This window comes from Nesoenas mayeri (assembly GCF_963082525.1).
Source record: "Nesoenas mayeri genome assembly, chromosome: 4".
Classification (NCBI taxonomy): Eukaryota; Metazoa; Chordata; class Aves; order Columbiformes; family Columbidae; genus Nesoenas; species Nesoenas mayeri.
The window spans coordinates 397,071-458,018 of NC_137540.1; the positions used below are offsets into that span (position 1 = coordinate 397,071).

Here is a 60,948-nt window from a genome sequence, read left to right on the forward strand (position 1 = left end):
TATAAACACTCAGGTATCCTGACAAGCAACAAAATAAAACCTTCATGCCTCCTTGGGCTGTGGTGCTGTTGTGCTTTCTGTGCTAACCAGCAGGGTATATGGCTGTCTGGTCTTAGTTTTAATGATATGTGAAAATGCAAACACCTAAGAAACTGGTGAATTGTCTTACAAACCAGATGATTTAACTTGTGAAATGTGTTGAGCTGCTTTTTTTCCTAAAAACTGAAATTGAACAATTCTTTCTCTCTGCATTTTTTATCAATACTTTCAACAAAACCATCTTAACAATGCTGGAAACACTAAAATGTAGCACTAATTGTTTTCAGAGGGTTTGGGTGGTTCGTGGCATCTTGTTTGTTTGTAGTTTTTTTTTAAATAGGGTCATTTATAGTTATTTTAATTACTTGCTGAGCATCCTTCTATTTGAGATTTCACCTGTTTTGTGTCTCCGCTTTTAGAGACTGACAAGTAAAAGAGCTTTTCTGTTTTCTCAAGCCCTGTCAGATTCATGACTTAGAATTGTTGAGTAATTAAATAGAACTAAGTTAATTACATTATCCTCCTTCCACCCTTTTGTTTCTGCAGTATAGATTACCTAGCTAAAACCTCCAAAGACTTTGTTCAGCCCAGCACAGGGATTGGGTGAAACCTTTAGTTCTTTTTCCTCCAGAAGTTTGCATTTCACAAAAGGCAGCTTGGAAGTGTGTAAGGGCTGAACCTCGAGATGAGAGTGGCCACCATACTGTATTTCTCATTCCTAATCCCCCCAGTAATCCTAATCCATTTCAGACCTGTAGCCTTTCTTAAGCATCACATGGCAGAGGATTCTCAAGGCTGCTCAAAACAAGGGTGCAGTAGCGGAGTGGATGCTCTACCCCTGCTGCAGAGCAGCACGCGTTCTGTCCCGCGGGTGCTGGCAGACGCGGCAGGTTCTGCTGCGTGCCCAGGGACCAGCTTCCTTCATTACTGACATTCTGAGCAGGGTTTCTGAGTCTGTAACCAAGCAATGCAGAGATGATTACTCACTTTGGGCACTGAATGCAAACAAAACTTTTGAAAGTGGAGAGCCTCTATTGTGCTTATCTTAATAAATCCACACATTAGAAACTGGCCGCAAGGTAAGTTGCATTTTTCTTTTTTTTTTTTCTCAGCAATGTTTAGTGTTGGGAAGTAGTTACTCAGCACCCCTGCTTGGAGGCAAGATATTCCTTTTATATGTCAAGCTGTAGACAAGAGTGGCTGTGAGTTTTTTCTCTGAAATTCTTCTTTTTGGTGCTGCAGTAACTGTGCAGGTGCAGAGGTCAGGGCATATGGAAAATGAAACGAGCTTTACCACCTCCTTTCCAGCTACGGGTCTTGCCAAGTCTGATGTACACGTGGCACGTCGGTATTTACTCTAAGACGACAAGGTAGTATCGTCACTTTACCTAGAATTAGCTGGCATTTTTATTATTAGGAGTGGGATATCATCAGATGAATCAGCAGCTTGTGTTGGAGGAGCTGCAAAGCTGAGTATGCTACCCGATGGCTTGGGAGGCGTGTGTGGAGAGTGGCTGTTACGTGCTTCTCCTGCCCTCGGGACACTGAAGGCTGGTGAACAGGGAACGTGCATCTTTTCTGCGCTTCTGTGGTCTCCTGCTGAGGCACCAAACTTTGCTGTTCTGTTAATTTTCTATATCCAGATCTGGCTCTTGAGCCCAAGCTTTTTTGATGGTTTAGTTCTGCTCTGGTTTCAGTACAAATAGTAGGTTTTACCACCTGCCTTTCCTTAGCACGCTTGCTGCAGCTGCTCTATGCAGTAGTGCATTCCAGGGCCTCGCAGGAGTGTATTGCAGTGGAGAAAACCTGTTTGAGGGGCCTTCCAGCTGCACCAGAGAAAATGTGAGCATCTCCGCAGGAGGGGAACACTGGCCCAGAGCAAGGGGAGAAAGGAGCGGTCGGCAGCCGGCTGTTTCCTGATGCAATGTTTCATCTCACCTGGTTGTTCAGTGCAGCCTGTATTTAAGGTGATGCCAACTGTTCAAGTTCATCAGGTCTTCCAGGCTGTGTCTTTATGGGCCCCGTTCCTTTTTTCTCTTGGGTACAGGATTTTGGGTAGGGGAGGGGTGCATGTCACTGTTGGGTGGATGAGGAAGGATCAGCGGGGCAGAGCAGCTATTTCATCCTCGCTTCTCCCACCCCTGAAACCGGTTTGACTGCACTGCATACTCTGGTTTATCAGGGTGCACTCCTTTGCTCAGGCTGTGGCCCTCAGAAAAATATAAGGGTAGGAAAGTGAAAAAGTTCACAGCCCAGGGGGTTGTTTGGGAGAGAACTGTTGGCGACCGGTTAGGACAGAGGACACAGGGAGGTGCTGCTGCCCCTGCTTGCTCTCTCCAGCTGCTTCTCGGGCTCACCAGTACAAATGTTTGTTTGCTCTGCGGGGAGGGAGGGAGGTGAGGAAAAGTCTTCTCCTGTATCTCAAAGGTGATCTCAAATCCAAGGTCATGTTTTATCAGAACAGAGAGACAGTACCCCTGAACGCAGCAGTAAAGTACCTAACTCAGTACCTGAGCACTTGCTTCAAATTTGTTCTCCATTTTTCAAGTGATCTGGAAGCGTTTTAGTTCCTGACTTTTAAGACTTTTTTGCTCTTGCTTGCATTTTCAAAGGTATCTTTAAAGGCACACACCTCTTCCAAAAAGCTGAAGCATCTGGCTTCCTTTGAGGCCAGTACTTTCAGGTTCCTAAGCAGCACAGAAGACACATCTAGGCATGCAGGCTGTGTTGAACTCCGGAGTGGAGGAACAGGTGTCTACACCAACCATGTTTCATGTCTTTCTTTTCTTGGAACTGGCTTAGATCTGGTCCTGCGGTCTGAGCTGCCACCAGCAGCTGGAGCGTGGCTGGTGTCCCTGCTGCCCCGGGCTGCCCTGCCAGGCCCGCCGGAGTGCGCCAAGCGCAGCTGCTCGGGGATGGGTTTTCTAGAGCAAGCTCTGATACAGAGCGTGTTGTTCATATCGCTGCTTCTCTGGAGAGCTCATACCTCCTGAAATCTTCAGCTTCATGTCTTTGAAAAGACATGTTTGTTTGGATAGCCAGATGGGAATTACAAGTCTACGCTCAGGAATTCTGAGTTTGGAAATGTGCTTTTTTCCTGAAACGAGACTTGCCTTGTACAGGAGGTTACAAATGAGAGCCTTACATGTTAGGGATTCTGATTTTTGTGTGTAATTGTCTGTTTGAATAGTTAATAATCTGAAAAGTTGTCAGAGTACCTGCACTGCGAAGCACAAAGACCATAAAGTACCAGCTGTAATTGGGCATAATTCAGCTGTGATATCAGGCCATTTTTGGCAGCGATATGAAACAACGTTCTTAGAATAAAATTAGAGCCACAGGTATTTTGTTGAGAGCATTGCTACGTGTGCTCCTGGTGAGTCACCCAGGTATTGTGAAGATGGTGCAGTTTGGCATTCTGGGCAAGGTAGAGAATTCCAGCATTTCATCCGCTTTAGGTACGTTCCGTGCTGAAATGTCGCTTGGCACGGCTGGTGTTCCTGAGCAAACACTGCACTGCTCACCTTCTGCAACACCAGCCGTGTTCCTTCCATCAGCATTTCTGCACATCTGTGGCTATTCCGAGGCAAAAGGGTCGCAGGAAGCGAGACAAGACAGACTGTTCCCTCTGCTGGGAGGCACCTCTGCACTCACGCTGTCCTCACCCTTCACAACCCTTAAGCTGTGGTCTCCTGCAACCACCAGGCTGAACATTGTTGCAGGTGGTTTCTTCCTTCCCTCCGTTTCTCAGCTTTCTCCTTCCCCAGTTCTGGGTCAGGATAACAATCTGTTTAATTGCTATGCGGTACAGCCTGGGACCGCTTTGGCAGTAGCACACCGAGTTGTGCTCTTCCTGCTCTTTTTTTTTGAGAGTAAACCTGTCTGACTGTGAATGGCATTCTGGTTGTCCTCAAAGTCAGAGGTTTCAGAGTATGACCTAATCCTGAAACAGGATCCATGTGCTCTGACCAGAGCTTTCTGCAACAGCGAGGTGACCAAAGTCTGACTGTCTGTCCTTTCACATTGGCCAGCACCTGAGTAACAGATGGCATAGTATAATGTAATGTAATATAATATAATATGCCCCCACACTCCAGCAGTTCCATGAGGTGAAGAAAAGCAGTGTTTAACAAAGCTGATTATTTTCTTATGATAGCTAACTGTTAATTCAGATTTATCTCCCCTGTAGCTGTGGCACTACAAATAGATTTAAACACCATCTGTGTGTTCCTTGCTCATGAGCGTTATCCTTCACAGATGGCTATGTCCATGAATATTTGCATAGACTGATTGTTAATGAATCAATTTAATGACTTTGGCGCCTCCAGATCAATACCCCGAGCCTTGGCCTTTTCTCTTTTCCTGCAGTGTGCGAATGCCCCCCACCAGCAGCCATGTGTAGCACTCCAGCCCTTTCATCAGGCACTCCAGCTGGCCGTGAGGAAGCGGGGAGGCTGCACGAGGATTCCCAATGTCAGCAGCTCTCGGAGCTCAATCAGTCCCGTTTCATTGTGGTGTCCAAAATGACGGTTCAGGACAAAGACTGCAATATTGCTAAGAGTTTAACAGCCTAAATTAGGCATGTGATGCGTTGTGAGAGCACACGAATGCCTGATTTATACATCTACTGTACAATTACCATACCTAGATACACCATGTCTTCTATTTTTATACAATTAGGAAGGTGCTGAAATGATTCCTATTCATATAGCTGACTTGAAACTTGAATAGCAAGACAGAAGTCCTCATCTCAGATTGTCTAGAAGATAACAAAGTAGCTGGAAGAACCTGGTAGTAGAAGATGTAGCTGGGCACAAGGCAAGACATCTGCTTGCTGATCTTAATAAGTGTTAATATATTTAATTATAGATTCTCGGCACTGTGGGACATGTTGCAGCTGTTTTGATTCTGACCGAATGGTCTTCCATGCATCTCTCGTGGTTTTGGTGATACTGGCAACGTTCTAGGAGCACTGGTTGCAGAACATGGGGTCTGGTAGCTCTGTAAATGTCAACTACAAGTACTCGCTACAGAAGTCTGAAAATGGTGAGTCATTCTTTGCAAAGTAATCTTTTCCTATGTGCTCCTGTCCATCTCTTGGGAGGTTTCAGTGGATGCATTTGTTTCCCGAGTTAACTGCTTTTCTCGATAGTATTGAGGCGAGGTCACGTCTTTCCATATCCTGTGATGAGGAGTCCCAGCTGTCAGGCAGCAGACCAACAGGCTTGAGAAGATAACAGTTATTTAGACCAGGATTAGATGAATATCAATCAAACCCTGACCGGAAATGAAGCGGCAGAAAGGAATTCTGTTAGAACTAATGTCCGATGGGTTCATCGGTTGCTGGCTGAGATGTGTGCTGCCATGTGCTGCAGTGAGAGAGATGGTGTCACCCCGCTGCTTCCCCTGGACTCCCTTCTGCGTTAGCGGCGCAGGACTGGTTAAGCAGAAGTGTTAGCAAAGCCAGAATAAATCTGGTTCTACAGAAGGTTAAGATGGTGTGGCTAAGAAAAGCTGAAAAGCAAAAAGTGTGCTTTTTTTAAATCATGTCAGCACAACACTCCTGATCTCTGCTAATGATCCAGGTGTGTTTGTGGCTCTCGAGGCTGTGAAGTGATTTATTTTCATGAAACCCTCGGTGCGATAGTGTCAGGTTTCTGAGTGTGCGCTCAGGTCTGCTATGGAACTAAGGGAGTTTATGAGTCAGACTTTACTCATCAGAAGCATAAAAAAATAAACAGATTATTTTGTTGTTTCATTCAGTTACCAGCACTGGCAGAACAGCAGCATGCTGCGAACTATTCGCAAAGTGCTTTGAAAGCGAAAATAGCAATTAGATTTAGAAATGAAGAGTGCGGGCATACTGTTGTGATTCAGCCTTTTTCATTTGTTGAAAAACCCCACCTTTCATTTATGTATGTTAGAGTTGTCTGGTGCCTACAGCACCACAGAACCATGGACTTGCCCAGCAACTCCAGGACTATTTCCTGATAGTGGCTCATCTACAACAAAGTGTAACATGAACTGAGTTACTTATTTGAAACTCTGCATTCGATTCCCATGGCAGTAAAATACCTCTGAATTTCTTACATCCGGTTTTCCAAATCCTTCGATTGTGGCGATGTGCAGCTGAGGGAGGGAAAGAATGTCTTAGAATGGCCTGTTTCTTCGAGCGGGCTTTCCTTTCTGTGTCAGCCGCGGCTCACACGGGCCTGCAGCTGCCTGCTGGTACTTCTGCAGGGCCCCTCCCCGGGGAACCGTGCCCTGCGGGCACTTCACTGCCAGACACCTGAGGCGTCACTCTGAGTGCCCCACTCTCAGGCAAGTGGTTATAGATGGTTTCAGAGGAGGAAGACAATACTCATTTGCTGCGGATTTGTGCACAGTGCTGCCGTTTTGGCACGCTCTCAGTAGCTCATGTCATGCTGTATCAGTCAGTTTACCACTTGGATCCTCATCAAATGTGGATAAATCTCTTTCTCTTCCTTTTTTGTTATTTTTTTCTAAACTAGTACAAACACTGCCAGATCTGGTAAACTAGCATTTTCAGTTGCAGAGTCATTAAGTGGCCAAAGATCTGTGTCCCTCTTTTCACTGTGTGGGTTCATTTTGTCTTTATTTTATTCCATTCCAAGATAATGGTATGTTAACGTCTATGCTAGAATGGATCCCCTCTGAAGTTCTTCCAGAACTGCAAAAGCTGAGGTATTTATTTGACTTAAAGGGAGGTAGACAAACCCCATATTTTTAAGGTTCTAGAAGGGGACTTGGTGTCTTGTTTTCTGACGACTCCTTGTGTGGCCTCAGTCAGATCTCTGGTTTCCTGAAGCCCCGGTACCTGGACTGTAAGACGGACATGAAAGTGATGAAGGCAGCTAGAAAGGCAAGAGACAGTCTGTTAACACTGAAGAATGTGTTTAGACCTTTAGGCCCTAATAAGCTGTTGCTAAGGCTGGTGCTGAGGAGCCAGCAGCGATGGCAGGTTATCTCAGCTGCTGCAGTTCAGCAGGCTGCCTCTGGTTTTCTCCTCCAGCTTTCAAGGCAGCCGTCTTGATCCAACGGTGGTACCGGCGCTACGTTGCTCGGCTGGAAATGCGCCGCCGTTGCACCTGGAGAATCTTTCAATCCATCGAGTACGCTTGCGAGCAGGACCAGATCAAGGTGAGGTGCAACGGAAAACAGTACGTGGGAAAATCCATCCTGCGTGTGCACCTTTCTTCCTGTTGATTTCCTGCCTGCTTGTGTGTGATGAAACCATAAGTGACGGACCTTGAAAGCAAGCTATAAGGAGCGTTTCACATCCTAAGCCTTTTCCCGAGTCTGAACACAAAAGCAAGCCTACTTGGTTTATTTTAATTTTGATTATTATGCTTTTATATGGTTGCCTTGCTGTTAGGGGAGAGAGGAAGGGCTTACAGGTGTACTTTGGTCTGTATGGCTGAATGTACAGCTACTTTTTTGACTTCATCACCAGAAACGCAAAACTAGAATCGGTATAGTATGATCTGCTGTACATACCAGACAAGGTGAGAAGCGCACAGATAGTACTTCCAGAAAGCAGATGACGCTAAGGTGCGGCTCTGTAGCATTTCATTCCAGGGCGCATGATGATGAGCTCTCTCTCTTCTTGCAGCTTCACAACTTCTTCAGTTACCTCATGGACCACTTCACACCGAGCAGCAGCAAAGAGAGTAAGTTTCCATGTGCCGTTTGCGGACGTGGCACCAGCAGCTCAGCAGCTTGCACCCTGTACTGGTTTGTGGCCCTTCAGGATGGCAAAGGGGGCCAAGAAAGTCTGAAGAGTGAAGGTGTCAGGCATTTGGATGGGGAGCGAACTGGCTGGAGTCTGCCAGAGCTGCGCGAGGGATGTCGGCAATTCCGACGCCTTGTGAGCCTGAAGTGGCCTCAAAAGCTCAGTATGTTGTCTCTGAGCACTGTGAGAAATCTGCCTTTGTTCACTGATCCTGGGTAACTAGGGCACTGCTCCAGGTTATTGATTTGATTCATACTTAGCCTCTCTCTTTGAATTGTGGGGGGAAACAAGTGTTTTGAGAACCAAGACAGTATCTTTCTGAGTCTGCAGAGAGCATGATACGCTATTTCTTAGTGCTGGGAGCTTGCTCGTGAGCTTAGGTCTGAAATCTGATGGTAGCATGTCAAAATAAACTATTGACTTTGCTGACCACAACCTGCTGAAGTGCTGGCTCCCTCCTTTCTAGCTGTCACCCTTTCTCTCACAACCACCCCGCATATTTCACAGCAAAGCTCTGTTGAGGAGGATTTTTTTTCCATATCTGTATAAAACAGGACAATAGCGTCCTGCTCCTTGAGCTGGGATCTGAGATATTACATGTCTTTTAAAAAAAGCGTATTTATACAAACTTTGTGCAACTGAGAATGTAGGTGCAGGGCTAGAAAAAACAGTGGGATATACGAGACAGTCTTTATTATACAGTTTGCTTTCACTTGTCATTGAAAATAAGATTTCAGTTAGCCATGGCAACTGATGTCTGTCTGTCTCCACCAGTTTTGCAGCAAGTGGTGCAGCTGGCAGTGCTGCTTGGCTCCCAGCACTGACACCCATCCCTGCAGCCCTTTCCCTCTGCAAATTCTGTAGCGGTGTCCAACGAGGAGTTCGCCTCCACTGCTGCCCTTGCTCATGAGCTCCAGCCTAAGCCACGAGCTTTTCTTTAGCAAATTACTAGAATGGTGTATTGAGACAACTTAACTTTTTCTTGTCTCTTTCTCCCTTTTTTTTTTCATAATCAAACCACACAATCTGTCACCCAGGGGATTTTATCAGTCGCATGTTCGTAAGTGGGGAAAGCTTCAAAGAGGCAGAGCTGGAAAAATACTGTGACTATGAATCGCTGGAGGTGCCAGACTCCTACACGGGACCCCGTCTCTCTTTCCCACTCCTTCCCGACCATGCGACTGCCTTGCTGGAAGCTTTCAAACAGAAACAAGTAAGGATCCCCAAAGGAACCACGTTTCCCCTTCTCTGCACAGAGGTGTAGGATAGACAATTCGGTTTTAGACTTCCTAACAAACTAAGCCGACTGGGGTATAAGGAGCTTACGGGCTGTTAAGCAAAGCTGGGGTGGAAATGATCTTGTAGATATTTCCCCCTGCCATAATTACTTTTTTCCTTTCTGAAAATGCATTTCTGACAAAACTGCAAACTTTTCCCAGCTGTGTGTCCATAGTAATGCAAATTTCAGTTTCAAAGGAAAAAAGCCCCATGGAAAAAAGTCCATGTTGAAACAATGTCATTTTTTGTTGCACTTCCTCAATTTGCAAAATATGTATAGGATGGCCTAGATGGAAACAGCCAATTAAAATTTCCTTTTATGCCATGCAACTTTGACTCATTTAAAATGTGAAATGAGGGGTTTTGCTGAGGAGGTGCAGCACCAGCTCAGCAGCACTAACAAGCTCTCACACAACTGCAGTGTTCTGCTGCCACCCTCAGTCACGCTGCAGAACAGCCCAAAACATCCTTCTCCAAACAGAACCACTTCTCAAACAAACGTGTCATGTGTCTTGACTAATATGAAATGCTTGCAGCCTGGCTTTGAGCAAACATATCTCTGCAGGATACACAGCAGCTCAGGGCCTGGCTTAATGTGGAGAAGATTAAGACCTGTAGGAACAGCTTCTTACCTGTGTAGGGCTGGAATTTCTGCTCTTCTGGAGGTGCTGTTGCCTGGTGGATCCAGCCTTGGTCTCAGGGCTTCTGTGTTCTCTTGCCAGCCCTGCAGTGCCGAGGCTGGGCTGCTTTGGCAAGTCTTTTCCATCCTGCCGTTGCCCAGTATTTGCCTCATCTCGTTGGTAAGCCCGCAGGTCAGCACTGCCCGTTGTCCCGCTGAGAGCTGTGTGGGAGTTCCGGCCCTCCAGGCTATCGTAGTGGGGCCTTTGCAGATAGAGCGGCGTTGCTGCTCAGAGGTCACCGATTTCCTGCTTTAATCCCTTCACTTTCTCCTAGTAGCAGCTCCACGCTCGCTATGTCTTAAACCTTCTGCACGAGACCAGGAAGCACCTGAAGCAGTTGCCAAACATCAGCCATGTCTCCACCTGCTACAGCGAGGAGGTCACGGTGTGCGGTACGCTGGGGCGGGAGGGTGCTGCGCAGGCTCTGCGGGAGCGGGAAAGCTGTCAGACAGTCGCACGAGCACGGTGCCTTTGTCTGTACTGCATGTGGAACACAAATGCAGTCCGTAAGCAAAATGCATGTTGCTTTGAGAGGCAACTGGGGCTGTCTAAAATACGTGGGTTCTCCCTGTGATGCTGTATTGGAACTGCTGCCAAGACTGGGCTGGAGCGAGTGTGCTCCGTGGCCCTGCTGCTGCTTGGTGTGGAACGGGACAGGGGTTTGTCTGTGGGGTCTGCATTTGGCTTCCAGATTCGGGGACATGTCATTAAAAATCCCTGCCCCTAGATGGCAGCATTTAGCTTGGCATAGCCTGCTTGAAGCACGGTGATTGTAAAAATGCAAGGAGAGGAGGAGATATGGATGGAAAATATAAGGATATATGTTTGTCCAGGGGAAGATAAGAGCGATAATGACAGCCCAAAATAATTGTTACACATTAGAGCAAAGCTTTAAAGAATTTTTCAACTGGATTCCAATTTGTCCCCAAACTAGGAGTCATTTTCCTAAAGCACAGAAACGGCACCCAGTCAAGGGCTGGCCTCAAATATCAGTCGTTTTGTGTCCTGAGGCCTGGGATTAGTTAAACAGCCAAGCCCTGGAGCTGTTGGCTGAGTCTTTTTAGCAGCAGCAGATGACTTCAGATCCTTTGAGTCCTAGCAAGTAATTTGAGAGATAAAGCTTTTCGCCATTGTTTTCCTGCTCTAGGACTAATCTTTAAACTTTGAGATATTCCTGAAAAATATGTACTTGTACCTTGAACTTCCCAAAACTTTTCGGTGGTCACTCAGTTATCATAGGTAGTTATTTATTGGTGTCTTTTAAAGGCAAACGTACTGTGACTTGTCTTTTTGTGCCCATTAGGAGACCTGCATGGCCAGCTGGATGACTTGTTCCTCATATTTTACAAGGTAGGCAGCGTATTTGGAGAGGGAGGCTGGCCAGGCATTGTGAGAGGTATCATATGGGTCATGTTGACAAGCATGTGCAGAACCGGGCCCTTCATGTGTGATTCTCCAGGTCAATTTGATCCGTTTTAAATGGTTTCATAAAGCAGCAGCCTATTCCCTTGCTGACTTTGAAATCCAGGAGACGTGAAGTGTTGTGATACACATTTGGGAAGTGCCAGTGGACAGTTCTGTGAGTTCTGATACCAATGGCATCCCCTCCTGACTTCCAGCTTTCACTTTTTAATCGATGTCCCACTGGGAGCCCACAGGATAAAAGTAAGAGTCAGGATCTATTGCGTAAGGTAACCTGGGGCAGGAACGGGAGAACGTGCAGCTGGGTGGACGTATACTGGGATCACAGGGAGGCCTCTCTAACATGCACCTGTTCCTTGCTTTTACAGAATGGCCTTCCTTCCCCTTCCAAGTCCTATGTGTTTAACGGGGACTTTGTAGACAGAGGCAAACAGTCCCTCGAGATTCTCATCATCCTCTTTACCTTCCTCTTGATCTATCCCAAGGAGGTTCACCTCAACCGCGGGAACCACGAGGACCACATGGTGAACTTACGGTACGAGTTCTGTGCGGGGCTGATCGGGATGTCAAGGGTGTCGCTGCGAAACCTCACTGAACTTTCTTTCCCCTCTTGCTTTAGCTACGGTTTTGCCAAGGAAGTAATGCAGAAATACAAGGTGGGCAAACATTTGTGTCTCTTTTACCACGAGATGCAGACTTTGAAGGCTTGATGCTTCATCTTTTCCTCTCTGACCTGTCTTCCTAGGTGCATGGGAAGAAAATCTTGAAGATGGTTCAGAATGTCTTCTGCTGGCTGCCCCTGGCCACCCTGATCGATCAGAAAGTCCTCGTTATACACGGGGGCATCTCTGACACCACTGACCTGGACATGCTTGAGAAAATTCAAAGGAACAAAGTAGGTTTTATTTCTTAGATACTGCAAGAGATAACAGTGCTTGCTGATTTGTGGCGAGGAGGCAGTCAGGATGGATGTAGACCAGCTGTAAACCAAGAATAGCATATCCGAGAGGATGGCACTAGTCACCTCCCACAATTAATCAGCGCTCGATGACAGCAAAGACAATTGAGGCTCGGAGACTTGGGTCACTTGACAGCCTTCCAATGGAAGCTGTTAGAGCTGGAGATGAAGGTTTCCAAGCAGTGTGACCAGCTCTCTTTTCTCTCTTACCTCTTTCAGTTTATTTCTGTATTAAGAGGGAAGAAAAGAAAGGAGTCGAATGCAAATGTGGAAACAAAGGAAATAAACGGAGAGAGCAAAGCAGAGCCTGAGCCAGGCGAGAAAGAGGCGGCCCTCAGTTTGTGTCCGCAGCCCCGGCCAACCCAGGCTCCCAGCATGACCAACAGGCTGGAGTTCTCCAGGTGGGTCCGGCAGACGGTGCAGGAGCAAATCGAGTGGTGCCGCCGGCTGGTGGACATAAGCGAGTCGGAGGATGAGGAGCTCACCTATTCCAGCATGGTGTCCTTGACGGATCTGGACGGGCCATGCTGGACTCGCCAGGAGGAGTGGAAGCAGGTGAGCAGTGGGGCCCTGCGCTTGGTGGGCTGCGGGTGCCTCCTGCGGGTTTGTTCCTCTGTTATGAGCAATCTCAGTATGAAAAGTGTGGCTCAGTGCACAGACCTCTTTGCAGAGAGACTTTCGCAGCTTCAGGTAGTGGAGTTTCAGAGCAACTCAGCACTGAAATTCTGGTGGGCAGGCTAATGGGGATTGTGCTCCATTGTCCCTCCTGCTCTGTCTCCCAAGCCAGCCTAGAGTTGCTCATTCTGTGGAAATAGAGCGGTCACGAGAGCTGTGCTGTGAGCCAGGGGTCTCAGCTGCCTGGGGATGTTCTGTTAGATACCTGTGCTACATCCAGCCCATTCTATGGCACGATTCCCTAGCAACCGAAGAGCTGTGCAGGAGAGTCACCTGGGAGGATGGAGCTGTGTGTGAGGCTGGTGCTAGCTGCTGTTCTTCTGCTGCCTTTCTCCTATCCGGCTCTTTACTGGGCTTTTGGCTTTCTGTGCTCTGGGCCTGGGATCTTGGTTTTGTGTTAGACCAGTCTGTAAGCCACTTCTGTGCACTCTGAAACCATTTGTTACTTAGTTCTCATTACATATGACATCATGGCATTGCTCACCTTATCAGCATAAAGCTATATATTGAGGTCAGGGTTAAAGAGATTAAACTTTAATCCAAAGAGTGGTTACTGAGTCGGCACTTACTTAAAGTACTGAAGGCTGCAGAATGTCCTGGCTAGAGAGCAAAGGGGTTTAATTCTAAGCCTGCTCATGGCCTCAGGATCTGCTGGTGTTCTTGCCTGTGTTTTGGGATGGAGGAGGACAGGCAAGGCTCTTTGAAATCTCAGAGGCAGCAAAGGGAAAGCCTGTATCAGGCCTAATTTATGGACTCTCCTCTGCCCCAGATACTTCATGTGTGTCTGTAGCTCTAGGCCAATAATAATGTCACCTCTGTGGTGGATCAGCCTGTGACATCTGCTGGGTACATTTTACTCAGTGAACTTTTTCAATCCTTTCAGATTCTAGACATTCTCTGGAGCGACCCCATGCCTCAAGAGGGCTGCAAAGTAAATACGGTGCGAGGTGGTGGCTGCTACTTTGGGCCTGACGTGACAGGGAAGATCCTTGAGAAGTACAACTTGCAGTTCCTCATCCGCTCCCACGAGTGCAAGCAAGAGGGCTTCGAGTTCTGTCACAACCGGAAGGTCAGTGAGGGGGACGGCGTGAAGGATCCTTGTGTTTCCCTGGTGGCTTGTCTCAGCTCTGCATTTCTTCCAGCACATACAAAAGCCTGAGCAGCCTTAGTGGCAGTGAAGTCTTGGGTCAGGGCAGCCTGGAGCCACCTGCTCCGTTGGGGTCATCTGCTGTGCAGGCAAAGCACGTCCCTGCGCACGGTAGCTCAGAAGGGATCGCCCCCACTTACTGCAGCTGTTTCTGAAGATGATGTACAAAAGGGTGTTGTTATAATACTAAGCTGCTGCAGCAGAGTTTTGCTCTCGGGAGATTCAGGGTCCCTTCAGGGACTTCAGCCAGGGCACTTTGCCTCCGCTCCCTGCAGGGGAGCGTGGAAGTTTGTTGGGGGAGTACAGTGAAATCACAGAAGCCCAGTTTGTGGCTGTGAGACCAGTGCCACCCTCAAGGAACTTGTACCTGTAAGGCTTCCAGGCCAGCTGCCACCTCACTCTTCCTTTTCCACAGAAAACATGTTGCTTTCACAGTCTGTTGACTCCAGATGGGATCCATTGCACTGTTTTCACTGATACACATATATATATAATAGAGGATGTATGTACTGACTTTAAATGTCTCTCTTTTGGGCATTAGGTGCTGACCATATTTTCCGCTTCAAACTACTACGAGATTGGCAGCAACAGGGGAGCCTACGTGAAGCTGGGACCGGACCTCGTTCCCCATTTTGTTCAGTACCAAGCGAACAAGACAGCCCATACTCTCACCATGACCCAAAGGCAAGGTTTCTCCAGTTGCTCTGTATTCACTAAGTCAAAATTCTGAAAGGGAGACGTTGGGAGCTTTGAGAAAGTTTTGACTTCACAGTGTGATTTACTAAATAATAGCACTAGAGGAGAATTCAAGCTTTGTGCAGAAATTACTGAGAGAAGCTCAAGGTTTCAGGAGGCAGCATTACAGGAGCAGAAAAGGCCTCATTTTCACAGGCTGCTGATTTTCCAGCTTCTCTTTTCAACATCCAGGTTTAACTTTCGACCCTTGCTGACATTCCCTTTTGCTTTGTTACTTCACAAATTGCTGCAGGGATTTACTGCATCAGCTGCAGGGAACTGTGCTCCCCCCACGCAGCACCTTGTCACGAGCAGTGCAAAGCAGCCGTAGCTGTGCAGAGCAGTTGCGTGAGGGTCTGGGCAATCCGTGGGCAGGCCAGGGACTGGGAAGCAACAGCTTCTCTTGCACTTGGTGGCAAGTCTTTGATGTACTTCTCTCTTTGCTGCATCCTCCAGAATCAGCAGAGTAGAGGAGTCAGCCTTTCGAGCGCTGCGGGAGAAGCTCTTTGCTCACACCTCAGCCCTCATCAGCGCGTTCAAGGCCTACGACACGGATAATACAGGTAAATCTGAGCCAAGAGACTCAGGTTAAGTCCCTGGTGGTTCAGGCTTGAAGCAGTCAAGTCTGGTGTGTTACTGTCACAGGAGAGGCTGTGTCAGACCTCACCACAGCTTTGGTCCCATTTGCTGCTATTCGGTGTTTCTGTTGGGATGTCTCTAGAGACGGGAGAAGCGAGGGATGTCCTTTGTGGCAGCTGCCTCTGTCAGAGCCTTGGGGAGGGAGCTGCAAGTTCCTCCAGCTGCCGAGAGTGCTCTGCTGATGCAGCAGCTGAGACGCGTTGCTGAGACCTGTCCATTTGGGGTGGGAAACAGCAACACAACTTTCTTGTGGGTGGCAGCAACATTGTTCACAAAAGACCTGTACAGCACTTCAAGGGAACAGTGGTATAGCAGGGGGTGACACAGAAGCAAGCACATGCCATTGTCCTGATGTCCTTTCAGCTGCCCATCTCTCAGAGGTCTCCACGGCTCTTCCTTCTCCTTGCAGGACGGATCACGCTGAGCAACTGGGCGACGGCGGTGGAGTCGGTCCTGCGCCTGGGGCTGCCCTGGCGAATGCTGCGGCCGCAGCTGGTGCGCAGCACAGCAGACGGCATGCTGGAGTACAAGTGCTGGCTTGATGATTTGGCCATGGAGCAGCGCAGCCAAGAGGTAAGAGTTCACTCCCTTCTGTCAAGGGGTGATGGCAAAGTAGCTCACGAGATTGTGAGAGAGGCTGGTTCCTGGATAATCTGAAATCATGCTGAAGTTGATGGAAAAGCTTGCATGAGTTTGAGAAGTCCAGAGCCATTTAGTCCATTGCAGAAATAAACACATCTGAAATCAAAACCTAGAGGTAGTTCTGGATGCAGGCTTCTGAGCAGTAAAATGATATTTCATTCTCTGAATCACAGCTTCCTGGTTCCGCCCAGCAAAACCAACTCGGCAATGGTTACAAAACATAGTCCAAGCCAGTGTCTTATCTGCTAGGAAAAGCAGTCTGTCTGGAAGCGGCAGGTTGCTGTTGTGCTGTAACAGAGAGGGTCCATAAGGCACACACAAAGCAAAGTGCATTGCTGGCAAATTCTTGAGAGAAGTAAACATTTTTCTATATGGGATGGTCTGCACCAACTGCTCAGAGCTCTCAGAAAGGACAGAAAGAGTGTGAACACGTTGTCTTTCAGCACATCCAGTCAAGCTTGCTCGAAGTCATTTATCGCAACAGATCCAACCTGGAGACCATATTCAGGATCATAGACAGAGATCATTCAGGTAAGCAGAGGCGTTGGTCATGGCATTCCATTATTCTGTTGGGCTCCCTTTATTATGTTCAAAGGCTTTTTTATTTAAGGGTTTGGGTTTTTGTCCTCCCTCAGTCAGCATTATTGCCTCAGGAGCTTTTGACAAGGCCTTGTGTGTTTCCACAAACATGAGGTATTTTGAAGGTAAGCGTGCAGTCCAAGTAGAGAATTAATAATTATTGGTTCTGGAGGAGTTCAGAACAAAAATTGTCAATACAAAGACAGTAATGCAGCATACTTGCCTCTTGAGTGTTACCTGCTTTCAAGCAGTCATCTCCACCAAATTTGGGAAGCAGACAATGTAACAGTCTTTGCCATAATATGTTTTCCCAAATTGTATGATGTCTCTTTACTGCTTGAGGTTGTATTTTAGCCAGTGTTCTCCATGCTAAGAAATTTAGTTGCAGCACATTAACTGTACATGAGGAGTAATTCCTCTCCTTCCTTCAGGGTAGGTAGGCAGCAGGGGTGGGACGAGAGGTCGAACCTGAGCAGGGACTGACTGGCAGCAGGCGCTAACGGTGACCCTGCACTCATGGGGCCTGTGCCTTCCTCCCCCACAGGTCTCATCTCATTTGAGGAATTCCACCAAACCTGGAAGCTGTTCAGCTCCCACATGAACATTGAACTCACGGACGATGGCATCAATGACTTAGTTCGCAGCATTGACTTCAATAAGGATGGCAACATCGACTTCAATGAGTTCCTAGAAGCCTTCCGCCTCGTCAAACAGTCCCAGTAGTGAGAACCTGGGGGTTGCCACGTCCAATGCCTTGACTGCCTGCGAAACCAGCGGGAACGCTTCCCACCTAACCGCAGAGCACGCCTGCAGCGTGAAGCACGGAAAAGGAAGGCAGGTACCTGTAGCATTCTTGGGCCGAGAACAGTAGCCAACAGCTGTGTTTCATTTTGGGAAGGCAACAGTAAAATAAACAAGCTGCATCTCAATTCTGACCATTTTTAAAAAGGAGCTGTGTTTTAAGTAGAAGTTCCTGCTCAAAGGGAAGATGCAACCTAGTTTATCTTGTCAATACAAGCGCAGTAAAATGGAAGATATTTCTTGTAAGCAGTGTTCTAGCCAGGTAGCAACAGCTCGAGCACAGCTTTCCTTTTAATAAACAGAGTTTTTCCAGATTGCCTTCTCTGTTTGTCAACTCTATTAGCAACAGTGCTGTTTCCAGTATTTACTTCCCCTCTGTTGTCCCTTTGCTGTGACAGGTTTGTTCTCTAAGTTTGAAGCTACTAAGTATGTGCAGTGGAGCAACACTTCTAAAAAAACCAACCTCTCAAATACGTGAAACTGTCTCTACTGGGGAGATTTTTTAATCTCTATTGGGACCGGTACATTTTAAAAGGCCACAGTCATAGGCTGAGAACCACGTGCTGCTGTGCTTAGGTTGCATGTTTGAGATATTTTCAAAACATGGTACAATTACAGCTTAGAAAAGGAGGTGTTTGAAGTGCTTGCAAAGAAAAACCAGCCTCTTGCTCTCAACCAAGGCCCTGTAGCAGTGGTGCTGTGGCAAGCTTCGCTGAGACTGCACCCTGGCTGTTGAAAGACAGAATCCTAACCTCACTCAGTTTCTTACGAGAAGAGCCCCTGCTAGAACCTGCATTGCACATTTGAGATATTTTATTAATTTTATCCAAAATAAAGTAATCCTTTTCCCCTCTTAATTACAGTTCCACGTATGCTTTTTTTATCTATAGTGGAACCATGCTTCCGAAGTTCACCTCTCTCCCCTGTCCAATACAGGCTCTAGCAGGAGCTCTTTTAAGAAAGCTGTTGAGGATGGAGTTGTTTTTTTCTGCCTTTCAATTTTATGTATGGAATTTTTTTTTTGGTCACTACCATGTCTGAGTTCTTCAGGCTGTGCAAACTGCTACTGCAGAGAATAACAGTTTTGTTTCAGTTATTTTCAGTGACTTTCATCATGAGGAAAAAAAAGGCAGCTTATGGGGGGGGGGACCCCACCTGTCTCTGCTGCACATAGTAGCCATCTCAGGATCTTAGAGGGACACGGCCTTGTATTTTAGCGTGGGGACTGATGCTACCAAGCAGCTCGGTGGCAGTGGGTTTGATGCCTGTTACCTGCAGTGCCCGCACCTGGAGTTGTGAGCAGTTTCACTGTTTTGCTGACGTAGCTGAGAAAGAGCCAGTACCATGCAGAAGTTATTACAAAGTCAGACTGAATTTATTACTCTCCAGCAATTTAGAAAGGCAGAAGACAATGTCTAGACATTCTGTTGTTATTGAGAGGCCACAAAACTTTGTATAACTCACACATGTAAAGGGATAACAACAGAACCTTCAGCTCCCTGCTGTACAAAGGAAGGACAGAAACTGAAAACATCAACTTCCTGCAGCTTGCCCAGGTAAACTATGGGTATTGTAGAGACTGACATAGTTACAGCAACATACATATCTGTAATGCTTTAAGTTAGCTGCTTACATCATGTTGTCACTTGATTGTTTTGACAAGAACACAGAAGCGGGCTAAGCTTTCCACAAACCAAGTCACAAGTGGGACAATTCCCTCAGCACTGCATTTCTAAGACAATGCCGTTGTAAAAAGAGAAAAAAAAAAGAGAAAAAGAAAAGAAAAAAATGTACAATAGTACATAGTTTTATAGTGAAGAGTATCTGAACAGATTCAGTTTTTCTCCTTTTATTAAAGCATAGACAGCTTTATAAATTATAAACCTTCCAAAGGTCAAGTTCACAAGCTTAGAAGAGGCTTTGCTAATTCTAAAGGTAACTGCCAATATACCATTGCTCCAAGAAGATAGGTTTTATTTTACCTCACCAGTTTTGGCCTTGGAAGGTGAACCATGAACTCAAGTAACATGTTCTGTGTCAGCCCAGCAGCATCCACCACGTCAACTGAAGACTCCTCCTCTGATGGGGATGCTCTCGTTCAGCCCATGTTCTATAAGTTTGATGTCCTCCAGGTCATCCTTGATAATGCTGATTAGGTGACTCAGGCCTTCTTGCTGCTGCTTCAGATGCTGCAGGTAGTTTAAAAACCAGCATGAGTGTAGCTCAACTCCACAGATTTCAAGTACCATTTCTCAAAGGTGCCACGTCTGGTGGCCTTGGCACATGGAAGAGCCTAGCAAAATTTCTTTGGAAGAAAATAAACCTGCATTTTCTGCACTAATAGCTTGACTGCACAGAGCGGCTTTGTACAATCTTGGCGCTCTGTCACTGAGAACATTAAAAAGGACTTCATAAGCAATTAATTACAAAAAGATTACATTCTAGATACATCCCCCAAGTTAGTGCTTAGCTGGCTTAAATGATGATGTTCAGAGAGTATCCCAGGATTCTACCTGGTAATACTTACTTGCTTGATTTCCCTTAAGAGGTCTGCATCGATGTAATAGCGCTCCTCAGCCCGCACGGCGCCAAAGTGGTTTTGCATCCTGATTTGGGACATGAGCTCATTCAGCCTGCCCTGGGAAGAGAGACAGGCTTCAATCGAACGCGACTCATCGACCTCCGGCAGCTCCAGCCTGTGCCACCTCCTTGAGTCGCTAGGGCAGGAAGCATTACCGCTCAGCCCATTTCTCTTTTTTGAAAGACAAACAAAGGGCAAGCAACTAATACTTTTAAAAACTCAAAAAAAACCCCTTAAATACCTATCAGTCACACAGAAAAGGGCACAACGCTGCTACCCAGTAACACTGCTGGACTGCTCTTCTGAAAGCTTTCCACAAAAAAATACACATGCACGTTTCAGAAAACTTAACATTGTTTTCTGAGGAAAACTAGGGTTTTGGTAAAGTTCTGTTAACTACTCACCTTGAACTGTGTAGGTGCATTAAGTTCGCACTGAATCGTATCTAACTGTACACGAAGTTGCTCTTCGTCTGCTTGAATGGCATAGCCGCTTTTCCTTTGGATCTCCTGCTTTATTAACACCTATAAAAGAAGCCTCCATTAGGAAGCCTTTATCCATCTCTTTCCCCACTTGCCCATCCACGTGTCTTTTTGTCCCTTCTCCAGCGCCTCTCTCATCAGATCGGTTCTGCCGTTTAGTCTGCTGCTACGAGGCCTCAGGGCAGTCCCAACACTTCTGAGTAAGTGAGAAAGAAGGTTCCCCAAGCAGTAAGCCATGCTGCGCACCCACAGCTTGCCCTGACGGCTCTGCCTCATACTTATAGCAATACCATTTACATCAAGTCAGAATTCCATTTGCAGCACCAGCCACGCACAAGACTGCACAGGCCATCCTGCCCCCTCTCAGTTTGCCTTCTGGCACTAGACCATGCATCAGAACAAGTTCCTGAGACTATCCGTGTTACCTGTAATGTTCTGTGAGAAAGCGCCATCAGCTTCCTTTTGTACTGCGCAATTTTTGCCATAGTTGTTGTTTGGTTTTTCTGCAGCTCGCTGATATCTTCTGATATTATCTGCAGAGGAGATGGAGTCAGTTGTAAATTATAAGACTTGCTGATAACAGAACACATCAGCCCTGATTTGAAACCAGGAGTCTCAAAACAGTACTCAATCTCCTCCCCAAAGAGGCTTTGGGAAAGCTTTTCACCAGACCTCTACTGTTAGAGTTTCTATTTATTTTCATATGCAACTGGGATTTTCAGAAGGTATACAAAAACTGTGTGCCCAAATTAGAGTTCACACCCATGCAGCTTAATTCACCTGGTTTGAATTAGTCTATAACAACACAGCAAGCTTGAAGCCGAAAAAAAACCAAAGGCAAAATGCACTGCATGGTTCTTGGCCCAAAGATATCATTAAGGAATATATTAAGAAAGAGCAATAAAAGAGTCACTGCCACATGCAATGGTTCCAGTTTCAGTTCTCAGCACATAGGACACATGGGGGTGATGCTTGTTTAATAGCACATCCTCCATCAGCAGCAAGCAGTCACCATCAAGATGGGAAACCTTACATCTAATCGAGTTTGATGCTGTTTGGTCATCTGATCTTGGACCTTCAGTCTTCTCAACAATTCCTTGAAACCCACCATTGGCACAGGAATAAGCCTACAAGAACACAAATATTTCTTGTGACACATTTTAATATTAGACATACAGTATGGACTAATACTTACAAACATAATCTAAAGTTACAGATTATATTAGTTCATAAATTAAGTTTATAATTATAATATAAATAGTTTATAAATTAAAGATAATACATAAATGCATCTTGTTATGCTAAGCTCTAGTCTCCTCACTATTCCTAACAACCTGTTCCTTTCTCAAAAAGAAATCAGCCTACATTATCTGTAACCCTTGGAGGGTACAAGGGTACACTACGTTCACCTGCAGGAATAAAGAGAGAAAAACATAATGATTACGAAAAATAAGTCACAATAACTAGTCCACAGAATGGAGGACACCGCAACTCAAAGTAATGCAAGGAAAGCTCTTTATCCTGACAACCCTTAAGTGCCTAAATGAGTAAAGGGATTAGACAGGTATTTCTAGTAATCCTCACTGCTTCAAATGAGATCAGCACTTTGACAAAGTTACTCTCTAATAAGTTTCTTACAAGTTACCTGAAGGGTACTACACCATGTATTTCTCCCCTTTCCAAATCTTTGTGTAATATTCAGACAATTAGACTTACTTGTCAGGATCAGGATTATCAACTTTGGCTTGTTCCCATATAATAGGATCAACACCTTAAAAAAAAAAAAGGCAACAAACAAGTTTTTAGGATGGATAGATCTGAACAGATATCGTATCTTACAGCTGTTAAACAGGACAACACTAGAAAATACACAAACCAATGAACTATGCTAGCTTGAATGACTGTTGTACCAGTTAAGGTTAATTAAACAAGGATAGTTATAAAAGAATTGGTCCTGGGCTGTGGAAGCAAGTTCAAGCTGCCAAGCACTTGTGTGGGTTTGAAATCATGGGGAAAGAACAACCAACACGTGATTAAATCACACAAGCCAGACTTCAAGGGGAACAATGTTACTGTTTCCACTGTATGCTACACCTAGGTCACCCTTCCTTTCCCCATTGCTTATTTTGCATAAGAGAAACACCACCAAAAACTCCAAATAATAAAATACTCCAAGTATCAAACCAGCTGGCAGAACCATCCCAGTAGGAGTTATTAGGAAAGACAGGTTTCTAACACGATTTGTCTGGGGATTTCATCTGTTAAGAGAGCAGTTGCTGGTTCTGCCATGAACTCCTTCATCAGGCAAATATGTAAAATAAAAGCCTTTAATTGTATGTGCACATCAACAGCATGATGCAAGTTATTACACTCTTCAAGCCTCACTGCAAATCAGATCAGTGTATAAAATGCACATACCTAGGTATGCTAGGGTTAAAAAAAAAATGACAACACTGCTATGGAAACAACTGACTTTGACTTTCTGATCAGAGACAGGCCAAAGAAAAAAATGCTAGTAATGTAACAACTTCAGGCCAGCTTAAAAAGCAGACTGGAACAGTCAGGTACTGCAACATTCTTCATTACACAACACTCCAGGTCATTCCTCATAAAACCTCTGAAGACCAAACCATATCTCCCCGGGGAGTGATAGTTTCTCTAGAGCTCAGCACTACCACCTCTTGTTGCACATCCTTCTGCTTGATTAGCCAACCTACGAACTCAGCTTCCTCCACAGTCACGGACTAACAAGCTGCACCCAACCATTGTTGCACAGGCCTTATGATACACCTCTGATATTAAAGACATCCAGCTTGCTAATGCGCAGAGCAACTCCTCCTCCCCAGCACTGCAGCAGCTGGAAAACACTGCTGCCTGTTTTTCTGCAGTCCAGGTATCATAACGTTTGCTGTGTTTCTAAACACTATGGTCTTACTGAGCAAGCTACATCATATTTTCTGCTGGAAACTACAGGCTGCTTTCCCTTACCCCCTGCAGGGAGTTCACTGCCAGCTACCACATGTGATGCTGTATAGAGAATAAGCTGCAATTATCCTATGAAATGGCACGAGCACCACTTAACTAATCTAAAACAAAGCTGTCCATGTACTACCCGTGGCCATGTAACGTATGGACACAGGCTAAGTGACCTTCGCAAGAAAACAGGGAAGTGAATATAGGACATGATTATTCCAATATTTAACTCTTTTTTTAATTGGACAAGCTGAAGTGATTTATGATAGCTAGATCACATAGTATGGTGTCATGTGGCATATATTACTGATAAATCATAGCTGCCTTGGTAGACTACATTGTACTTCAGCAGGAAAACTGGCTGTAACAAAACCAACTATGTCAGTATGTCTAGGTGCCTTGGAAACTGCTTCAGCTTTAAAAAGTGTTTTCCAGTGGGTCAACACGTGCATTTTTCGCAGAGACCCAAAGAGGCCCGGCAGAGGCCCACCCCTGCCCCGCGCAGCTCCAGACCGCGTACCGGCGGGAGGGTTCTGCAGGAGCTGTTTGACTTGTGCCGGGGAGAGCTCCGTTCTGGCCATGGAGAGGCTGACCCCCAGCTGCTGCAGGGACGATTTGATGTTGGCTTGTTCAAAGTGGGCATAGAGGGTCGTCGCGGGAACTCTCCTCGAAGTGCCGTTGGGTGAGCGCTCAACAACGTAAATGATCACTTCTGTCCTGAAAAAGACAAAATGCGTGCTGTCAGAAAAAGGTCAGCAGCCTAGAGAAACTAACACAATGAACAACCCTAAACTGAAGTTACCACTTCTCCCAGCTGACTGTTAACTTCCTTTAGCTAATGAAGGTATCAAGTACCAGTAAATCTAGGGTTTAATGCAGCAAGGCAGAAAGAGAAAATTTGTAAATACTCTCTGAAACTACATTCTCCCACCCCAATTTTAACAACCATCTTACATAGTCATACTAATACTACATTAATAACCTAAGCCCTTTGGTCTTTAGAAGTCAACAGCAGAAATGTCCATGTGCTGAAGTACTTTAGGCAGTACTTTAGGCCTCTCCAGCAAGTCCAAGCAGACAGCACTGACATAACTCATGCAGACCGAGCCAGCTCTATGAGCTTTGGAACACTTTTCCAATTGTAACCAACATTTACAATATGAAACACTGCAAAGATCCTGTTACCATACACCCCAATGTCTCCACCTTCACTGACCAGGTGAAGAAAACCTCACTGCTCCTAAAATATTGGGTATTTAATCCCCCCCCACGGTTATCACACTCATCTCCAGCTTCTGCTGCCAACAAGGAGGGTCTGCAGAAGTTTATTTCCTGAACTGAGCACCCACAGGAAACACTCACAGGAAAGATACTGGACTTATGCCAAAAATGAGATGTGAAATCAAACTCAGGATAAGTAGATCATAGATGATTTTATCAAGGAAAAAGGGAGACAGAGCAGATTAAGCACCGTCTATAATGTACAATACCGGATAAAAAGATAAAACTATGTAAACTTCACATACTGGTCATCTGGCATCGTTTTAACACCTTCTACGTTGACAGTGAGGGTCTGGTTTCCTCCCAGAATTTTGTGTAGTGATTCTACGAGCTGCTGCTGCTGGCTTCGAATATCTGCTTCTTTTCTATTAAAGACCAGGACCACAAGGCCATCTTCATCTTTGTTGTTGGGCATTAAACTGTAACCCACAGCCTGCAAATGAACAAACAAAATGGTGGATATATTACTTAGCAACAGCAGAGATATGTGGCATGAAGGGGAGGGGCTACACCCCTAAATTTCTGAAGCAACTGGTTCAAAATTTAAGTTACATTGTTAACATGTTCAGAAATGCAGAGAGCTAAAATCAACCCCCCATTAAAATGTACTCCCAAGGCCACCAGCACAGTAGCTTTCAACAGAGTTGAGACTGTTAGAAAAGATTTTTATGTAACCATTCCACATCTTCAAAAAAAAAAAAGTCCTCTGGATGAGGAGACACCAATTGAGCACAATATTCCTGCTGCTTCAGAGCTCAGACCAACCAGGAACCTCTTACAAACTTACACTTTTTCTAAGTTGCAAAAGGAACAAGGGGACCAGACTTTAATACAGAAAAATGACTAGACTTCCAGAAGGGTTTTGTAACATTACATTGCCAGGTGTCTGAATGAAAAACATTTGAAAAACATTCACTGACATAACCTAATTGAAAGATAAGCCAACCACAAACCTTCATGAGTTTCTTAGTATTAAGAAATCCTTAACAATTTCCTACTGTGGATCCAGACATTTTGCCTGGCAGTACAAGTCAAAACATGGACACAGAATATTTCTACTAGCTAAGAGCCCCGTCGAGTAAGGTTATCACACAGGAACTTGGGACAGCCAATTTCTGTTGCATTAGCAAGTGACTTGCTTATAAAGTTTACTGTTATCTTGCTCCTTGATGTGATAAAGCTGTAATAAGGCTAGATGTTTTAATCCAACATAGTAATCTAACACAGGAACACTTTCTGCCATCTGTGTAAAGTTACATGTTTTCCCCATTTAAAAAAAAATCTTGTCAGCTCCTGTGTAAACTCCACGTGACTTTTAAGACAGACCTAAACTGTTAACTCATCATAAGCAAAAGCAGAGCGGCAGTTTTATCTCAACTTGCCTACAAACTGTCACAACAACGTATCACTGGTGATATGTTGGACAGTGGGTGCTTTTTAAGGCCCTGACACTGCACATGGGTGATTTGCACCTTTCCCCTTGTGCAAGTTCAGCTGAAATGAGAACTGAGTTGGGGATGTGTCCAAGGGCCTGGTCTAGGTCAGCAGAGGGCAATTCCCTGCGACGGTGAGCCCCGCAGAACCAGCCTGCTTCAGCTGGGAGCACAACAGTGACAGAACTGAGGGAAACCTCATCTTTTGAATGATGGACACTCTGAAGGTACTGGCACTATAACAGTCTCTGAGTTACGCTATCTATTCCCTCTGAGGACTCAAAAGAAAAAACATACACAAACCCCCCCCCAAAAATGCCAAACAAACCAACCCCTAAACAATCACCTACTGTTAAGCACATTTATTTCACCTCCATAGTTGCAAAACAGGATCACACTGTGGGGAGAGACTTGCCAGTACCCAGAAAACTAAATCTCATTATGTGCAAAGTAGTACTAAAACCGCACATTTAGGCCTCCTCTGGTATTTGTTTAAGAACAAATATGTCATGATTTCCTTATGAAATGAAGTATTTTCAACTATCACATCTTTTTTACTTTGTTGTGGCCTTTCCAATGACGACCTCTATCACATACCTCAAGAGCACACTTTTCTTGGTTAAGCACCACATGCTTCTCATTTGTTCTAGAACAACAATTGTGTACAAGTGGATTCCTGGAACACCAGTGAAACCCTCCAGGTAATGCTTTGTTCCTGCTTACATCGGATGCTTACAAAGGCAATAAACCAAACCAGTTTATGACACTTGGCTCTGATACCTATGCTGCCAATTTCATCAGTTTTCTCAGGCACCTGCCATTTCTGGCATACAGGGAACTTCTCAGGACTTCACTTAAGGTACAGGAATTCCTAATGGCATTAGTAATGCTCAAGTCACAGGGACAAGGGTAAACATAGCAACTTGAAAGGAAAACTTCTTTTGGTAATGAAACTCAAAATTAACTGAATTAGCATCACACGACTTATATTCTGGAATTCTGGAAAGCCCAGAGAACTCCAGAGCCACTTCAGGCAACAGCTTAGAAGGAAACAAATTCTCAAGTGCATTATCAACAAAATATTGGAAGTAACACCTAAAAAGGTAATGCAAGAGAAGCCAAACATTTGTTTTGCAAGCACTCAGTTGTTGCGAAGATTTTATGAAAGTGTCATATGTGCATAATCAAAACTAGCCTTAATCAAGTATTAACCTACATTTGGGTTAGAAAGTCTGCACTTCAAAGAACCAGCTTGGAAAAGGCAGGTATCACCATGCCTGACCCAAATCCACTCCCAGGTCTGAAGCTTAGCAAGAAAGTCAGCAGGCGTGAGATTTGCGGAGGATGAAGAGCTACACATTCTTTGTTGACAGAAGCAAGATCTGGAACTGCTGACAATATCATACATGGAATGGAGTCTGCTTCAGCACTGGTAAGGATAAAGGCAGAAATCTGAAGGCTGGTGCATTTAAAATGGTATGCACAGGCTGGGTTCATAGAGGGTTTATTCTAATGTAGACAATGCAATGAAAAAACACCCGGATTTTCTTATTCCAGATGTTAACGGTGTCTTTCACATGTGGAGGTTATTTTAAATAATTTCTGTAACATTGTAACCTAAGTAAATACACAGTAGAATTCATTTCCAGAGGTCTGCTCCAACTACACACACGCTAATCTGAATGCTAGCACAGAAAAAGACTGGTTTCATGATCCACATATGCAGCCATTATCTAGTACCCCAGCAACACCCAGATTTCCAGCACCTATACATCTTCAAACCTTTTAATTAGCATGCATTAGAATTGCATACATTACCTGGATAAATACTGTTTCAGATTACTTTTAACAATAACAAAATGCGATTTAACGCTCATGAGACACTTGGACACAGAACTAGCAAGCAGAGCAACTCCTTCACAGCTGTGTGTGGGCAGGGGGACAATTACATACCTTAAACCTGCAAAAGGGGTTTTCCTGTGTGAACTCCACTGGAGCGATGTTATTGTTGAAGTACCCTTTGCCTGTTCCCCAGAAGGCCTGAAGCTGGTTCCATTTTGCCAAAATAGCATCTCTCTCATCTCCTAAGAGCGTTGGAGCCGAGAGTGCGCTGGCTGTGTTGATGAGCTGGTTCGACTGGGCAGGTGTCTGAGCAGGCTGGCTGAACAAGCCACTTCCTAGTGCTACGTTGGATCAGAAAAACAAATGAACACCTTCACCAACAAAGAGAAACTCTCTTGTTTACACGTACCACCTGCATATCACTGGTATCAGTTCGCATTTTGAGAAGCAAAATAAATGCATGCAGTAAGTAAATCCGTACCAGGTAATGTTTTTTTAAAGTGTCTTTTATACCCTATTGTCATCAGCAACAGAAGCTCCTGAATACTAAGTCAGAAGAAAAGACTTATTCTTTTTTCTTTAAATGAGATGTCAATATTCGCCCAAGACACCATCTGGCACCTTCAGGATTTCAATCTGAAGGGTACATTTGTTATTATAAATTCAGTGAAGCCAGAGCCTGCAGCTGGTCGTTACCCAGCTTACACCTGAACTAAACTCAACGCTGTTTTTCTCCCCTCTCTAGTAATGCCATGACCACCAACAACAGTTCTGTAACTACTCTTTCTGCCACTGCTAAACCATGAGGTGAATACTGTTGTTGGGAATTCAAGGGTGATGCACAGAAACTCGCTTGAGCTCTTAAGAAAAAGCTGAGGACCGCGAATATAGAAATTTCAAGAGCCAAACTCCGAGAAGTCTCCATCAATCAAGACTTTAAGTGATTTTATAATACACTTCAGTCCCACTACCTGTGTGTCCGTTGTAGTCTTTTGCTTTCGTTGCTAACAAAGGGATAACTCAAGAGAAAGCCACACTTACTGGTCTGTTGCTGCTGGGTACCGAAGCCTCCAAAGCCTAGCCCAGTTCCCAGCCCAGTGCCCAAGCCAGTGCCAGTTCCTGTGCCAAAACTAGTACCAAATCCAAAGCCTTTGTTCTGAGTAGCACCAAAGAGTCCTAGGGAAACAACCAAAGAATTATTGAGAAAAAGAGAAGCATCGTACCTGTGAAATGCAAACATCAACTGTAACGGGCTGATGCCCTATGGTTCTTTCTAAAGCAAATGCTTTCAGATTTGAGCTTTCTTACCGCCAGTGCCTGTATTGGTGGGAGCAGAAAAACTAAACGCTGGTGCTGCAGTGGTGGTGGTTGTCCCAAATCCTCCAAAGGCACCTGACAAACAAAGTTTGCAAGTAAGGCAACTGGCACGTTGTGCGTGGCAGCTGTGCATACTGCAACAATAAACAGCGCGCATCAACATGTGTTATGAGATGTTGACAGATGGATGTATTAGGTCACAAGCATGTAGCTCACATTGATCATGGGTACCGGGTTCATTGTCCGAGGAAATGAGGGAGAACACATGAACCAGAAAGCCAATACATTCATGGTATGTCAAGAAAGCAAATAAAAAAGCAGGGAGTTAACTACCATTCTGTTCCCTTATCAACACAATGTGCTTTCCTTAGTGACAGACACAACTAGTAACAGTATTTCTTTAACTCATCCTCAGGAATACTTCTGGTCAGTGTTGTCCCTGAATGTTTAATAAACAACCCGATGTTTTGTGAGCTGTCTAAACGTTCCTAATGTCTTAAGAGCAAAACCACAAACAAATCAGGTAAAGCCTGAGGCCAGGGTGTACACTACTGCTGCTCCCACCCGGGAATGCTGTCACAGGAATGATTTATTTTCACACACAGGTCAAATTCTACAAGATATTTTTTGAAGCCTAGTTTCCCATCGTCTGACAGCCTCCCCATTAAATCTCATTTTGATGTTCAATCACTATCAGGGGAAGGCACATGCAAAGACAAGCAGCCTTCCACAGATTATATGGGAAAACCAGTCCCTGGCTAACAGGGAGGGAGAGCTGAGTGAGGGCCCGAGCTCCCCCGTGCCAGAGAGCACCCCAAGAAACCCAGCGCCCATTCTCCCCCTCACCAGAGGTGCCCTGGGCCTGGCTGGCCTCCAGCACAGCAGGCTGCACGGCCACATGCCACCCCACCATCTCTCTGCAGACCATCGCTTCTGTGGTGCCAGCGCAACATCTGGCCTGAGGTGCAGTCTGTGCATATCTGACAAGCCCTGCTCTATAGACTGTTACACTCATTACACCAAATAAAAAGCTTGAACCAAAGTTGACATGCAACTGCATTTTATTTTCATTCAGCAAACACCTTAATGCAAGTGGATATACCAAGCTGTTCCTCGCAATGTTAACATTACAGTCCTACCAGCAAGTGAGAATCCCTAGAAGGAATTCCAACAGATGACACAAGTTTTAGGCAGATTTGTATTCACAGCAATTTAGTCATCCTTCCTTGAGAAAGGACCCGAGAGTGAAAACTGCTAAACCAAATTATGTATCCAACCTCTCTTTTGGAATAGTTCAAATTCAGCTAAAGAAATACAGCACAATAGTGTTCATACCAAATGAAAATGAAATCAGATCCCTCAAGTGGACAAAACACGGGGGGGCAATGGCGCTGTGGAATGAAGAGAATTCCTATACGAGCAGCGGCAACGAGGCCCCACGGGCTAATTCTACATCAGTAAAAGCATTAGAAAGCCATAGAGTTAATCATTTTTATTTGAAAAGGATAAGATTGAACTTGGAATTGTGTTTAGCTGATCCGTGGGAACCGATGGATCCAGCAGGGCCATGAAGGGCTGTGTTAGGCAGTGCCCTGCGCACACAGCAGACCCCCGGAAGGCGGAGGATCCCTGAGCGCCAGCCTGGGACGTGCGCTACTTCAGGGGCACAACGGCCTTCAGGCGACAGAGACCCCCGCCAGGGCTGTTCATTTTGTGCTGATCGTATAAAATCTGTTTCTCCACAGAAACTATTGAGGTGTAGTGCATTCATGACAGCCAACGGAAGGCCGATGGGGAGACACGGGTAGGATGAAACATGGCTGCAGTAGTCCAAGAATCTCATGTCAGGAAATGTGCGTCAGGGACCGGCTCTGCAATCACGCAGGATTCCCTGGGTCTCCATGGAGAACTGACCTTGCTGTTTTGTCAGGTCATTGAGGTTCAATTTTAGACTGGGTCAGACTGGCAGGTTACCACAATTAATTTCTTTTTCAGTGACTGAGTATTTGGTACGTGGTTATTTTTCTTCAACATCTATTTATTGAGAATTTAATAGGCAAAAAACCCTACAAGCCTATGGCTCTCAAACACATTCCACTTTCAGAGCCTTTATCTCCAGTCTTTGCTGGATACAAAATAAGATGGTTAGTACTAAATATGGATTCTCAGTTAGCAATATAATTCTTGGACCTCTGCTATTAACATTTATTACATAACAAGTATTTATGCATTATCTACCTGCACTTGCCAGACTGTTACCAAAATGGAATGGTGGAGTTGAGGTAGTGGAAACACCGAAATTCCCAATATTAAAATTCACTGCAGGATTAGCAGTTAATCCGAAACCCCCAAAATTAAACCCACTGGCAGTGGAGTTTGTAGTTTCAAGCCCACCAAATCCTGACAAGCGGGAAGCAGAAAAAGAGCAACGTAACATTAGTTTTAAGTAAAAGTCAGGTTCAGGAAAGAAAAGCTAAAATATTTTTGCCATTGCCATGGACAACATAAGCATAGCTAGAAACAATATTAAGATATTAACTGGCGTTTAACATGATTTATTGAACACAAGGAAGACAGTTAAAAGCTTTCAGTTTAGACCGCTCTCACTGTGTCATTGCTATAAACATGTCCTTTTTCAACTATACTGCATATAAAACAGTAATATTTTTCCCCATCTTGATTCAAAGCTATACATGAAAATACCCATGTGATTCAGCATTCCCATTAAGTGTAATTTTTAACCACATCTGCACTATTGCAAGGGAGCATCACTATTTCATACGCCATCAGGAAGGCAAGAGTAAAACATCTTCACGCTAGGCGCATACCCACCTATGAGGAGCTATGGCAGGGTAACCACAAAACACAGCTCTAGCCGCTGAGGCACCACGCGCTCAAATACGCCAGGGTGAACTTATTCGAGCTATATTCACAAAACGTGTCCGCTGCAGGACTCCCTGGTGTCCTATCCAATGCACCCGGGTTTCCCAGCGCTAAGAAAAACGGGCAGCCCCCCCATTCCCTCCGGGAGAGCAGCTGAGAACAAGCTCGCACTGGACACACAGACAGACCTGCGTGCGATCCCGGGGCTCTCTCTAACATTGCTTCACGAGCACAATAAACCAGCTCACTACGCACAGCACTACAAGATCATCTTTTGCTTACAGTGGGCCAGAAAGTCCGTGTTTAAAGCGGGCACGAGCAGAGTGAGAGCCCAAAAGGCAGCCCGGGCGGAGGGTGGTGAGGATGAGCCCGGTCCAAAGGACTCATTCAGAGCATCTGCTGTGAGAGCCAAGAACGAACTGCTTCACTGAGAGTAAGGAACGCTCTGGCCTACACCTCACTGAGAGCCCACTGACAGCAGCAAGACAAGACAGGGAAAAACAAATCTTCCTTCTTTGGCAAGTTAAATGCTGCAGTGTAGCTCAAAAATTAACTTCCAAGAGCATCTCATCCACAGAACAGTACCAGGGCAGCCAAAAGCGAGGATCCGAGTGACCCGGCTCCACCACGCAGCCCCCCGAGCAGCGCGCACCTCTCGGCAGGATCAAGCCCCGAACAGCTCCCGACACGGACCCGCCGCCACTGCGGGAGGAACCAGAAAACCGGGACCAAGCCGCGGCCGGCAGGGCCGCACAGCGTTCAACCCGCAGCAGAACGGGGCGCGGGGGGAGCCCGCATCTCACCGGCTCCGCCGAGAACAGGCGTGAGGAAGCGGCCGCGCCTTCCGTGCCACAGCCCCGCGGCGGACAGCTCCGCACGGCCCGGCCCAGCGCGCTGCGGGGCGGCGAGCACCGGGGCCGGGCCGGGACAGCGGCCGCCTGCGGATCGGATCGGGCTGAGGCGCTGAGGGGCCGCGCGATCCCACTGGTGCAGCTGAGGTGCTGCGGGATCCCATTGGTGGGGGGGCACGCGCCCCCCGCGCGGCTGAGGGGCTGCGAGATCTCATTGGCGGGGGGGCACGCGCGCCCCAGGCAGCTGAGGTGCTGCGGGATCCCATTGGCGGGGGGGGGGCGCGCGCGCTCCGCGCGGCTGCGAGATCCCGTTGGTGGGGGGGCGCGCGCGCCTCGCGGCCGTTAGGGGCTGCGCGTCACGCGAGGGACGGCAAGGCCACGCGCGCCCCGCGGCCGTTACGGGCTGGCCCGCGCCCCGGGACACCGGAAAACGCTCCTCCCCGCCCACCTCGGCCCAGCGCCCAGGACGCCCCGCGCTCACCGGTCGGGTTGGCGGCACCGGCACCCGCCGTGGCCCCGAAGTTGAAGGCCATGAGCTGCTGGCGGCCGGCGCGCTCCGGACACACACGCACCCGTCGTCCCTTCCGGTCGCTGCCGCGGAAACGCTTCCGGGTAGCGCGAGCACCTGGTTCTCCGCGACGGGCGCCGCGCTGTGACGCTATCGGCGAGCGCCGCGGGCTACACCACTGCGCGAGGCGGGGGAGAGCGGAAACGGAGGGGTCACATGGCACAAGGGGGCGGAGCTCCGGCCTCGCGCCGACGGGGGGAAGCGGGGAAACACGAGATGAATGACAGACACCCCAAACCCCGCAAAATGACCACGAACACCAAACAAACCACAAACACCACCACAACAACCCACCGCAGCCCCCTGGCCGCCGGAAGCAACGGACCAACCAGCCCCACCCCCCCAACAACAACAACAACCACCCCAGCTCAGGGACGGGGGAGAACCCGAACCGGCAGCAGCAGCCGGGACGAGCCCGGGCAGCGCGGCCCCGTGTCCCGGGAGCAGCAGCCGGGACGAGCCCGAGCAGCGCGGCCCCGTGTCCCGGGAGCAGCAGCAGCAGCAGCCGGGACGAGCCCGAGCAGCGCGGCCCCGTGTCCCGGGAGCAGCAGCAGCAGCAGCCGGGACGAGCCCGAGCAGCGCGGCCCCGTGTCCCGGGAGCAGCAGCAGCAGCAGCCGGGACGAGCCCGAGCAGCGCGGCCCCGTGTCCCGGGAGCAGCAGCAGCAGCAGCCGGGACGAGCCCGAGCAGCGCGGCTCCGTGTCCCGGGCCGGCGCGGGGCCCGTCGCTCCCGGGCGGGCACCCGGAGACCAGCGCGGCTCCGTTAACGCCGTCCCTGCGGGGTCCCCGCCTGACAAGCGCCCCGTCCTCACCGCGGGTCTGCCCTGCGGGGGGATCAGCGTTTTCCCCCCGGTCCCCTCCCCTGTTCCCTGGAGTCGGGTTTCAACTTGGCATAAGAGACAAAACCCACCAAACTCCGGACGCAAACAGCACAAAACCCAGAGGCGGCTGTAACTCCCGCACCACACCTGATGTCCGGCACACCCAAGAGGAGCAGCAACCGGGTAAAAGCAAAGCAAAGCTGCCAAAGTGTTTTTCAGAGTGCTATTTTCAGCCTGGCTGACCTGAAAGCAACGTTTTGGTGGAGGAGGTGGAAGGAGAAAAGGTGACAGTCTGAGCGCACGATGTGGAATGGAGAGGTTGCTCCAGAACAGCTTATCTGAGACAAGCGGCTGGGCACAGCGGTGAGGAGCGCGGCTCCCGGGGCTCATGGTTCCCGGGGCCCGCAGGCAGCGTCCCGCGGGCCCCGCTCACAGCCAGGGGGACTCCAGCTCCGTCCCGCGGGCCCCGCTCACAGCCAGGGGGACTCCAGCTCCGTCCCGCGGGCCCCGCTCACAGCCAGGGGGACTCCAGCTCCGTCCCGCGGGTCCCGCTCACAGCCGGGGGGACTCCAGCTCCGTCCCGCGGGCCCCGCTCGCAGCCGGGGGGACTCCAGCTCCGTCCCGCGGGTCCCGCTCACAGCCGGGGGGACTCCAGCTCCGTCCTGCGGGCCCCGCTCGCAGCCGGGGGGACTCCAGCTCCGTCCCGCGGGTCCCGCTCGCAGCCGGGGGGACTCCAGCTCCGTCCCGCAGGTCCTGCTCGCAGCCGGGGGGACTCCAGCTCCGTCCCGCGGGCCCCGCTCGCAGCCGGGGGGACTCCAGCTCCGTCCCGCGGGCCCCGCTCACAGCCGGGGGGACTCCAGCTCCGTCCCGCGGGCCCCGCTCGCAGCCGGGGGGACTCCAGCTCCGTCCCGCGGGCCCCGCTCGCAGCCGGGGGGACTCCAGCTCCGTCCCGCGGGCCCCGCTCACAGCCGGGGGGACTCCAGCTCCGTCCCGCAGGTCCTGCTCGCAGCCGGGGGGACTCCAGCTCCGCAATCGCAGGCAAAGCTGTGGAAGCGGCGAAGCTGTAACCGCAGTACGGTGAGGACCCAGGTGCTCTGAGCTAATACAGGTAATAAATCATTTCAGTCACCGTGAAACCTGCATGGAACCGGCTCCGGATGAAGAAAACTGCTGAACAACTCACTGGCTAGGGAAAAAAACCACCCAAACCAAACCAGTGCAAAAACAGTGCCTCTATTTAGAAGACGATAACACATTTTAAATATATGTTTCACTATCTCGATCTAATGGAAATACTTCTCAATGAGAATATTCTTTTCATCAAGGAAAAGAATACTTCCATGATTTTTAAAACGAGTTTCTACTTGACAAGTAAAAAGGTGTAATGACTTCCCAAGGCCCTGTACATCCTTTATTCTGGAGTTGTGCTTGTATCCTGGACAGCCCGTGTATCTGCCCGGTCTGCGCTCACGTTCACCACACAGCTGCTCACTGGGACACCAATACGAGAGAGAAAAGGAACACCATTTCTGCACCCTCCACCACCAGGAACAATGTTGTGTTTTGGTTATTTAAGGTGAAGGACAAAAACCCCAAACCCTTAAGGATACATATATTGCTAACATGCAACAGGATCCTGTGCAGAGTTAGAACGGTTAAAAGGTCTGTACGGAAAAGCATTTCAAATCATCGGCTTCTTTTTACCTGGTAACTACAGACACTTAACAAAGTTTCACTCGCTGTTCTGGATTAGTTGTACAAATCAGTTTTGTGAAAGGACCAACGACATTAATCATAAACTGTCAGTGCATACCGGTAACAAGCAGCACGCAACGCTTTACAGAGAGGACAATACTAGGCGGAAAGTGATCTGGTCCGGCGCTCCCGGGCGATGCGGAGCCGGCGGTGTTTCCAGAAGGCTGCTCGGCAGCACACGCTCCTAAGGCCATTTGCAAATGCTACCTGCGTCGTTTCTGTACTGAATCCGGCTGTTTTATTTTCACAGATATAGTGGTTATAATCATCTGTGGCTGTCAGTGCAGGTACAAAGAGAGTGCGGGGTTGAGAAAAGCAGGAGCTCAAGCAGTTTCCAAATGTCGTTTTAAAGTCGTAACTTAGCTGGTACAAGTCTCCTCCGTTGATGACACTGCAGATTCTCCTCCATCTCTATACCACAAAAAGTTACCCTTGACACCATCGTTTCTCCACAGTGGACAACGCTGGGTAGTGGTAGTTGGTATTAGGTCAGCTCTAACAGTTTGTTCTTCAAGCTCAGATATTAATCTATTAAGATGTCCTGATGAGCGGGGACCTTTCCTCTTCAGTACTCTGAAAGAGGGAAAAGAAGGCAACTCAGCACCGTTAAATGTGGCACATCAGGGAGGCGGGAAAGCTGGACTGCAGACAGGAGAGGAAAAAGCTCTTGGCTCCTACTTTAAGTACAGTTTTCTGAAAGGGAACAAACACGGCACTGACAAAGTGCTGGCGGGCGGATGGCAGCTGGGGCAGGGACCACAGAGAGCTACATCCAGCCGAACTACTTCAGTTTGCAAGGAAAGCTACAAGAGCAGCGTAGAGAGAACAGGAAATGCGGGTGTCTGTGACGGTAACCCCTGCGCGGGGTTCAGAGCTGGCACAACGCGGGGCGGAACCCTGGCCAGGGACGGCTGTGCCGCTCCGGCTGCGCCCGCCCGAGCTGGGCTGTGCTGAGGGTGTTTGCTCACACCCTGCGAGAAGGGGTACAGGAAACGTCACACAGAGAGAGCACGCTGGGACCGCGGCGGCTACAGGGAGAAAACAGCCTCTAGAGTACCCCGTCTGTTCCGCCAGCCAAAGCATCTGCGTTTTGTCCTGTCTCAGCCCAGCTGCCCGGCCTGTCTGGGGCGAAATCTTAATGCCAACATCATCCTCTGACAGAACTTTTCATAAAGAGATGTACAAACTGGTACTGTCTGGATGAAAGCTTTGTGCATGCTGTTGTCTGTAAAAGTCATCTGGTCTTTGGTCATAGATTTGCATTTTGCTTTTGAAAAATAATCAACTGGCACAACACAATCGTCTCTACTGAGAACGCGGTCAGACAGTTGCTGACGAAATGTGTCCATCAAATACCATGGACTTCTTCAATCTTTTCCGTGAGGGCCCTCTAGACAGGCTGATTTATTTAAACTACGATTGGCAAGGGAATTAGGCACAGAAGACACGACCTGCCTTACCGTGTTTCTTACATGAGCGCTTTCCTTTCTTTTGGTGCATTTATTCTGAGTCTACTAAAACTTCCCTTCCCTAGAAAGGTCATTTTAAACAAAAACAACATATAAAAATGATTGTGTGCAGAAAGACAGTGAACAAGTAAAATCAACCAAAAGAAAACAAAATACAGGCAGATGTAAAAATCAACTGAAAGGAAATAAAAGAGAGGCAGCTGTCCAGTCCAAGTGCTCCTTACCTCCTCACTCGCTCCCCGGGACCTGCACACAAGCACAATAAAAACAACCCCAAAAACGATTCCTAGAGCCATGATTACGAAGGGGATTCCAGTTACAACACTGGCTTCCAGCAGGACGTGCTTGAGTTTGCTGGCAGACTCTTCATCAATGAGAACACTCTGGAGCAGGGAGAGAAGAGATTTACGTTAAGTGCTTTCCTTTTGTGAAGGGCAGGGAAACAACACTGCCACAGCGCCCCAAGCCTGCTCCATTGCTTCTGAACCTACTTTCCTTCTAAAAACTCTCAGTTCTCCTTGCGTGGCCAGAGGGATAATCTAGTCTGCATTTCTAAATAAGGTGGTGATTTTAAGCTCTCATTCCAGGGTGAAATAGTACAGGCCCGGACTACCGGTGTACATCGCTGGAAGTGCTCCCTGGAGTCCTCCTGGGATCCAGGGAATCCACTGATCCTATTTTTTCTGGTTAGCTCAAAGACGGTGTTTCTGCAAGCACACACATACCACAACGCTGCCAAGAAATAACAGATATTTACCTCGTTTATGTACATCACCGGGAACACTAGTGTTCGGATGTTGCCTGTTTCACTGTGGAAAAACAAACAACCACCAGTAACTAAAAATTACAGGTTTTAACTTTTTAACTTGAGGGTTCTGAAGACAGATTATAATGGAATAACGAGTGAGGAAACTGTCCCTAAAAACCCCTTTTTATTGTCGATGTTGAAAATTGTCGAGGTGAGAAATCTCAGTGTCCAAGATGGAGAATAGATCCTGTTTTGGGAGCAATAGTGTATCTCGGGACTTGGGGGGGAAAAAGAGGCTCCTTAGCAGCTGCGGGAAGGCCAGCTCTGTGCCAGCCAGCAGGGGCGCTGAGCTAAGCCGGTGCTGAAGGGCACTCATAGTTGTAAAACACAGGAACTATTGTCCAAGCAACACGAGCACAGCAGCAAAAAAACCCCCAACATTCGGCACACGAGAAATAACAGCTTACTTACAAGTGGTGTTAATGTCCCGGCTCCTGGGCACTAGAAAACACGGACATGCTATTCCAAAGAAACATCACTGATTATCCCAAGAGGACTGGGCAAATGAAGTATTAATACTTCTTTTTTAGTTATACTCCATAGCAAAGCTGTGCCAATCAACGTCAGCTCAGAAGGCGCTGCTGAGAGGCGATGGAAACGACAACCAGCTGTGAGGCGCAGAACAGCGCGTCTGCGTCCGCCCGTCGGGTTCCAGCCCCACGGCGCTGCGGCACAACCTCTGACAAACAAACCCACAAACCAGAGCGGTACGGCTGACGCCGCCACAACCACCACGGGGAGCCTGGCCACAGCATCCTGCTTTTCTGGAGTGGAACTGCGAGATCTACGTGCTCTGTGAGAGGAGAGGCCACTGTCACTTGTAACTGAGGTTTCACTGGATTTCTCTCTCTCACTTGCTCTTTCCAACCAATATCCCACCTGAACATTGCAGACAAGTTCATCTTGAATATCAAATCAGGTCAGAGAATACTCACAAAAATTCAGGTAGTTTTCTGATGTGAACGTTGATCTGCATGCGCTTGGCCGCTTGCAGGACCAGCCCTGTCAGCTGGGGGATAAAAGAAATCAGTGTCAAAAAGAAAAGTAGATGTAAGATAATAGGAACTGAGAGAATACAACCTCATCTTTGCACTGGCGTGGACGTGACAAGGCAAGAAATGACGCACTTAGGGTTATTATTCATTTCCATTGACCAAAATACTCTTGTAACTCGTATACTGACATTCCAGTCTGCCTCTTAATTAAGGAGATGTGACGAGGCTGCACCAAAGATAAGGGTGCCATCGTGCTGTGCGAGCTTACACTTGGGCTACAGAGATGCCCTTTCCTGCAGATCCAGCTGCAGTTTTGGACCAGGGCGCCAGTCACCAGTGAGCCGGTCACCTCTCACAGCAGCGCAGCGCTGCGAGCGAGCGCTGCCATCCGATGCACGGCATCGCTTTCCTCCTTCAGGCTGCATAATTTAGTCCGGAGAGCGGGTGGGCAGGGGATGGCTCAAGGCTCATTTGATGCAAATACAAAAAAATGGGCGAGTAGGAGCAGGGTAACAGGAAGAACCTGGCACCAAACCAGACAGCGAACAGCATCTGTGCCAGACCTTACGAGAAGAACTTCCTCCTGCTTCAGCTACACATAACAGCTGGATGAGTCAGAGCACCCTGTTTCTGCGAACCCAGCAGGCCATGATTTTGCTTTCTCCTGACCCACATTCCTGATGACGTCTCTAATTGCACAGGCAAAATGGGATAAGTATTGTAATGCTTGCTCTCCAGTGATCAGCTACATGTAAACCAGTACAGCTTCCCTGATGCCAACGGGACTATGGCAATAGACACCATCCAAGAAGGTGACCTAAACATATGTGCTTGAATTCACGCAGGTATCCCTTTAAAAAAGGCTGCACTTACAGGATTGATGTCCAGAAACGTCTCATGATATTCCTTTTTCGGGTGCATGCCCTCTATGTCCTCTACAAACTTTGGATCTGCTTGGTAGAAATGTGGAGCTGACAGAAATATCGGAGCACCTGGAAAGTGAACACATAGAAGGTCACCGTCTCCAAAAGGCAGAGCAGGATTCTAGGAAGACTCTGAGGACCTCATTAACTCTTCCCACTGTGTGATTTACAGTGCAAGGAAAAGTCCATTCCAGAGCTACAGAATCTACATTCTGACTCCCAGTCTTCAGAACAAGCCAGAATTTCCCTTGTGCAGCATTCACAGTGCCGCAGGTCTCAAATCTGCCTTTTGCACTATGCTGGTGTGAAAGCTACCTGGCTAAGAGCAGACGATAAATGTCCATGTTGTTCAGTATGGATCCTCCTGATTCCTTGATTTAAACCATTGCTGGAGCAGACGACATCTGCACAGCACACAGCACACCCCCTCAGACCACTGCCGCAGTTTACAGTAAACGGATCACTTGCTGGTGACTGATTTCTCTGAGCACAGTCATCTCCCCACAGGCCTCCCCAACCTCTGCTCACAGGTTTCAGCCAGAAAGGACCAGCATGCTCCAGCGCTGTGCTCCTCCCGCTCCCCGGCCACGCACCTTGCTTGCAGACGCTGACGTTGAGGACCCCCGCGCCCGGGCAGTTTCCTGGCGGCACACAGAACCCGGCGTTGTCGGGGTTAACCGTCGTGTTGGCAAACACCATGGCCGAGGGCACGAAACGGTAGGTTGGGATGCCTGCAACGCTTCCTGAGCTGTCGTACACCAGGTACAAAGATCTGCAAGGAAGAAAAGCCAGACCTAGATTTGTTAGTCTTGAGTTCACACCGACACCTGCTGCAGACATCTCTTTACTGATGCTAATGTATCTACTTGGGCTTGCCGCAAGACGCAGGCCTGGTTTAAGCCCACTGAAACGATCTTCTGTGTTAAATTTAATAGGCTTCTCATCAGGAAATGTCCTGGTTTTGTTAAAAAACAAGTTTCTCTTTTAGTGAATTTGCCTGTCAGCTAAAGCTTCACATTAGCTGCATTTTCCTGGAGAACCAGACACATAGTAAACACAGCAATGGAATGCGAAGTTATCGATAAGCAGGGATGGACATCTCGCGAGAGGGGCGACGAGAAACTGGTGACCAAGAAACTGACCAACTGTGTATAACATCCCATTCACGTGAATACTTCATATAAAAGTGGGAGATCACAAGGATCTCGTCCCTTTTTCCCTATGGCCGACATTAGGAGAGGACCTTGCTAGTCGTCCCTGCGAACTGAGCCCTAGTGACAGACTGAATCCAGCTCCGGTTGTCTGCAGAGTCCAGTCCAGGACTTCGGGTGCCGGCTCTGCAGGTGCTCAGACTTTCAAGATTAGTTTGGTATATTTTGTATTATTTTCTCTATTCTTATCAGTAGCATTAGTAAAACATCTTTAATGTTTCCAACTCTCTTCTCTCTGTCCTTCTTTCCCTCCCGATCGCCTGTTCTGAGTGGGAAGGGGGAGAGGGAGGGCAAAAGGGGGAAGTGGGGGGGAGAGGGGGTTAACAATACGTCTGCCAGGGTCTTACTGTCACCCCGCAATCTAAACCCTCGACACAAATACACATCTCGTCCGTCAGCTGCTGCAAAAAATAGACAATAATGCACCAACTGTGCCGCTGCAGGGACACCAACACCTGCCTTCAGCATTTCGGAGTCTCGCTGTGGTCCCCACGTTGCTATTGTGTCGTGTGAGACAGTGCTGGTACATGCTAAGGAGGGGGACAAGGAAAGGAACACCATCGTGGAAGACAGAACAATTTGGCATCTCTGGAATGCAGCATAACATACATCTGTATTGATTTAAATAAGGGGTTTCGGGTCAGTTTTGTTCTTCACAGACAGGGAAATGGGAAGACAGGAGGCCAGGTGGAACATTAAGGAAGGAACCACCAAGATTTTCTGCATCTTGTTGCATTCCAAACAGCATTATGTCAAGCCACAAATCTCTGAAGAGGGCAATTTGGGTTCTCTAAAGAAACCAGGGCACAGAGGAGGATTTTGGAGGAAAGAGGCTTTAGGCAAGGTTCATATAAATCCTTCCGTTCCCCTCATTACAAGCCTTGCAAGGCAGTCCAGCCTGTCTTACCAGTTATCTTCCAAATTTTCACTTTATTTATATATGTCTACATATATATAAATGGCACATCTATAACTTAATGCAGATTGTCCTTCATACCATGAATAAATGCAGAACACTCGCACTGTTAAATAAAAGCACGGAGGAAAAACACCAGCCTAACGAGAAACCTCAACAGGAATGAACGCAAATGCTCTGCTTTAAAGTGTGAGCAAGGTTTTCTTCTTCCTACCTGCAGAAATCAGAAGAGAAGATATAAATGTTCTCATCTTTGCTAATCAGCGGGTGGAAGGATGTCCCGTCTGTTCCATTGATCATGTTACACGCCTCTGTTGTCCACCAGCTCAGTGACCTGAAGAAAACGAAGCAGAGGGTAAAGGTTAAAGGCTGTTTGAGCGGCGGGCAGGCATTGTTTGTAAACGATGCTTATGTTCATCCAAGATGTGAAAAGGGGTAGATTTTGACAGAAGCCTGACCAGACTGAAAAACTTACTCTTGTCCTTTCCATTCCACAATCCTGGAGAAGTTAAGGTAGCTGCTTTCCCCACTCAGGAAAATGTATTCTCCATCATCAGTTCCATTCATCTGCAAACAGATACACGAGTTTTTCATCTCTCCACTCATTCTGTACCACCTGCCTGGGAACTGCGATGGGCTGGCAGGAGTCCGAGCCGTCAGCAGCTCAGAGAGACTCTGGCACTGCTGGGCTCCCCCGAGGGAAGTGCAGTTCACTCAGCTCCACCTTGAGTGTAAATGAGGTGACTGAGCTGGATTCTCACCCAAGTGAAGAAAGTGTAACATTAGATTAGCTTTTTTTTTCCTTCGAAATTTGCCACTGAAAAAACAGCCCTTGGCAATGAAAGAAATAAACCCACCGACAACAACCTGAGCACTGCACAGATCTCCAAAAATGAGGAGACCCTGCAGCCCAAGCTGACGTACAACCAGGAACATCGGGGAAGGCAGGAACGGCTCCAGCACAGACATAACGTGCCATTTTTCTAGGAGTTTGCACAACCTGCTGCCCACGTTACTCAAGCAAGCACGGGCAATAGTGCAATGGTTTATACCCACCCTTGGAAAGGTTATCCACAGCTGCCAAAGGGAAGTGAGATAAAGCCTCAGAGCTGTGCTACCCACCGGTACCCAGACGCGTCTTTTGCTGTCCCAGCCCCCCCGCCGGCCCAGGGAGGCACGTCCTCTCTGCCACTGCGGTGACAGTCCCAGCTCCGCAGCGCTGACACCGCTGCCAGCCTAAAGCACCACAGAGTCTCGGACACCAGTTACCTTACTGAAGAAACCAAATACTGGATCGATCTCGGGGTGCAGGAGATGAATGGTTGACAGGAGTCTGTCTTTGTAGCCCCACAGTAATTCGTGAACGGTGCGAACCGTGAACAGGGATTCTTGGTACAGAAGCAGCAGCAGCTCCGTGGCAAACTGAAGAGAGGTTGACCTGGTCCACTCCATCGCAGTCTGCCGGGGCAGTGGAGTAAGGGGGAAATGGTCAGATTTATTGTGTATAATAATAATAAATCGTGTACAATCACATTTATTTTATTTAAATGTATTTATTGTATATAAATGTATAAAAGTTTTTATTGTCTAGAACAATAACAACTAACACCAGCTGCATACAACACGGGCATGTTTGAGCACTGCACACGTTTCAGCCGTATTTTCAGCGTCACGATTTGCACTCACACAAGCGGTGTGCTGGCGCACAGGCTGCTCAGCCGCCCGCCCGCGGGGACGCGCTGGTGCAGGGCCCTGCTCAGCCCACGCCGGCGCTCAGCGCTCAGAGCTCCGTCACGCTGCAACTGCCGCAGTCTTAACAACGCATTTCAAGCGAAATGTGCAAAGCCTTCTAAACAGGCTGAATTTCACACATATATTACAGCTGAACATGTGCTTTGAATTTCACCCTTAAGTAGTTATGTTTTACATTTAAAAAAGACATTTAATAATACCAAAATTTCTTTCCTTTGTAGCTAACGAGTGATTTTGCAACATGTCTTAAAACCCAAACAAACAGACAAAAAGGGAATATTCCTTGGGTGCAGCAGACTGTACTTCTTCTAGTACTGCCTGTTGCAGTACATCACAGTCAAAAATCTGAACAAGAGTTAATATTTACCACCACTCAAATGCCTGGGAGGAATTGTAAATGCTGTGACTGTAGTTTGCAACTTTTAGTAAGCTGAGTCCTATCTAATGCTATATATAGTGCATTAATGTATTCATTCATAAAATCAGACGGAGATTTTTGGAAATGCTGGGGGAAAAGTAGAGATGAACGTGCTCTGTAATTGAAGTCAGTTAAACCAGTACAGGAGTAAATGCTGAGTTGGGCAACCAACAAGCGCTTGAGCACATTCTGATTGCCTTTGCGAGCTATGACAGATTTTATCTGCGTGTTCTCATACTGTTCCCGCAGGAGACCAAGCATAATGGTCTGCCTCTGATCACCAAAATGATCCTTGCTTTGCAGAGCACCTTCACCTAACACAGATTGGGGGAGCATGTGTTGAATGTTATTCTGAGACACCTTTTCATTTGGCTGTAGCTCAAACTCTTCTACTATGATTTTTTTTTCAGTTTGAGATGTGGACTTGGAGGCAACTTTTGCAACTTTGAGAAAAACAGCCCCACACATCCCAAACCTTCTTATTCAAAAGTCCGAGTTCCTCCTGTGTGTTTGATACCACTAACTCCGTAGCTTCAATGACTCCTGAAAAGCCAGCAAGCCTGACTGCGGCTCGTCTCTGCAGTGTGTCAGCTCGGGACAAGAGCGGGGCGCTAACACGACAGGCGTGTGGCGAGGGAAGAACGTCATAAAAACCCACACCAGCCCAAACCCAAACCGAAGGCAGCGCCTGCCCCAGCTTAAGCTGCCTCTCCTCTCCTCAGTCACCTTTCTCTACCACCAACCCAGGGACAGTGTGAAGCAACAAGGTGCTGGTTATGAAGTGTGGTAGGATGGTTTCCAGGCAGAAATGAAGGAGAACTCACCACTGCAGGAATATTGACTGTTCTAATCAGGTCCACTTCAGGGTCTCCAACTGACTTCTCACGTTCAAACACATATGTCTTTGGATTCAGAGCAGATACTTTGGTACCGTTGTCCAAAAACTGAACATGCACCCTCGGCCTGTATTCCCTAAAAAGCAAGAGAGTTTGTTCTTTAATCAAGTTCAACATGTACACATAATATTCACTGCGATCAACTTGTAGCTACTCCACTGCTTTAAGCACATAAAAGGTAGGATTTTGAGTTCCTTAGGAACAGACTGACTTTTGCTGCTGCCAACATCAGCAACAGAACTGCCTTTGTGTCAGTGTGAGCTGAATCCACCCCTCACAGGGTGCTTCCAAAAACGCCACCCCACACGCTAATTGCACTTTACATTTTTGCCTCATCTTTAAGAACTGCGGGGAAAGAGAACAATTCCAGAGAGTACAGAAGGATTTAGAGGCACTACAATATGGGACTGCCCTTGAAGTGCAATTTGAAAACGACACTTTTGCCTCTTTGCTGCAGGCAAAATTCGCTCTCAGGCAGAACAAGACGTAGGCTTCACCTAAGTCGCATCAACCGGGCCTAAGAACCCACCAGAACCTTTCTGCTGGCTTCACAGTACTGTGCACTAGATCTTCTGGGCTTACACCTGACATGACCAGAGAACAAACCTCGTTTTAGCAATTCTCCTTTAATTCTCAGGTAGGAATCCTGGACACATCAGAAATTCAACTGAATTTCTGCCCCAAACTGCTCACAGCCTGGGCGGCTGCTTCTGCACTCAGACAAGCGACATCAAACCCAGGATTGCTGACAAACGAATGTAATTGGCAGGAAACATCAAATGCTACCCTGCTGGCCTGATGAGGAAGTCAGTTCTTAATTACCTGGAGACACGTCATAATCATCATTTAGTCTGTTGCTGATACTATTTTACAAACCAGAAACATGCAATTCTGCAGAACTCGATGGCTCAGGCCCAAAATGTGTCTTCAGCAAATGAGGAAAGGGAAATGGGAGGTTATCTGCTGGTGGTGTGATCCTTTTGGCACACACGAGGTGAAATGCACCGTATTTCATAAGTCCACGTTCACTCAGGACTTCGTTGACTTTTAGATTGCTTTGCTTCCTGTGTAAATTTTAAGTACTAAGATGCAACAGTGAATTATTCTGCAAGACCCGATACTGGGATGTTTTCCATTCATTTCAGATCCTAGATCCTACCTTGGCTGTGCTAGATCCATCACTGCAGCTTCATGGCAGGGCTGTATTACTCTAGTCTTTCAAATTTAAAGCAAACTGGAAAGTCCCCTGAAACTGTTGTTGCTACACACCAACCATCTCTCACCGCGCTTGTGCAAACAGTGTATCTACCACCCTTGGGGACCCCACCACCTAGGAACGCTTTGGTCTGGCTTAATTTGGCGAGAGCCTCTTGTACAGCCATCTCTGCACCCTAGGGCTTGAACAGAGGGCATGGGAATTAAGAGTTGTGAAGGGCCTGGCCCAAAATAGGCCAGAGTTAACTGGAGAAGCCTCTCCGACTCTAGAAGGGCTGGAGAGGAAAGCAGTACTGCTTAGGGACACGAGTAGGAGAATCTCAGATGATACAGACAAAAAGCTGTAAACGTGTGCAAGGCCAGGAAGTATTCGAGTGCTCTTCTCTGGGACTCGGCAGGCTTGGGCAGATAAGCAGCTTGCGTTTTATAATTAATTAGTTTATATTAAAAATATAAAATCCAAGTGCAAATCAACTTGCAGGATTTAAAAACACAAACACTAATACATTTTTGTTATGGAATCCACCTCTGCACTAACTGGGTTTACAATATATGTGGGTCAAACCCATGAGTTGTTTCAAGCCCAGTCATGCAGAAGAGATCCTGTTTAGCTGTCTCACCTCCCGTCTGTCACTCACTGGATTTCTTCCCCTGCTTGTCTGGACAATTCACTTCCAGCCTTTCTCTGCAACATCCCATTTTATAAAAACACTGAGCCATGCACTTCACGTTAAGGCATTTTAGTTGTTCTGCCACACACCAAACCTAAATAGGTCTTGAATGCCTTGTTACCTGGGGCCTGTGAGACAAGCTCGGTGTTTGTTCTCCAGCTCCAGCCTGCAGTTCTGTCTGCAACATCCCTGCGGTCCCTGCCCCCACACGCCTGCTCTCCCTCCACCCGGCGCTCACGGTCTGCGACAGGCGGCAGCCGCAGCCAGGCCAGGACTAAAGGATCTGCTGGAGAAAGAGCACTCCGCTCTCGAGCTTTCCTGTTTCTTCTGTCAGACAGAGCGCAGCACGATGCCATCCTGTTTGGACATGTCATGATCAGGCTCAGCAAACAAGCCAGAAGCCACAGAAGCACGGCTGCAGTGCGCGGCTCCCCGGGCCGCGGTAAACAACCCGCGGAGAGGCCGCTCGGAGCCGGCCCGCGCTGCGCGGTGCGGTGGAAGGCTCTCCAGCGAGACACAGACCAGCAGCTCAGCCAGCTACACCACCCGCCCTCTCCAGCCCACTGAATTCTCCCATGGATAAGACACAGCTTCACAAACCGGGATGTGTGTGACACCCAGGAAACACTTGGAGCTGAGGAAGGGGGAAAAGAACAGGTAGAAAAAGGCACTGAGTACCAGGGCACAGAAAACCACAGGCTTAAGTGGTTTCTTGTAGTCCTCTTAGATCTACAGCTACTCCCATTTATCTTCCTGACAGAGAATGCACTGCTGACTACCAGCGTTTTACTACGGAGACCTGCAGAACAGCGTGGGAGGTGGAAAGCTTTTGTATCTTGCCTCCAGTTCTACTGGTTTATTGCAAGGTATTTTGCCAAAGTATCACGTGTGGTTTGCCAAGGCTCAACAGCCACGGTACTGGAATACAGAGGAGATACAGGAAAAGACTGATGGCAGAGCGTGAAGCAAAGCTGAGGTGTGGGAGGAAAGAAACAAAGCAAGACCTACTGCAGAGATCGAAGCAGCCACAAAGCCTCTCGTTTTTATTCTACACTCTTTTTTTTCAAATAGTAACAACCAGATCCTGATAATTTTGCAGTTTAGGTAAAGATACATCCTTCTGCCGAGTCTGAATGAGCGTGTGTGACCTGAACTGAGACTGACAATGAGAAATCAGCCTTTTTGCTGTGGTTCTCATACCTCCATGACTTCAAAGGCCATAACGCTTCCTGCTACAGGACCTACTCCTGGTTTACTCCTGGTGTGTGGCAAAGCAGAATGAAGCTCTAAAGAGAAACTCATTGTAAGGTGACTTTAAAATCTCTCCATGTGCACCTGAATCAGACTGGTCAGTGTGTGGCCACACCAAGCAGAAGGAGTTCAGGAGGCTGGATAAGCTCCAGCACTACCCATGGTTACTGAGCTTTATAGTGTTTCGTAGGTTTTACAGCGAGGCTTGGCTGAGCAAGATCCCCCAGTACCACTCTCTCACTGGTTTCTGGTCACATTATTACCGATGAGCATTGTGCAATCTCAGCGTGGAACTCATTTCAGAGTGAGCACATGAATCACGCTCTCATGCAGCACTCCGTCCCACAGGCTCTCAAACACCACCCAACCAGCTGCTGTTTCTTTTCTCAGAAAGCGGCCAGGATGCAGCCGACTTCCTCCGTGCCCAGCAGCTGAGGAACAGCCGCACACAGGCAAAATCTGAGAGAAGTCACTGCTTGAGCGTGAATCAGACGCAGGTTGTCCAGGTGCCAGCGCAGCTGTACTGTTTGGGTGGTGTACGCCCACGCTCCCTCAATAAACTTTCACGCACACATTAACAGCTGGGTGTTCTCCTAGAACGGGATCCCAAGCATTCTGCAGCCCACTTTTTGACCACTCCCACACAATGGCTTTAGCAAAATATGAAAACAGTGAATGGTCTCACCGGTAGGTGTATGGCCCTATTTCCTCCACAAGAGGAGTATCGCCTTGAAGCACTTCTAAAGGATTGGTCACGTTGAAGAAGTAGAACTGCATGTAGACTGGCGGAGGAGGATCCTCCCAGGCTTCAAAGGTTTCCGTGCCATTTTTCAGTACTGTTCCCTGAAACAAGAGACAGACAAATTAGCTGTTAATGATAGATGCTCTATGACATTTATAGGAAAGAAAGAAATTCTGTGCCAGTCTATTTAGTAATCAATAAAACACGGACCTACAAAAGAAAAGCTATAAATCATTATTTTATGACAGAAGCACTTAAGTAATGAATCAGTAATTCCTTTACCTATCAGCACATACACGTTATAAGGAAAGTCACAACTGTATCTGTATGTAGCTCCACTGGAAACATGACATGCAGGTCTCAACCCCTCATTTTATTACCATTCCATTTGAGATAAAATTCACCTCAACTATAAAAGCATCAGCACTAACACCCCCAAAATCAAGGCTTTTCATATGGTTAAAACAGTGATTTGCGACTGTGGTAGCACAGAAAATCGGCTGGCAGAGTGGAATTTTCAGGAATAAGCATAAAGAAAACTGTATCTTTGAAAGCTGTATCACCTGTAGGCAGAAGGGGGGGAATAATTTGCAATTAAATGGGTCTCATCAACACTCGCTCTTTATTCTTCTGAGAAAACAAGTCAGATACTGTAAGCGCAGGCTCAAAGCGGGCGGGCTGCCCAGCTGCCCTTTCTTGTTACTGTTCATAGGGTCTCAGCCTGATCAGCCACAGTCGCCTCAGGATTCATTCTTGGCCTTCCCACTGAAGGGGCTGTTTTCCATGCAGATTTTGGTTTCGAATGCTTAGCTAAAGAGAAGACTGTTTCAAAGGAGACCGTATCGGCAGGAGCTGGGAATGGCAGCAGCATCCTGAGCGGCAACGGGTGCCAACCCAGCTGGTCGTGCCTCACGGTGGCTGCGGGCCTGGGACCCGGAGATCGCGTCCCAGAGGGGTGCGCGGGTTTCACGGAGTCCCGAGGGTGCGGCTGGCTCACTCTGTGCTGCCGCGTCCTGACCGTACTTCACACACGGGAAATAAAAACTGAGCTTCCCCTCCCGGGTGTAACAGCTTCTGCCAGCGGTGGTGGGGTGGGACATGGGACGCAACGTTTTTGGAACCTATACTGAAAATTTAGTTTATTTTTTCCTGGAACTGCAAAATGTTCTAATTCTAAGAGACAGTTTTATGTGTGGGTCTACGACAGAACTGAATCGCAACTTTTAAAGATAGGGTCAGCTTTCAGACCAACACGAGCCGGCTTCTCTGAGCCTGCACCTTGGGCATGGTCTGCTCAAAAGGACCATCTGAACTCATCGTTCGTCTAAGCCTCCACACTGAACCGTGCTAGAGACCTGCTATTTCACATTAAACAACAATAACAACGACAAAAGATCAATATATAAACTAAATCAGGGGCTAAAATATCTTCCTTGTCCTTTTAGGCCCTAAACACTCCAGACAACCCAGCTCTAGAGATGGCTGGCAACAAAAGTCCAGGGCAATTTCAAGGGATTAGAAAACAAAGCGTTTCCTAAAATTATCAGTGTAAGGTATATGGCATAAAGAAAACATTTGAGGTAAATGACTGATTGCCCAAGTTTGGAATTAGGTGCATAGCTCAAAGGCTGTTATAGTCATAAAGTGCACACTTACGGCAATAAAATCCGTCACCATGTAACCAACGTATAGCACAGAGCAAACACTGCTAGCAGCTAGGGACGCCTTCCTCCTGTGGTCAGCTACTTCATTCTTGTTCATTACAGGGGTTTTTCCCCATTGTTTGCTGGAGTTCCAGGTGCTGACACCAAACAGATACTGGACAGGTGGGACACAGGAGGCGGCAGGGCTCTCCAGCGCACAAAAAGCCAATCAGACTGGCAAATAGACAGAGAATCAGGTGACAAGATCTGAAGGGCTCCTGGGCAAGGTGCTCCCCCTGCCCTCGTCACCTCCCATCTGGCTGCCGACCGTCGAGGGATGTGAAGCCCGACCCGGGCTGCGCTCCCCGCTCTTCCCACAGCCGCGCTGCATCCAAGAGCAGACGTGCCTTTGCCGGTCTGTGGCTGGAAAGGACGCAGCACACCAATTCCTCGGGGAAAGCCGACCCATCCTCAGGGGTGCGCAGGTCCCGGCTTTGGACACGAGTGCTTCAGCTGCTCCAGAATGAGGTCTTGCACTTCCGCTGCGGTTGAGACGGCAAAGACAGCTCTTCACTGCAAGTCAGCTCCATGCCAGGGCTGCTGGAAAGCCTTCAAAGGGGCACGAAACTCCTGTCATAAGGGCAACCTCTTGTCCCTTCTGCAGCTCCTCCCACGACAGAGAGGTTGTGGAGGATAAGCAGGGCCAGACCGCGGAGATGACATTTCATGTCCGATGCCCCGGACTGCTGAGCACAGAGCTGAAGAAGCTCAAGTCTTGCCACATTTTGGGGGCAAATTGAGATTTGTCTATTTGCGCAAGATTTTCTAAGCTGCATACACAGTTACACAAGAGACAGCAACTTTCTAGGCTCCACACAAATGAGAAAAAGCTCACGTGGGATACAGCACATGTGGAAAGCAGCTGAACGAGCAGAGTGACTGGGAGCACGCTGCTCTGGGGCTGAAAGCTGCACTTGTGCAGTGTGTGTGTGGCTCCTGGAGAAGGCCGGGAGGAGTCACCGGCTCGCGCAGGGAGGACACTTGATCCCGTGCAGTCCAGATGTACTCCAGCACCAGCCGAGGAGCGGAAAGCAGGAATAGACTGGCTCTGGAAACTTGATCCTGCATTACGGAAAGCCCTGCTGAGCGAATACCAACTTACTCTTACATAATCAACCACTAAGGGTAAGGAGCATGCAGCTAAGAGATAATACGCGTAAGGAGGATCACGCCTAATTCCTGACAGTCCTATACTCTCCCAGTAAACCATTTTTTTCACCCACTGCTCCTTTGACAGGAGCATGAAAGAGACCTGAAACTAGAACTTGTGCTGCGATGCAGAGGATGACAGACTCCTTTCCAAAGAGACCTGAGAATTGGGAGATGGAACAGCACATGCCTATGCAAAGCTGTGCTGATTCGGCTTGGTTTGCATACAACTTTGCCTGCGTTAACACTCACATCACTTCACACCCGGCTTTCAGACTGCACGGGCTGCCGATCAAACGACTTCAGGATAAACCAGCCACGACCCACGCTGTGCTCCAGCACGGCAGGGGCACCTACTGGGGAACAAACACTGTAGGAGCAGCTGCACGAACCGTTCCGGAAGAGACGCTGACACACCGGCGAGCTGCACACAGCCTACCCCATGCTATGCCCTGAAGTTGAGAGGCACACTTCAAACAGTCACGGCTTGTTTTAAGCTGATTGCCAACCTAAAACTGCAGTCACTAAACCCAACTGATTTAAGGCAATAGAGCTTTTACGTTAGGAAACGCTCCCTGTCGATACCCCAAAGAAAAGAAAAGTACATTGGTCAGGACATCGCCAGGGATCAGCAGACTTTAGTCGCCAGTTAGACAACAGCACTGGTCAAATCACTTCATTTGTTAGCACTCCTGATTTCTCCAAATAACAGAGAGGATGCTATTCCCCAGACTAAGCAGATAAATAATTACTAATTTACATGCTTCACAGATATTTTCAGGGAAACAGCCGATGAGCGGTTATTAAATATGAGAATTACTGACGCTAATGCAATCGACCTTTCTCACCGGACCACCAGATACATGCAAAGAGCCAGTGTGAGAGGAGCAAAAGCTTAGGCAGACCACAACCAACCACGGGCTCTGCATCCCTAACAATGCCAGGATGGGTGTCCCCAAGTGTGCGAAACGCCCGGCCGCCACCACCCAGCCGGAGGAACCACCACGTGTTTCAGCCCATAGCATCTCTGGCTGTGCTCCAGGGGCGGCTGCAAACAGAGCGGCAGAACAAGCTTCTGTATGAGAACTGCCAGGAATCTATGATGGGATGGCCAACAGGAGGGGTGCTCTAGGTCTCCCCCTTCTTTAGATGCTGCTGCTCCTCACTACAGCTGCTGCCTTGCAGGCACTGAAACTGCCTCAAGATAACTGATTTTTACTCATATTTACTCCATTTTTGCCCAGCCCAGGCCCAGTGCAGCCTGAGCTCCATCTCAAGCTCCAGCCTGGCCAGACGGTGCAGGGCACGGGGGTTTCACTGCTCGGGGGTGCTCCTGCCATCGCCTCACCACAGCTGGAGCAAGGAGGGAGCCAGAAAACACCACCCACCAGCCCCCTCCCTCTCCTCCCAGGGTTATTTCGAGAGGGAATAAACCAGTCAAGAGGAATAGGGGTGGGAATCCTCCATTCTCTCACCTGCTTCACTTGCAGGTCCACGACGGTCTGGAAGACGTGCGCCACCAGCAAGGAGATGCTGGCGATGAGCAGCGTCATGGCCAGGACCCCCACGGTGACGAGGCACAAGGACTTCATGGCTGCTCCGGGAAACGGGCTCGGCCGACACCGCCGCTGCCAGCGCCGAGCTCGGGCCGGGCGCAGGGGGCGGGCAGCGGCCGAGCTCCGCCCGCCGCCCGGAGGAGCCGCCCCGCAGAGCCGCCCGTCCGCGGCCGCGGGGGAGCGCCGCTCGGCCCGGGGACGGGGCACGGCCCGGCCCGGGAGCGCTTGGGACCTGCAGCCCAACGCGCCGCGCTGGGCGCCGTGCCCTGCTTACCGGGAAAGAGGAAAACGCCCGAAAATCATGTCTGGTTTTGCGTTCCTCTCGCCGCGGGCACGGCCGAGCCCTCCCGGCTGCCGCGGGCGGAGCTGCCGGAGCGCGCTCCCCCTGCAGCAGGCGCGTTCCTGAGGATTTCTGCGGAACAAGCAGGAAAACAGCTATTCTCAGCGGCATGAGCAGGGAGACACTTGTGAGCAATACAAACTGCCGCTAGACCGAAACAAGCTGCATATTCTATCGCAGTTCAAAACGGTTCAGTTCCCACTAACACATCCAAACTGCCCTAGGAAATAAACGGATGGACCCGTTGCTCCGGCTGCCCACCCACCATCACCTCTGGCGCGCTGCCCGCAGGAGGGAGGGAACATGCGAGAGGAGTTTCCCAGAAATAGAGGCTGTGCGAACTGTTTTCCATCACAGCTTTCATGCTGCATAAGAGGAAGGAAAGCCCCTGTGATACGGAGCTCCTGTCCCACAGCCACTGGCATTCTTGCAGTCACGAATCCATCCCCCTACTCGTGCCCTTCCAAACCATGGGGCCAAGAGCCTGCCATCCCCAGCCTGGCCCAGGTAACGCCTTCCCTAGGAGAGAGCAAGCAGAGCCTCAGCTGGATTTCCAGCTCAGACAGATGGAAACAGTTTTCTTTACAAATATGAACTTCCGTTAATTGTAATGGTAGTGGACAATGTTATGTTACTGTGTGCCTTTTCCTTTTTGCTTCTGAAAGGTTATGAGGTCACGTTTCACAGTTGTTTAGGAAACTAGAATTTTGGTGGTTCCACTCGTGCATTAAAAAAATGATTGTTCTGGCAGCTTGTTTTCGTTTAGATTCCCACTCGGAAGCAGGGTTCTTAACTCCATTTCACCATCATCTCTCCAAAAAGCAAGCAACTGAGTAAATCATTAGAATCTGGTTTTGAAGGCTAATTTAACTACAGAAATAGAATCTTCCATAGGAATTCTCCCCTTGAAACCATAAACCTTCCCTTACACCATAAAATGTTGTCCTTGCTGCAGACTACCGTAGTGACTATTTTTACAACAGCCGCCTCCTCCTGCAGCACATTAAACACGTTTGCCATGGTTGCTGAACCTGTGGCATGGAGATCTCTTTCTCATCTCACCTGAAGTAGTTTAACTGCCCCGTGACTTCAGTGTTCGGTGAGGATATCCTGACGCATGCACTCCAGCGTTCATGAGAAGCTGACCAGGTCCGTTGTCTCTAAATCACAGATAAAGACAGAAGAATGAAAACCGATAACAATTCTGTAGGTATGCAAAGCCTTGTTATCATAACTACTTTTCACAGCCATGAAACATTTTTTATTATTGATATTAAAGAACATGCTGTTTTATCTGAGCATCGAAACCCTGGAAAATCAAAAGGCAGGCATATTTAAGGGATTGCAGCAATCTGATATAGCTCAGATGGAGGTACATTTTTTTTCTGAGGCTAAATTGGTTTTGCTCCTGCGATATATAAAGGATACTTGCAGCCCACGGGACCTGGAATTCTTTTAGCTGAACCCTGGCATGAATATTTATAGATCAAGCAATGATTTCTGCAGAATTTTGGTTTTGCTTAATTCAACGTTTCATTTTTTTTTTTTTTCATAAGAATCTACCCATGTGATGCACAGAACCATATAGTTTCTCCATACAAATTTTCTAGATTCTCTGTGTGAATTATTTGCTTTTTGGCAAATTATTTTACCTTTGGAAATCAAGAAACTGCTTGCTAGCAATGACACAGTTAAAACATCATGAACTCCACCTCTGAAGCCCAGCATGGGAATGCAGTGGGTGCACTGCTGGCTCAAGGTACAACACTGTGTCACAATTACAAATCCCTAAAGCAAGCAGAGGCATATCTGTGATTTCTTCCCCTTCCAAAATCATGGTATTACAAGGGGAAAAGGCAGATAAGGCCCAGATTCAGGAAAATATGTAAATGTCCTTACCCAAGGAAGTCTTCTTGTCCTCATTCCTTTTCCTTTCCTAACCCCTTCTATTAATCTTTCCTTTCCTCACTCCTTGCTCTTTTTTACTAGTGAATTTGTCATCCCCAAGAATCCCCCCTCCTTTAAACAACAGTATTTACGAAGGCTCACACTAGTTACTCTGCTCACATGCTATCCCCTTGTCTTATCTCCATTGCAAACTCTCAGGGCAGTTTTTGTGTTGTTCTGTTACTGTACAGAACACAGCACAAGTGGCACCCCAGCTCTGGTGGGCACCTTGCGCTGACACCACAAATACGGTGAAAGTAACAGGCAAATCCTCCTCTGTAAAACGCAGCAGGTGCCAGGTCCCACGCCAGGGCCCCCTGGGCAACTGCTCAGCAAAAACCAAACGGCAAACGGACAGCTCCGGCCCCAGCAGACGCAACAGGCCTGCCTGCGTGACTGGGGATCGGGAGCCGGGGAGCACAGCGAAGCGGATGCGTGTTGCCAGGGAGTGGTGACATTCTTGGAGAACCTTTGTTTTAGAACTAAACCATGGATGAAATGCTCCTGTCCCATGCACTGGGAGAAACTTCTAAGAAATGCAAAAAGGCATTACTTACTGAGGTTGCCAGTGTGGCTTCTTCGGTTTGTGTGACGCTAGTTACTCGGCTTCTTGGGGTCTACATAAGGAAGAAAAAGGCTTTGTCAAGCAAGGAATTGGGAAATCCTACAGCAAAGTATCAGCCAAACCAGAACAGATTCCAGAAATCCTTAACCCAACTCCTGTGCGTTAGTAACTATCAGACCCCGCTTTAGTGTCTCTTTTATGTTGGCCACAATGGAGAGGTGGAAACAGCAGATAGGAGGGGCAGGATCTTTGGTTGTCTCTTTGTGTGTATCCATGTCCCATGACAGATCTTTGGGCTCTGCCACCCAAGATAGGAATCGTGCTTGTTCCTACTTCAGCCTTTGGTGCTACAGTCATCTGTCACTGTTGACAGACCTGTTCACACCAGGTCTAACTGGATCCAAATCTTGCTTTGCTCCCTTTAGGAGCTGTGACCTGAAGACATACAGGAACATGGAACAGCCTTTCCAGAACCAAATGTAGTTTCACCTCAGCAGTGAGAATGCAACTGCAATTAGAAAAGTGTTTTATTTAATAAATACTCTGCCAGTTTCTGTCCTATCTGAAATTTTGGTGGACTTGTCCACTCATGTCCTTCAGCTGTATGATGTTTGTAGCCTGCTTTTAGCCACGTATCTGTGGTGCTCTGTTCACTTCCATTTGCATCCCCATGTTTCTGAATCCCACCTGCATTTTCCTCCAGGATATACAACAGAACAAATTCAGAAGTAAATTTTGCGGGGACTGACATCTTCTAGTTATCAAGAGTGGTGTTTTTTATGAAGGTGGGGCATCCCTCTTCATACTGCCAGGAATTTAACCCCTGGCTGCCATTTAACAACAACAAATATTACTATTGCAGGTAACTCACAGGTCCTCAACATTTCACGTTTCCTGAGAGCCCAGCACAAAGAGCCTCTGCTGGGGGTGCTCCACAGCACGGGCCAAGGGGGACAGCAGCCACAGCTTTACATGCGCACACCCCAGGCTGAGAGGAGCAGCTCTTGGGAAAGCACCCACGTCCATCACTATTATACAAGGAAAATGTTTATGGAGACTCTGCTCTTCTGCCTTTCATGCACAGCTAATACACATACTTGTCATCAAAGAATTTACACATGCTATGTGTTTCTAGTATTGTACATGTAATTAATAAAATAATCTAATTATGAGATACCGATTTCAGCTGAGAGTTGAGAAATTTCTGAAGGTTTGTAAGTTGGTAGCCATCAAATTTCACTGTACTCAAGCTTCAGTTTTCTCTTCCCGCGCAGCACAAATCAGCTGCTGGCAGGAAAGCCGCTCAGTCCGGGGCAGAGCTGCCCTGCGGTTACCGGGTTCCACAGCAAGCTCAGAAAGCTCTGTGGACAAGCTTGCTGCTCGTGCAAGAGCAGCTCTGCTCGTGGTTTAGCTGCACACAGTGTGTGCATCAGACAGGCCAGGCCGGGATTTGCGTTTACAACAGTTTAACTTCTAGATTTGGGACAAGTACTTTGATAAGAGATGAGGGATTTGTCTACAGCACTTGTTTGTGCTTCTGAGGAAATGAGTGCTTTTAACTGTTATGCAAACAGCAGCAAATACATTCTTCCCTCTGAAATTTGGTCCTGCTTGACTCTCATGTTTTTGACACTCTCTAGCTAAATAACCACAGTCCTCATGAACTGTGAGCCACACATCCACGCCCACCTCTACATGCATATGGTAATTGTGATATAGATCATATAGCACATTTTAAAATTACACATATACAATGATACTCCTTAGAATCTGAGCTTGTAGCAAAATTAGCAAGTGCAGCAACTCAACACCCATCAGCAACTTCTGGTTTGGTTTGCTGCTTCCCTGACTCATCGGCTGCTTCTGCAAATAAAGCCTCGTGATTCAGGAGCGGCAAACTGTGGCACCTGCGTGGGAGGACAGAGCCTTGCTTCAGGCCACCTTCTCCATGGGATTCTTTTCACTCAGATGTCTCTCCTTGCTCAGCTCCGCTTTCTTCCAACCTGAACTGAATCAGCCTCCATTCTCTTCTCCCCATCGGACCAGCTACCAACCCACACTATGTTCTCTTTACTCAGCTGCCCATCTTGTTTCCACGGCTGCCACAGAACAACACCAGGGCCCTCGCTGCTGGACCGGGGCATCCCCCGGCTGAGCACGGCCAAGGAGCCATGCCAGGGGTGGAGGAAATACGCCATGGGGTGGGACAACGTCACTAGTGTCTGTGTTAGATAGGCTGGGACCTGCACTGAGCTGTGAAACAGAGATCTTGCTAGGAAAAGAAGGAATATACAGGTTTCTGACCAAGTCCCACACTTTCCCATCAATGTAAGAACACTTGAGAGCAGAGGTGTTACCCTCTGACCTTGGAAACATCTCATGATAACCCTGAACGTGCCAGGAACAGTAAAGAACCTCTTATTCAAATGGAACAGATGGTGATCATATACTTTTCCCTATATTATGACACACACACCTCCTAAAAACCTGAGGTTTACAGTCTACAGCTGTCAGGGCCCAAATCCCACAGCAGTGGGTGAAAGCTCTGGCCCCTGACCCAGGGCCTCTGATTTGACGGGAGCTTTGTACGTAGAGAATGCCAAAGTGCAAAGCACATCACAAGCCAGTTTATTCTGTAGTGCTGCCAAGTGCATCTGTTTACTGCGGCATTTGCTGGTGTGAAGGGAAGGGACAGAGAGAGAGACCTGTTCTGTTTGTTTATCTCTTTTGGATTCAGCCCGACCGAGCACAGTTTCAACAATCCGTATCTAGCTCTAAACGAACTGTACTACAGAGGACACATGTAAAATTAGCAAACCAATGGCACAGGTTTTCCTGAGCCCTGAGCCACATTGCACTTGAATGCAGCTCCAGCCTTACGAAGGTGAAGGCACTGGAATACGACAGGACGGACTCTAGGGAAGCACATCTGAAATGTGTTGCTGCCACATCCATGCTCAGGGCTCCTTGTGGTTTTTCTTTTGAAGTCAAAGACAGACTTTCTATCTCCTTCCGCAGGACCAGGTGACTCAGTGCACTTGAAAACCCCATTGCAATGCTCCAGCAGTCTAGTTTTTAATTTTGTTAGCCTATTCTCAGCTTCTTATTGACCTGAAAGAATTCAAGAGCAGGTTCTGGAGTTCAAAACGTATGCTGCTGCGTTAAAACCTAGATGCATGCTACCTCTACGTACTGATTTATTGAGTAGAAGTGAAGGTCTTGCATGGTAAGCAAGTGACTATTACACTGTCTGTGAATTAGAGCGAGTCTGCAGACCTACAGTCAGTGTCTGCTTTGTTTTCGGTCTGTCTTATGTCACAGGCTGAAATCTTCCCTTGTTCCTGAAATAAACACAGGGATTGAAGGCTGCAATTTGATTATTTTGCCAGCCTGCATTACATTATTATTTACTTGGGTGATCAACTGACTCTAATTACAATTCTGAAATGGAAGTATCTTTTAGCAGGCAATATCAATGGAGCAAGAGCATCTGGAGTCTTAGCACGTACAAATCCTGCAGTCTCACTCCTCAGCTGCATCAAACTTACCAGCACAGACAAGGAAAGAGACCAAAATGGCTCCCATTGGGAGTCTCTTCCCATTTCCCAATGCCTATTGCACTTGAACAACACTTGGGATGCCCAGAAATAGGACTGGAACGAGCTGTTCTTAGCCCCTAGCCCTACTCTTGGCTAGTCAGCGGCAGCCGTTACTGAACAAATGCCCTATGTGTCAGCCTAGACACAAACAGCTCGTGTCTATCGGCTCGTACAATGAGGCTGTGTGTGTGACAGCTCCTGCCCTGTCGCAGACCCCACTGCACGGCCCGTCCACCTCCGCTGCCCTCGGGAAGGCGCACAACCCAGCGCACTTCTGCTGTTCCTAGGGCTGTGCACCTTGCAGAACCCAGCTCATCTGTCCCAGCTCTCATCAGACCCTGGCGCCAGCCCCAGCGCAACGCTGTGCTCTGCTGTGCCTGCCAGCCTCCATTCTGAGTGTTGAATATCCTGTGGCCAGAAGCAGCGCTGGTCCCCAGGATGGGCAGCGCTAAGCCAGACCTTCAGCGCAGTCTGCAACATCTTGGACAGGCTGGCTGGATCCCTCGACAGCACAGCCAGGGTAAAGCAGGGAACACCTGGGGAAGCAGAGAACAATCCCACTCTTGGTTCTAGCGTGTGACCTGGGGCTCAGGACGGAGTCACTGCACCAAGTGCTGGCTTGCTAAGCACAAATCAGGGGCTCACGTCTTGCCTTTTGCTCTAATGTAACTGGGTGGGAAAGGACCTT

The 60,948-nt window shown here is 47.9% G+C and overlaps 3 protein-coding genes across 5 annotated transcripts; 1 reads left to right on the forward strand and 2 right to left on the reverse strand.

Annotated features, from left to right (window-relative positions):
* Positions 1–5,024: 5,024 nt before the first annotated feature.
* On the forward strand, positions 5,025–17,270 carry PPEF2 (protein phosphatase with EF-hand domain 2; the record flags this gene model as incomplete). Its single annotated transcript, XM_080344303.1, has 15 exons — positions 5,025–5,085; positions 7,073–7,200; positions 7,673–7,730; positions 8,830–9,005; positions 10,028–10,142; positions 11,054–11,100; positions 11,541–11,828; positions 11,918–12,067; positions 12,350–12,685; positions 13,689–13,874; positions 14,494–14,636; positions 15,144–15,250; positions 15,736–15,899; positions 16,412–16,499; positions 17,092–17,270. 15 exons carry the CDS (start codon positions 5,025–5,027, stop codon positions 17,268–17,270), a joined length of 2,226 nt encoding a protein of 741 aa, XP_080200429.1.
* Positions 17,271–18,740: 1,470 nt separating this feature from the next.
* On the reverse strand, positions 18,741–33,650 carry NUP54 (nucleoporin 54). The gene is made up of 12 exons (XM_080344347.1): positions 33,473–33,650; positions 29,249–29,332; positions 28,982–29,116; positions 28,052–28,281; positions 24,911–25,098; positions 23,905–24,101; positions 22,128–22,182; positions 21,445–21,538; positions 20,837–20,944; positions 20,334–20,453; positions 19,876–19,986; positions 18,741–19,537 (listed from the first exon to the last, which is right to left on the reverse strand). The coding sequence occupies exons 1-12, from the start codon at positions 33,522–33,524 to the stop codon at positions 19,409–19,411; spliced, it is 1,503 nt and encodes a 500-aa protein (XP_080200473.1). The 5' UTR covers positions 33,525–33,650; the 3' UTR covers positions 18,741–19,408.
* Positions 33,651–36,025: 2,375 nt separating this feature from the next.
* On the reverse strand, positions 36,026–53,845 carry SCARB2 (scavenger receptor class B member 2; the record flags this gene model as incomplete). Of its 3 annotated transcripts, none has more annotated exons than XM_080344065.1 (12): positions 36,026–36,707; positions 37,828–37,986; positions 38,361–38,412; positions 39,347–39,420; positions 40,280–40,398; positions 40,923–41,101; positions 42,671–42,790; positions 42,932–43,023; positions 43,726–43,914; positions 45,451–45,598; positions 49,345–49,502; positions 53,729–53,845. In XM_080344065.1, 12 exons carry the CDS (start codon positions 53,843–53,845, stop codon positions 36,666–36,668), a joined length of 1,449 nt encoding a protein of 482 aa, XP_080200191.1. In that variant the 3' UTR covers positions 36,026–36,665. The 3 variants fall into 3 exon arrangements, with proteins under 3 accessions (XP_080200191.1, XP_080200190.1, XP_080200189.1); XM_080344064.1 differs by having other exon boundaries at positions 37,595–37,986; XM_080344063.1 differs by lacking the exon at positions 36,026–36,707 and having other exon boundaries at positions 37,453–37,986.
* Between the last annotated feature and the right edge of the window lie 7,103 nt (positions 53,846–60,948).

Excerpts from the sequence above, each read along its gene's own strand:
- NUP54 (XM_080344347.1), bottom strand. The coding sequence starts at position 33,524 with ATGGCCTTCAACTTCGGGGCCACGGCGGGTGCCGGTGCCGCCAACCCG. Across the intron at positions 24,102-24,910 it reads AAAACGATGCCAGATGACCA|GACAGAAGTGATCATTTACG; the intron begins GTATGTGAAGTT and ends TGTCTTTTTCAG. Across the intron at positions 21,539-22,127 it reads GATAATCCTGATCCTGACAA|GCTTATTCCTGTGCCAATGG; the intron begins GTAAGTCTAATT and ends GTGTTCTTGTAG.